The 72,089-nt window shown below is 41.1% G+C and overlaps 1 protein-coding gene across 1 annotated transcript; it reads right to left on the bottom strand.

The window, feature by feature from the left end:
- Positions 1-18,834: 18,834 nt before the first annotated feature.
- On the bottom strand, positions 18,835-32,175 carry trib2 (tribbles pseudokinase 2). Its single transcript, XM_078399275.1, has 3 exons — positions 30,769-32,175; positions 30,037-30,329; positions 18,835-21,924 (listed from the first exon to the last, which is right to left on the bottom strand). The coding sequence occupies exons 1-3, from the start codon at positions 31,039-31,041 to the stop codon at positions 21,450-21,452; spliced, it is 1,041 nt and encodes a 346-aa protein (XP_078255401.1). The 5' UTR covers positions 31,042-32,175; the 3' UTR covers positions 18,835-21,449.
- Between the last annotated feature and the right edge of the window lie 39,914 nt (positions 32,176-72,089).

Raw genomic sequence — 72,089 nt, 5'->3', positions numbered from 1 at the left:
TGCGGTAGCATCACTAATACATAAAGCATTCATAACTTTGTCCGAGGAACGAGAGCAAGTGGGATAGCTTGAATAGATGTCCAGTAATTACAAGACTTTCTTGAGTACAAACCATTGGGTATTGGGCACACAGAGTCATCACATCAAACCTAGGGTCTTCATAATCAGAGAGGCTTAGATTCAGTTATTGAACTTATGTATCTTACCGCAAAAACATCATACCACATGTTGACCGTCCTCTACCAGGAAGCTGGCATAATGCATTCTCTGCAGTATTTCAAGATGCCTAAATTATTGGAAAACAATAGACAATAGACAATAGACAATAGGTGCAGGAGGAGGCCATTCGGCCCTTCGAGCCAGCACCGCCATTCAATGTGATCATGGCTGATCATTCTCAATCAGTACCCCGTTCCTGCTTTCTCCCCATACCCCCTGACTCCGCTATCCTTAAGAGCTCTATCTAGCTCTCTCTTGAATGTATTCAGAGAATTGGCCTCCACTGCCCTCTGAGGCAGAGAATTCCACAGATTCACAACTCTCTGACTAAAAAGGTTTTTCCTCATCTCTGTTCTAAATGGCCTACCCCTTATTCTTAAACTGTGGCCCCTGGTTCTGGACTCCCCCAACATTGGGAACATGTTTCCTGCCTCTAACATGTCCAACCCCTTAATAATCTTATACGTTTCGATAAGATCCCCTCTCATCCTTCTAAATTCCAGTGTATACAAACCTAGTCGCTCCAGTCTTTCAACATAGGACAGTCCCGCCATTCCGGGAATTAACCTAGTAAATCTACGCTGCACGCCCTCAATAGCAAGAATATCCTTCCTCAAATTTGGAGACCAAAACTGCACACAGTACTCCAGGTGCAGTCTCACTAGGGCCCTGTACAACTGCAGAAGGACCTCTTTGCTCCTATACTCAACTCCTCTTGTTATGAATGCCAACATTCCATTGGCTTTCTTCACTGCCTGCTGTACCTGCATGCTTCCTTTCAGTGACTGATGCACTAAGACACCCAGATCACGTTGTACGTCCCCTTTTCCTAACTTGACACCATTCAAATAATAATCTGCCTTCCTATTCTTACCACCAAAGTGGATAACCTCACACTTATCCACATTAAACTGCATCTGCCATGCATCTGCCCACTCACACAACCTGTCCAAGTCACCCTGCAACCTCATAGCATCTTCCTCACAGTTCACACTGCCACCTAGCTTTGTAACTAAAAAGGCAATACGAGGAGAAAAGATGAGGTACGAGGGTAAACTAGCCAATAATATAAAGGAGGATAGCAAAAGTTTTTTTAGGTACGTGAAGAGGAAAAAAATAGTCAAGGCAAATGTGGGTCCCTTGAAGACAGAAGCAGGGGAATTTATTATGGGGAACAAAGAAATGGCAGACGAGTTAAACCGTTACTTTGGATCTGTCTTCACTGAGGAAGATACACACAATCTCCCAAATGTTCTAGGGGCTGGAGAACCTAGGGTGATGGAGGAACTGAAGGAAATCCACATTAGGCAGGAAATGGTTTTGGGTAGACTGATGGGACTGAAGGCTGATAAATCCCCAGGGCCTGATGGTCTGCATCCCAGAGTACTTAAGGAGGTGGCTCTAGAAATAGTGGAAGCATTGGAGATCATTTTTCAATGTTCTATAGATTCAGGATCAGTTCCTGTGGATTGGAGAATAGCAAATGTTATCCCACTTTTTAAGAAAGGAGGGAGAGAGAAAACGGGTAATTATAGACCAGTTAGTCTGACATCAGTGGTGGGGAAAATGCTGGAGTCAATTATAAAAGACGAAATTGCTGAGCATTTGGATAGCAGTAACGGGATCGTTCCGAGTCAGCATGGATTTACGAAGGGGAAATCATGCTTGACAAATCTACTGGAATTTTTTGAGGATGTAACTAGGAAAATTGACAAGGGAGAGTCAGTGGATGTGGTGTACCTCGACTTTCACAAAGCCTTCGACAAGGTCCCACATAGGAGATTAGTGGGCAAAATTAGGGCACATGGTATTGGGGGTAGGGTACTGACATGGATAGAAAATTGGTTAACAGACAGAAAGCAAAGAGTGGGGATAAATGGGTCCCTTTCGGAATGGCAGGCAGTGACCAGTGGGGTACCGCAAGGTTCGGTGCTGGGACCCCAGCTATTTACGATATACATTAATGACTTAGACGAAGGGATTAAAAGTACCATTAGCAAATTTGCAGATGATACTAAGTTGGGGGGTAGTGTGAATTGTGAGGAAGATGCAATAAGGCTGCAGGGTGACCTGGACAGGTTGTGTGAGTGGGCGGATACATGGCAGATGCAGTTTAATGTAGATAAGTGCGAGGTTATTCACTTTGGAAGTAAGAATAGAAAGGCAGATTATTATCTGAATGGTGTCAAGTTAGGAGGAGGGGGAGTTCAACGAGATCTGGGTGTCCTAGTGCATCAGTCAATGAAAGGAAGCATGCAGGTTCAGCAGGCAGTGAAGAAAGCCAATGGAATGTTGGCCTTCGTAACAAGAGGAGTTGAGTATAGGAGCAAAGAGGTCCTTCTACAGTTGTACCGGGCCCTGGTGAGACCGCACCTGGAGTACTGTGTGCAGTTTTGGTCTCCAAATTTGAGGAAGGATATTCTTGCTATGGAGGGCGTGCAGCGTAGGTTCACTAGATTAATTCCCGGAATGGCGGGACTGTCGTATGTTGAAAGGCTGGAGCGATTGGGCTTGTATACACTGGAATTTAGAAGGATGAGGGGGGATCTTATTGAAACATATAAGATAATTAGGGGATTGGACACATTAGAGGCAGATAACATGTTCCCAATGTTGGGGGAGTCCAGAACAAGGGGCCACAGTTTGAGAATAAGGGGTAGGCCATTTAGAACGGAGATGAGGAAGAACTTTTTCAGTCAGAGGGTGGTGAAGGTGTGGAATTCTCTGCCTCAGAAGGCAGTGGAGGCCAGTTCGTTGGATGCTTTCAAGAGAGAGCTGGATAGAGCTCTTAAGGATAGCGGAGTGAGGGGGTATGGGGAGAAGGCAGGAACGGGGTACTGATTGATAGTGATCAGCCATGATCGCATTGAATGGCGGTGCTGGCTCGAAGGGCTGAATGGCCTACTCCTGCACCTATTGTCTATTGTCTATTGTCTATTGTATCATCGGCAAATTTGCTAATGGTACAAAATACAGACTGAGGTCAATAATGACCATTCCTCTAGAAATACCCCAATATCAGAGGAATATATCACTCAGCAGCCCTCACCAACCATCACTACATCTGCCTTCAAGAATTACATTTAGGTCATCAAAAGGACAACAGCAGCGGCGCGCTTTGTTCTTGCAATCCACAGATCACCATAGGTCCAGTGGTTGGGTGCCATATATAAAAAATGTATACTAACGTGACAAATGGATTGTGGATTGGAGGGTAGCTAATGTTGTCCCACTTTTTAAGAAAGGAGGGAGAGAGAAAACGGGAAATTATAGACCAGTTAGTCTTACATCAGTGGTGGGGAAGATGCTGGAGTCAATTATAAAAGACGAAATTGCGGAGCATTTGGATAGTAGTCACAGGATCGTTCTGAGTCAGCATGGATTTACGAAGGGGAAATCATGCTTGACTAATCTTCTGGAATTTTTTGAGGATGTAATTAGGAAAATTGACAGGGGAGAGCCGGCAGATGTGGTGTACCTTGACTTTCAGAAAGCCTTCGACAAGGTTCCACATAGGAGATTAGTGGGCAAAATTAGAGCACATGGTATTGGAGGTCGGGTACTGACATGGATAGAAAATTGGTTGACAGACAGAAAGCAAAGAGTGGGGATAAATGGGTCCCTTTCAGAATGGCAGGCAGTAACTAGTGGGGTACGGCAAGGTTCGGTGCTGGGACCCCAGCTATTTACGATATACATTAATGACTTGGATGAAGGAATTAAAAGTACCATTAGCAAATTTGCAGATGATACAAAGCTGGGTGGTAGTGTGAACTGTGAGGAAGATGCTATGAGGTTGCAGGGTGACTTGGACAGGTTGTGTGAGTGGGCGGATGCATGGCAGATGCAGTTTAGAACTGAGTTCCATTTAGAACTGAGATGAGGAAAACCTTTTTCAGTCAGAGAGTTGTGAATCTGTGGAATTCTCTGCCTCAGAAGGCAGTGGAGGCCAATTCTCTGAATGCATTCAAGAGAGAGCTAGATAGACCCCTTAAGGATAGCGGAGTCAGGGGGTATGGGGAGAAGGCAGGAACGGGGTACTGATTGAGAATGATCAGCCATGATCACATTGAATGGTGGTGCTGGCTCGAAGGGCCGAATTGCCTCCTCCTGCACCTATTGTCTATTGTCTATTAATGTGGATAAGTGTGAGGTTATCCACTTTGGTGGTAAGAATAGGAAGGCAAAGTATTATCTGAATGGTGTCAAGTTAGGAAAAGAGGACATACAACGAGATCTGGGTGTCCTAGTGCATCAGTCACTGAAAGGAAGCATGCAGGTACAACAGGGAGTGAAGAAAGCCAATGGAATGTTGGCCTTCATAACAAGGGGAGTTGAGTATAGGAGCAAAGAGGTCCTTCTGCAGTTGTACAGGGCCCAAGTGAGACCGCACCTGGAGTACTGTGTGCAGTTTTGGTCTCCATATTTGAGGAAGGATATTCTTGTTATTGAATGCGTGCAGCGTAGGTTTACTAGGGTTAATTCCCGGAATGGCGGGACTGTCATATGTTGAAAGACTGGAGCAACTAGGCTTGTATACACTGGAATTTAGAAGGATGAGAGGGAATCTTATCAAAACGTATAAGATTATTAAGGGGTTGGACACGTTAGAGGCAGGAAACATGTTCCCAATGTTGGGGGAGTCCAGAACAAGGGGCCACAGTTTAAGAATAAGGGGTAGGCCATTTAGAACTGAGATGAGGAAAACATTTTCAGTCAGAGAGTTGTAAATCTGTGGAATTCTCTGCCTCAGAAGGCAGTGGAGGCCAATTCTCTGAATGCATTCAAGAGAGAGCTAGATAGAGCTCTTAAGGATAGTGGAGTCAGGGGGTATGGGGAGAAGACAGGAATGGGGTACTGATTGAGAATAATCAGCCATGATCACATTGAAGGCTCGTAGGGCTGAATGGCCTCCTCCTGCACCTATTGTCTAATGTCTATTAAATATACTTACTCCTAATATATGCTCCTTTCATCAACAAATGCTTGAAACCAGATATCTAGGTAGCTGCAATGGAAAGCTAATAGCGTGCAGATAGTGCACAAGCTTTTACTGGTAGATAGCCTCTACCCCCAGTAACATTACTCTCCTTCAGTGCACCTCCTACAACTGAACCTTTATCTCTAAAGGATCAAAGGGAGCATGATTGTCTGTGAACAATTCATCCACTTTTCTGCCATTAATTTTTATAGTTTCCAGACCTGCAACCTTGACAGACTCGGTAAACCCCAACCTTTGCTTCTCCCAGTTGGCAATTTTAATGAGGGAGGGAGTTGGAAAAGCCAACATGGTGTGTTGGTCTGCACCCTGAGCTCACTGCACCTTCCTGCGGAAACCCGACTGCTATCTCTTCATAAAAATCATACCACATTGTAATTTTAATCAAGTGCTTTTCAGTTGTGCAAGAATGGAAACCACACACTAAACTCTAATAAAATTATCAATATCCAATGGCATTCCAATTACAAATGATTGTTGTAAGTGAACTTTTTTACTGCTACACCGGTTTACTTTGGCTGAATGGTAAGAAACAAAACGAAAGGTACAATAAACAATAAGGCCAAGCTCTGGCAATTGCATTAGAGTTCAGATAAAGTGATCATTATCACTATTGTACTACATCAAGCAAGCAATTCACGATAAGCTTTTGGCAGGCAGTATGTTTTGAAACTAAAAGTAACCTTCTAGTTTTGCAATTTCCTTAATTGGCTTGGAGGTGAGCAAGCCAGACTGCTGCAGAGTCGAGATGAGCCAGAATTCTAGGTCGATTTCCCAAACCTAGACTGGAGCAAAATCACATGGGAGAAAACTGTTTTAATGGAAATGGAGAACAGTGAAATGAAAATTTATTAATAGTTTCTCTTTCAGTTGTGAACATTTCTAATCATCTAACAAAGCTATTATGATTTTATGCCATTAAAGAGGTTTTGAACAATTCTCATTTCAATTAGTAATTTGATAGTTTTGCCAAGTTTCTCCACTTTGTATTTATTTTTGTTATTACTAAAAACACACATAGGTCACAATTATTTTGGCAGCTTGTTTCCAGCTCCGAGCATTTCTCTTCAAAAAATATATTTTTCTTTTGTAATGGGAAACGAGACTCTTTTGGTATACGTCATCCACATGAAATATACCTGGCCTGCCTCAGGGTAAAGTATTCTGCATTTCAACACAGTTCTGTTCTAACAGCTGAGAAGTATCACCCAGCATGGCATTTGTTTCAATTTCCCCTTCTACCCATCCTGTTGTCTCTGAGTGAGATTGATGCTCTCTGCCAGTCTAGTGATGTAGACACATGATATCTGACAACTGAGTACAGTCTATCAAAATACATTTTTCCTCACAGGGCCATTCCCAGTCGAAGTCTGAACAGACACAGGGGTTCTGGTGATGACTGGTCAGTTCCTGACTCACTGGTCTGCCAGGTTTACCACTCAAATTGGGTTCTGCATCACACTTGATCCAAGGCAGCAGTTAACTCCAATCTCATTCTTGCACACTAGAATTGGTGCCAGGATGTTCCTCAAACTGTGGAGCATCCTGGACGATATAGCTCATCCCTTCCATGACACACTGGTCAACCTGAGGAGTACCTTCAGTAATAGACTGCTTCCACCAAGATGCAGGACAGAACGCCACATGAGATCCTTCTTCCCTGTGGCTATCAAACTATACAACCCTCCCCCTTCTGTCGTGGGGTAGACTGAGACTGACTCTTCCCCCCCCCCCTCCTTCCCCCAATCTTTGCACATCCCCAATCCTTTCCACTCGTCACTTTAATTTCATGATTCATGTATTTTGTGTTTTTATGACTGTTGGCAGATCAATTTCCCTCTTGGGATGAATAAAGTGCTATCGAATCATCGACATGACTCCAATCTCATTCTTGCACACTAGGATTGGTGCTAGACAATGGAAGATAGACCTCCACTGGATTCCAGACACCACTGTATAATACTCGTTGTATATTTGGATTTACTCAACTTTTTCCTTCTTGCTTGCATGTAATATTTTTGCAGTCTTCTGGACTTCCAGCCTAAAGATTGCAAGGCTGCCTCCAAAGTCACTCAATGGAAATGCAGATTGGAAAGATCTAGTGCACAGATCAACTTTGATATGTAAGCTGCCCCAAAACAAACAACTCTGGAGACCCACCTCTTCAGGATTGATCAGAGTGCTCCACATGATCACTGAGGCTACATAGAGATTATGTAAATATTCACCAATGATTTGAAACACTAGCAGCAGTATTTTACCATATTTCTAGACAAAACCATTAAGATTATCTCCAGACAGATCTAATAACATATTTAACAGCACCAATTATATTTGTACAATGTTCATTGAGAATAAATACATTTCCAGGTATTTTACTGATTGATTATGTATAAATCATTGTTGGGAATGAAAATACCTAACTAGATTCAACCGTGTCAAATCACGATACATTTGGGTGAATGTAGGTTTCAACAACTGGGTAACTTCCCATTAGCTCATGCGACATTATTTTAGTTTAGTTTAGAGATACAGTATGAAAATGGCCCCTTTGGTCCACCGAGTTCACACTGATCATCAAGCACCCGTTCACACTAGTTCCATGTTTTCTCACTTTCTATCCATCCAATTTATAGGAGACAATTATTTTCATTGTGACCAACGAGCCCATTGTGAGAGGAAAGCTGCCCCCACTCCTCATAAAAAAAAACAAGCAAAGAAGGAAAAGATATAGAGCAAGTAAGGGGACGGTCAAACACGAAGAAATGGCATCCAATGAGCGGTGAAAGAAAAAGTGTCTAGGAATTTAATGTTCTAGAAAGGAAAGTTAGGTTATACGTTTTTTATTAAATTTCAGGATAAATCTGACTTTGCACTCCTTGCCTTATGAAGATGAATCTTTGAACTACTATGCACTGGATAAGAATTTGAAATTGGAGAAAGTAAATTGTGTTGCACAACCATTTCTTAATTATGCTCCCAGCACAATGTGTGAGTCTTGCATTGATGAAGCTCATGCCTGTCAGAGTTGAAGTTACACATTGCCTCAAATCATGTGTGCATTGGAACTGAGTGACCAATCTGCACTAAACTGACATTAACATTATGCGAAGGAAAGAAAACTGCAGATGCTGGTTTAAATCGAAGGTAGACACAAAATGCTTGAGTAACTCAGCGGGTCAGGCAGCATCTCTGGAGAGAAGGAATGGGTGATGTTTCGGGTCGAGACCCTTCTTCAGACTGATTTTAAATTCGGGTCGAGACCCTTCTTCAGACAGACTAAAATTATGCGAGATTTACTATATATTATGAATTATATGATGCACTACGCTGAGAGTAATTCCAGCCAAATGAGATGGCAGTTACTCTCGGTAAAGAAGCACATTTGCTATGCAGAGTGAATTACCACTGATTCATCCATTAACGTTATTCCATTAATTGCAAATGGGGTATTGGCTTTTTCAGAGTTGCCTACCTCCATGGGCAGATAATCAGATAAACTGAAGAATGGCTTCAACGTGGCTAAGATGGAAACTTCCTATTTATCAACCCTAAAACTATAGTAACTCACAACCTCTAACATTCTTAAGAGCCGCAAGAAAGAGACAATAAATCCTGCACTTGCCGGATTAAGAATCATTATTTTTTAAATAAAGTCAATTGAGACTGTGTAGGATCATAGTAGGAATAAATGATCAAAGAAAATCACTTTTAAGGTTTTAAGCATAAGTGAAATCATTAAGTTAGGAAATGGTTATATTCTTTACTTGGTGTAAAGATAAACATCGGAAAAAAAAAAATTGGAAACCGGAACAACTCGACTAAAATAGTGGGATTACTCAACAGCACTGTTTATTGCAAGTCACAGAGTTATAGAATAGAAATATATTTGGGGCGATGGAATAAAAATGGCGCTAAAAATCAGCCAAGCTTCCTGAATGCCAGCCCAATAACATTGTTTTCAACACTTTATTTTGTTAAACAAACTAAATGCAAATTTTCCTGCTTTCAACTCCAATGATCATTTTATAGTCATTTTTATATTTAATTTAAAATGCAAATATTTTATAAGGTCATAAAATTCAAAAAGACCTGCTCTACGTTACAACTAATGAACTCCCACAGAGAGTGGTTAGTTTCGATGATAACAAAAGAAGTGGAAGAACATGATAAAGCTCAAAACCTAGCAATTAAAGTAGCCAGGAAATCCCACCAAGTATCCTAAAGTGAAAAGACCACACCAGGTTTCCTAGTGACTATAATAGAGTTCATCTGAAGAAAACCATGACTGCTGGAGTTAGCACAAGTGTGAACCCAAAACTTTATTTGACTAAATGGGTAAAAGAAATGCAAAATCAAACATTTGGTTTTACGACTAGAGTGTAGTTTTAAATTTTTTGTTAAAAAATCCTATCTCAATGACTAATAGAAAGCCTGTTTTCACAAGTTGGCAGTGATACCCATCAGTTTCAACATGTTAGTGGTGCAGAATTACATTCCAAGGAAGCCAAGGGACTTGTTTTGATTCATGTACTGGGAAGATCCATTGCTACAAGTTGCTGAATTGAATTCAAAATGGTTGACAATTTCTGCAATGTCCAGTAGACCAGGGTACTGATGGATCAATGTGTGACTGAAGGTAGCCTTTACTGACAACAGGGCAATGCTAATTAGCAAATGGATCTCTTTCACTAACACATAGCCAAATGTGTCTACAGCAGTGTGTGTTAAACATGTGATATAGAATTACATCATGCATCCTGAACCAGTTTCCAAAATTCAATTATACTGAGTTCAATGTTACCAAATTTTAGAAAAGGAGTTTGACACATATATAATTGTTTGTTTAGGGCAAGCAGCCAAGGACAAAATTATCTTAAAGGCCAAAATACGAGGAAGTACATCTGCTTAGAATTAGTCTATTCAGGAACTCTCAGAGGCAGGCACGTCTTCACTTACAATGTTCTGGAGATCTCTAGCTCTTCTCACTCCCGCTCCTACACCTGGATTTATTTTTGCCAAGTTATCAACCGAGATGGATAGATTTGGTAGGGCAAATGTATAAGATTAGAAATTTGCAACAGAACCATTTGATCCATCACAAGATGTCTGTGGTCTAAAAGGTGATGGCTCTTCAAGTATTCTCAGGTACATCTTAAGTATATTGAAGGTGTCTGTGTTCACCACCCTTAAACAGTGACTTACAGACACTCTCCTCATGGCCTGATTACAAATAATTCTGATAAAGTAATTTCTGTATACATTGTCCATTTTATACACCTCAATGCACCTTATTCTGTTTATAATAGAACAAACCCAGACCAGATAGTTTAATTTAGTTTAGTTTAGAGATACAACAGGGAAACAGGCCTTTTGGCCCACCGAGTCCGTGCCATCCTGCAATTATCTACATTTTGTTCATAAGTATAATTCTCCAGACCTGCCATCAACCTTGTAACGTCTCCTTTGCAACTGCTCTAGTGTTGTCATATTCTTCCCAGTGAGATGAACAGAATTGTACAAAGTGCTCTGGTTGCAGCCTATCTCTCTACTCCTGGAATAAATGACTCAGCTATTAAAGACTAGAATACTGAATTTAGTGCTTCTGCTGCCTTCAGAGTGTTTGGGGCATTCATGCCAAGATTTCTCAGTTTCTCAACATATTTATTATGTACTCTTTCACCTCATCAAAAGTATTACTTAAATTTTCTCCAGATTAATCCCCACGTTCCACTTTTGTGCCTACTTAATCAGTTCATTCATAGCTTTCTTATTCACTTAGAACTTCCTTCTTCACTATTAACCACTCATCCAAATTTTGGAATCAAACAAACTATTGCTGCTATCCTTGTAAAGATCATTAGAGAACTTTTCTGCATGTAGCTCTCCAGTTGTTTATTATCATCCTTTATTTTCTACCAGAGCTAATCTTTAATTTAATTTACTAAATTTCCTTGGATCCCATGAGGTTTTTACTTCCTCGTCAATCTGCCATGTGGAACTCCAACAAATGCCTTGTATTACATTAAATATTCTACCCTTGTTGACACCTCTTCAAAAATGTCAACTTAATTATACATGACCTTCCCTTAACAAATCTCAATCATTATATACGATAGTCATGGTCGTAGACCATCACTATATATTTATATGAAGAACCTGGGATACATTTTATCCAGGCCTTACAATTTATTCAGTTCAACTTCGGGTTTTTTAAATGTTGATATATTTGAATCTATTTAGATCATGTGAGTAGGTCAAAACTTGAAAAATTAAATTTAATGAGGAATGGCGTGATGTCATTCAGGTAGGTTCCAATTCAAATGAGTTTATTTTCATGTACACCAGGATGCAATGAAATTCCTTGTTGACATCAAGCACAGAGTAGACAGTATATATACACAGTAATGATAAATACTAAAATAAACATAACAAGTGCAAAACAGCAGAACCATGCATGATTGTAGTGCTATTTGAAGAATGGTGCAAGATTGTGATGCAAAAAAAAACCAGTAATGGAACAAGCAACTGCGGCCATGGTCCAGAAGTATTCAGATGTGTTTATTCATTTCTATAGTTGAAGACTGATCTGTAGACAATAAATAGCATCCTGACAGAAGTGTTCTTATTGTCAAGATGATCAACTGCTGAAGGTGATGCAAGGGAGTTGGCTTCTTCCAGAGGCCTATTTTTCCTGTATACAAATTGCAAGGGGTCTAAATTGTCCAGACGACTGGCACAAATGTGGGCCATCACCAGCCTTTCAAACGCCTCAGGATCGCCAGGGAGAATGAGAACATGATAGGTATGAGTTATAGTGCGGTGGTCACATCTGAGGTGCAGGCAGTAAATACATGGGTGACCAGCAGGAAGGGCAGTAGGTTTAGATTTATCATTGTCATGTATACCAAGGTACAGTGAAAAGCTGTTTTGCATGCTATCCAATCAGATAATACTCCACATAAATATAATTAAGCAAAACCATGCTTGCCTTAATTGGGAAGAGTATTGAGTACAAAGGTTGGCACATCATTTAGATTAAACATGGATAGAAAAGATTTAGAGGGATATGGGCCAAACATTGGCATAAGCTTAGATAGGGGCTTCTTGGTTGGTATGGTTGAATTGGGCCAAAGGGTTTGCTTCTTTTGCATGTTGTTGGGTGAGACCGCACTTGGGAGTATTGTGTGCAGTTCTGGTTGCCCAACGATAAGAAGGATGTCCTTAATTTGGAAAAGGTGCCAAGGAGATTCACCAGGATGGTTTCTGGGCTTGTGGGGTTGAGGTACAGGGAGAGGGTGGAACCTTTTTATTTGAAGCATAGGGGGCTGAGGGGTGACCTTATTGATGCGTATAAAAACGCATGGAAAAAATGAATCCTCAGTGTCTTTCCCGTGGTAGAAGATTCTTAAACTAGAGGGCATAGGCTTAAAGTGAGAGGGGAGAGATTTAAGAGGGATCTCAGGACTAATTTTTTCATTCAAAAGGTAGTCCATATCTGGAATGAGCTGCAGAAAAGGTTACAGTTATGAATTTCAAAAGACACTTTGGACAGATATAAGGATAGGAAGATTTTAGAGGGCTGTTGGTCAAATATAGACAAATGGGACTAGTATGCCAAATGGTCAGTGTGGACAAGGTGGGCCAAAGGGCCTGTTTCCATGTTGTACCACTCTACGATCTGACTTCATTATGATGTTAGTGCTACTACTGTGCAGTAATCATTGAAGAAGTTCAATTTACTTTTGGTGGGGGGGACTGAAATGATGGAGATTTCCTCGAAGCAGATGGGGACAGTGGACTGTTGAAATGCGTGGATGAAGAAGTCTGTGTAGACTCTGGCCAGGAGACTGGTGCACAAATTCAGATCCCTTTCAAACTCCATCCAGACTGGCCACTTACTGAGAGGTTACCCTTGAGAAAGCAGATCTGAGTTCAGCCATCGAGGTGTACGGGACAAAGCCAGCAGATGTGCACGCGACTCGGTGGAACTTTGTTGGCCTGTTCAAAACAGGTGCAAAACGTCATGCACTTCGACAAGAGGAATGAAAAGGCAACTAATTATCTAAATGTAAAGAGACTGCAAATATATGAAGTACAGAGAGATCTTGGCATGAATGCCAAAAAGTTGGTAAGCAGGCGTAGCAAGCGAGGCAAATAGCACACTGGCCTTTCTTAAAACTGGTTGCAGTTAAGAAATAGAGGTTTTGTGACAATTGTACGGGATATTGTCAAGGCCACTCCTGGAATAATGTGCACAGTTTTGGTCTCCCTACCTAAGAAAAGATGTAGCCGCTTGGAAACAGAACAAAGGGGATTAGCCAGACTAACATTTGGGATTAGAGGATTGTTCAATCAAGTGATGCTGAACAAATTGGGGTCTGTATTCTTCAGTTTGGAGAATGAGGGTGATTTTACAGAAACATAAGATCCTAAGGAACCATGCAGGATTGATCTCAAAATTTCCGTGTTATGAAAGCCTGATGTACGGACACAATGACGTACGAGCGAGCTCCCATAACATTATTAAATAAATTCAAAAATCCATAATGCATACACACGTTCATTCCTATGAATGGCAGAACTAGGTTCTTCTCTCTCTCTACTGTCATTATTCTTTCAAATCCGTTTTATGTGCTTTTGATGCCATTATTATTAATAACAAAACTGTAGAGGATGAATACCATTGAGGGATTTTTGTGTATTTTCAGATTTATGGCCAAAATAGATTAAGGGAAGTCTGTAAAAACAGAACCCTTTCTTTACCTGGAAATGGCCTTACTGGGTAGAGATTAGAGACCAACGATTTCAACCCGAGTTATGTCAAATTTTATTTTCATGGAAGGTAGAGTTGTGGAGGCTTGTTCACTGGAGATTCTTAAAAGTCGAGTTAGATCATCTTCTCAAGATTTGGGGAAATGGGGCTGTAATACCATCAAACTGCCCCAATTAGGAATAACCGTTGTGCAAGTACGACTCCTTCGATGTACAAAGCCTTTAATTTTATTGGACTCCTTGATTGTACATCTGCCCTTAACATCATGCAGTATTTGATTATCAATCTTATTTCCAGATTTCAGCTCTTTAATCCACATTTGCACCAAGACTGTCATGTTATCTGATCTTGAGTTGTCCTGATGAAATCCAAACTGGACATCAGCTTATTGGTGAGCTCTGTTTGATGGCACTGCTAACACCTTCCATTTGTTATGCTGATAATTAAGAGTAGACTGACTGGACAGTAATTTTGATTTGTCCTGGTTTTGTGAAAATGGCATCACCAATTGTTCACATTTTCAGTGCTGTCACGGTTCTGCATCAGTTTGCCTTGAGGTGGAGGTAGTCCTGGGGTTCAGTTAGTCCTACACTATCAATACCAACCAATGTTTTTCAGTTTTAAGTGACCTTTAGTAAACAATTAGGAGATGGGAAAACCACGAGCTTTAAGTTTTCTTTACAGCAAAAACAAAAATTAATGAAATCAAACACGGATTGTTTTTATTTTCTAATAACATAAAACAGAAGATATTATTACAATCCAATTTTTATTTTACTCTGAATAGATTTTAACATCAAAAATGTTTTATTCCTACATGGAGGTTCTAGGACCACACAACAAACAAAAAAAGCGATTGGCAAAAAAACAAAGAAAAAACAACTTTCTTCATGCAATAAGTGATCAAGAGAACTCAATGGTTTATGATTATTAGCCACAGATTCAGTGGTGTACAAAGTACCTGAAAGGAAACAATATTGGCAGTGGCTGACACAGTGGGAGTGTGATGCATGGGAATGTTACTACCTGATTTACATATGCATAGATTCAAGAGGTTGAATGGCCTCCTTCCATAATGTAGTGCCCTCCATAATGTTTGGGACAAAGACCCATCATTTATTTATTTGCCTCTACTCCACAATTTGAGATTTGTAATAGAAAAAAACACATGTGGTTAAAGCGCACTTAGTCAGATTTTATTAAAGGCAATTTTTATACATTTTGGTTTCACCATGTAGAAATTACAGCAGTGTTTATACATAGTCCCCCCCATTTCAGGGCACCATAATGTTTGGGACACATGGCTTCACGGGTGTTTGTAATTGGTCAGGTGTGTTTAATTGCCTTCTTAATGCAGGTATAAGAGAGGTCTCAGCACTGATCTTTCCATTGCCTTTGGAAACTTTTATTGCTGTTTATCAACCATGAGGACCAAAGTTGTGTCAATGAAAGTCAAAGAAGCCATTACGAGACTGAGAAACAAGAATAAAACTGTTAAGAGACATCAGCAAAACCTTAGGCTTACCAAAATCAATTGTTTGGAACATCATTAAGAAGTGAGCTTACTAATCGCAAAGGGACTGGCAGGCCAGGGAAGACCTCCACGGCTGATGACAGAAGAATTCTCTCCATAATAAAGAAAAATCCCCAAACACCTGTCCGACAGATCAGAAACACTTCAGGAGTCAGGTGTGGATTTGTCAATTACCACTGTCCGCAGAAGACTTCATGAACATAAATACAGGAGCTACACTGCAAGATGCAAACCACTGGTTAGCCGCAAAAATAGGATGGTCAGGTTATGGTTTGACAAGAAGTACTTAAAAGAGCAACCACTGTTCTGGAAAAATGTGGATAGATGAGACAAAGATTAACTTATATCAGAGTGATGGTAAGGGCAAAGTATGGAGGAAAGAAGGAACTGCCCAAGATCCAAAGCATATTACCTCACCTGTGAAACACAGTGGTGGGGGTGTTATGGCCTGGGCATGTATGGCTGCTGAAGGTACTGGCTTATTTATCTTCATTGATGATACAACTGCTGATGGTAGTAGCATAATGCATTCTGAAGTGTTGAGACACATCCTATCTGCTCAAGTTCAAACACATGCCTCAAAATTCATTGGCCGGTGATTCAGTCTACAGCAAGACAATGATCCCAAACATACTGCTAAAGCAACAAATAAGTTTTTCAAAGCTAAAAAATGGTAAATTCTTGGGTGGCCAAGTCAATCACCCGATCTGAACCCAATTGAGCATGCCTTTTATATGCTGAAGAGAAAACTGAAGGGAACTAGCCCCAAAAACAAGCATAGACTAAAGATGGCTGCAACATAGGCCTGACAGAACATCACCAACTGGTGATGTCCATGAATCGCAGACTTCAAGCAGTCATTGCTTGTAAAGGATATGCAACAAAATACTAAATGCGACTACTTTCATTTACATGACATTGCTGTGTCCCAAACATTATGGTGCTCTGAAATGGGGTGACTATGTATAAACACTGCTGTCATTTCTACATGGTGAAACCAAAATGTATAAAAATGGCCTTTATTAAAATCTGACAATGTGCACTTTAACCACATGTGATTTTTTCTATTACAAATCTCAAATTGTGGAGTACAGAGGCAAATAAATAAATGATGGGTCTTTGTCCCAAACATTATGGAGGGCACTGTAATCTCTTACTGTGATGACAGAATTAATCAGTTTAGATTTAGGGCATCTAAAAATACTTTGACCCGATGACATATCAAAGGGTACTAATGAGGATTATGAATGAAATATGTGGGACATATTCATCATGTAGGAAGCACTGGACATTGTTAAATTTATACAAACAAGTAGGAGCACAGCTTATTTTTAAAAGGGATGACAAATTTGACCTAGGCAATTGACGTATCCATTAGCCTGACGTTAATAGCAGATAAAATATTGGAAGAATGAAGTGCAGCAATAACTTAACCAATATGGCTGGAAACGGTTCACAAAATTTCTTTTAAAAATCTGTATGGCAATACAAATAATTTCACTGGTATTATTGAGGATATGGGTTTGTTATGTTGGTGATACCAATGTTCAGCAAGATGCAAAAATAGATATCCCAGAGTACAGCAAGTACCAAGAGCACTCTTCATGGAGATAAACATGTTTCTTCCCAGCTGTTATCAGGTAACTGAACCACTCTCCCAACAACTGGAGTGGTCTTGACCATCCATCTACCACACTAGAGACCTCTTGATTATCCTTAATTGGATTTTACCTTGCACCAAGGTCATGCTCTTTATCCTGCATCTGTACACTGTGGATGGCTTGATTGTAATCATATGTAGTCTTTTCATTGACTGGGTAGCACGCAACAAAAAGATATTCACTGTGCCTCGGTACACGTGACAATAAGAAACTAAAGAAAAAATGGTCTTTGAGACTTTCAGTTCGCCATCAGAGACCCATCAACTGGGGAAATGTAAATACTTGACAAAAAACCTCAAAAGGACAAAAACTCATTGTATGTCATTAGTCCAAAGTCGAAAATGACAATACATTTTAAAATTCAGCTTTTTAAAAATTACAATTGCCTACAAAATTAGGATTTAGTAAATGTGATTTAAACAAGATGTTCAAAGCAGCCATTATGAAAGATTGTCATTAGGTTCCAATCAGTGCTGGACACACAAAATGTCGTGTAGACAAGCCCCAACATACGAGAGATGGGCAACCGTTTTCTGAAATGCATGAACAGGTCACCCAAATCTCGTTAATGCCCATGCAGCAGACTCCAGAAATTCAACAAGGTGTGGTGGCAAACGCAGAAAAAGATTTCAAAACAATATCAGTCTCTGATCTAGAGCAAGCAGTTAGAGATTTCATCCAGGACAAAAGAACCCATCTGTTCTCCTGGCAGCCCAACAATAAAAAAAAATCCAGGACTGATGCATTGACATCAGCCAGAATTTCCATTGCTCCCTCATCCACTGCACTAAATAATCTGCCCCACCAAGAAGATTCAGATGTCGACTGGAATGGAGGTTCAAGGGAATTTCCCAGGCCAGGAATAATGAAGTTGACTTTACAGGTCAAGTGGTACCTTAATCTGGTCTAACATGGTTTGCCCTAATATGGAATTCAAGCCTCTGCAGTAGACACTCGAGATATGTGAACACTGATATGGACATAACTCTTTTATCTAAGTAGTTCGTCTCTAGAAATTTCAGTGGGGTCAGGCTTGGAGCTCACTACAAATTACAATAGGATGAGTCAGTTACAGTAACACATTTCTTGCCAGTATACATTGGTTTCATCAAAGATTACATTGGAGCGATATAAAATGCAGGAGAGAGATCAGAGTAAGGGTGGACTAGAGAATTGAACTGGAAACTCAGAACCAACAGAACAGAAAAGCATGCTGCAAATTGATTACATATCTGGCTGCACAAGTTTGGGCAACATCCCATCTTCGAGAAGTTCTGTTACAACTCTTGGGACTTTATATAGAGTGTAATAATATGATCTTTGCCTTTTTTTTGTTTACAAATATGGCTGTAACTCCTCGTCATTTGTTCCGAGTGCTAGTTTATAAAGCAACTGTTACGTTGACAACATTCGTCTGCATCCAATCATAAACATTGCCTCTCCTGTTCACCATTCTCCCCCTCTGCAAATTAAAACATGTTTGCTTTCTTACTTTTCCAGTTCTCACATTAAAGGTTCTTGACCAGAAATAACGATTCAGTTTCTCTCAGCAGGTCGAATGCTACTTGACCTGCTGAGCGCTTCCATCATTCTTTGTGTTTCAGTTTTCAAGCAAGCATCTGAAGATTTGCGCTTCAAGAATCATTTCCACTGTTTGGTCACAAAAAAGGTTAAAAATTGCACATATACACTTCCAGAAGAAACAGGAGCACTCAGTTAGTTGTGCAATTCACGATTTATTTACTGAAGGAAAAGATTAGGACAAAACATCAAACCAAATACAATACAATCAAAACACCAGAGGCAGTAAAACCCACCATGCAGTCTCCTCTGTTCCCCTTCCACTTTAATTTAAAACAAAGTAGTCCTTCTCAGCATAGCACCATCCACAGAGCAAATACAAATTCACTCCCATTTTCTTGTGATTTTTAAAAATTAACTCTTGGCAAATCAGCTGCAGTTCCCCCCCTCCCCCCACCCACCCTTTCCAGGAGAACTTTATTTAACCATTCTCTTCTGTGTTTTTAATTGGCATATACAAGCTCTCCTGTAATGCAGGCAAAAGCATCCATAAGCCAAATAGGTCAAGTAGCTGTACGTACATGCAACATACTATAAAAGCACAAATTCAAGTTAACAGATACGTACTACAGAATCCACGCATACCTACGCAAGAACATGACCATTTCACAGAACTGGTACAGGCAGTAATCAAACTGGAGACAACACGGGGGTTGGAGGGTGGGCTTATACATTAAGTAGGTACGGATTAATCTGCACCCATTGGTTTATCTTTATAGGCCCATGAATGTGCTTGTATTGAATATAATGCTTTGTAAGTGGTCACATTTTATTTTCACAATATTTTGACCATGGGTAGTAAGACTAAAAGTTACCAAATTGTCAAAGTACCATATTCCAACATGTTTACAAAATTTAATCTAGGCACACAATGCCTTCATGATAAATATTAAAAACTCATGAATATCTGGTGCTTTTACAGTATTATGCTGGACTTAATGCGAGAAGATTACTTTACAGATGGACTCTTTAACAATGGAAGATACTCGTGGTCAGTCTGTCCCATACACCAAATATATTTTATCAAAAATTATGGAAGCCCAACCTCATTGAACTAACGGAAAATTTTGACAAGCAAATTTAATAAATTAATATTTAAGATGTAACTCAGTTAATTCAATTTTGTTTTTGAAAACAAAGAGCTGGAATTGCCAGGAAAGACCAGATATCCAATTCAAGAGGGAGTTTCATTAAACCACACAGAATCACGCCTTGGTACAGAGCACTCGGCTGGTAATCACACCCTCCCATTCACTTGTGCAAGCAGCGAAACATCTGCTTTGGAATATAATTCAATTATGTGTGCTAAGACACGCACATTGCTATTCTTCGTCCTGGTTTCATGTCAGATATCCAATGTTTGCTGTAGGACAAGACCAGCAAATCATTTCTGTGGACTAAATAAATGTTCACTCTTTTTGCAGTTACCCTACCCACCAACTGAAAGAAAGGTGCGAAGTATTCAAGGGTTTGCTCTTTTGTCAATCCCAAAATAAGATGCAACAATGCTAACAATCGCATGTCATTTTGTGACAGTTTTACTGAGCACAGAGTGTGCACTCACTATAAGGAAAACAGTAACACCATGAAGTTTGATTGATCTTACAGGGCAAGAATAGAGAAAAACACTAGTATAGCTTAACTTCACATCTATACCTCGGCACAGGTCTTGACGTTATTACCCAGAATGATTGAACAAAGAGAAAATTCACTGAGAAGATAAAATGAAAACCTAAATATTAATACTGTTGTGTGTGTAAGGGGGGGGGGGGGGGGGGGGTGAGCAAAAAAGGGAGTGAACAAACATTAAAAATAAATACACTAACCTGAAAATAAAAGGTAGGAGACTACTTTGTACTAGTACAACAGTTCCAGTCGGTGTACGTCAAACCCTGAATATTTGCCAATAAGGACTTCACTACTAGTGAAGTTACATGGATGACATTTCATTTGAATAGCTCCTGCCAAGCTGCAATGTATTGTACACAACAGGTAAGTTATTCCCTCCAAGGGACAGAGCATGAAGGTGCTCATTTTCTGACAAGAATATTTAGTTTATTTAGGAAATAAAATACACAAGATAATGAAAATAGCTACATTAAACACAAGCAGAACTCGTCCTTTTAGCACCCGCATTGCGTGTTGGTTCATGTGCACCTAATTTTTCTCGTTACAAATCACATTGAGTAAAATGGTAAAACATCAGAAACAATTAAGGAGACTCTTATAGGAGAATTTTACATTCCCTGAATAATGAGAAGGAAAATAATCTAACAGTGCGATGCCAATGTATTACATTGCGTCGAGGCTAATTAAGTTTCTATTTATTGTGATTTGCAGCCTTTATAAAATGGAGTGAGGAACTGCACCACTACCTACACTGCAGTATTCAGCGCTCTCCTTGGCTCCATGAGATGAGAAGCTGCAACATTTTACACTGCCATTTCCTCCAAAATAAAATTCAATCTAACAGCAGAACCCCCTAATTAGTTGTGCTACATGTAAATCTTTAAAGTCCCACTTTGATAGTCATTTCAAGTCACAGTACTTAAGTCTGCACCACGTTTGCTACCAAGCTATGTTGATTCATGGTACCATTATGTAATTCAGGAAGGATTCCTTCAGGTGATGAGTACCAGGCGTTGTATCTTCTCGATGACACCCAACCTATCGATGCACTCAATTGAAAAATGGGTCCAACTCAACATCCATATTCACGTCAGGTACCAGCTGATCAACCACTTCTTTCTCATTAGCACCATATCCGGAACTAGAAGTCGCAAAATCAGAGGCAAACCACGGGTGGTCCAAGATTTCCCGGGAGGTTAGCCGTTCCAAAGGCTCACGACGCAAGATGCTGCGAATAAGGCATTTTGCCCGTGGGGTAAGCGTTTCTGGAATGTTAAACTGGCCACGACGAATTTTGCTAAAGAGGGAACCTGGCTCGACATCATGGAAGGGATACCGTCCAACAAGCATGGTGTACAGCATCACGCCTAGACTCCAAACGTCAGCTGCCTTACCAGAGTAGCTGCCGTTGGTGTTGAGAATCTCAGGGCTCACATATGCTGGACATCCGTGCTTGTCTGAAAGAGCGTCATCTTCACCATTCAAGATATAAGCATCCTCCAGGCTTTCCAATTTTACTTGTGTCCTACAACAGAAGAAAAATTGGGAGTCAAGGTTAATTAATTCTGCTTTAGGTTAACATCAGACTGTCCAATGCATACACTATATATTTCACACTAGAGGCAGAGCTTTCTTTAGGCACAGATAATGAATGAATTCAAAGATGTCAGGGTGTCAGACTTTTCTCTTTTATCACACAAGCAGCATGCCGATATGACAACCCTTTTCAAATTTATTTGATAAATTTCACGTTAAAACTAGGTAAACCTTTCAAACAAATAGGAATTTTTGGGAAAATAAGTCTGCAAGAACCAGTGCTTTATGCCATGCCCAGGACATGTTTGCCAGAATTATCACCCAAAGCATTAGAGCTAGAAGAGCAAATATTCAGTGAGTGAGTCAGCATCTGTGGAGAGAAAAACTTGCCATCAAACGGAAATTTTAACTGTTTCTTTCAACAGATGCAGCCCCTCCTGCTGTATTTCCATCATCTGCAGCAATTTACTTTTTTATATTAGAATCATAATCCTTTCCTTTCAGTGTAGTTTAGAGATACAGCATGGAAAAGAGTTATTCGGCCCACCTAGTCCACACCAACCATTGATCACCCATTCACACTACTTCTGTTATCCCACTTTGGCATCTCCTCCTACAAGATACGGACAATTTACAGAGGTCAATTAACCTACAAACCCACACATCTTTGGGATGTGGCAAGAAACCAGAGCACCCCGAGGAACCCCATGTGAACACAGGGAGAATGCGTAAACTCCACAGACAGTACCCGCGGTCAGAATAATCGAACCTGGGTCTCTGATGCTGTGAGGCAGCAGCTCTACCAGCTTGATCACTGGGTCACTCCAAAGCTTCAATGCGAGAAGGGCAAAGTTTAAAGAAGATGCTCGGGGCAAGATTTTTTGTTATACACAGAATTACCGGGTGCCTGCAGCACACTGCCTGGGGTTGTGGTGGCCGCATTTATCATAATGGAATTTAAGAGCCAATTGGATAGCACATGGATATGCAGGTAATGGAAGGATATGGATGGCAGTGGAGATTAATTGAAATTGGCATCAAGTTTCATAATGACATTTTGGGCCAAAGGACCCGTTTCTGTGTTATTCTATTCTATGTTCTAAAGCATTTCATTGCGCAAAGTCTGCACAACTAGAGTTTAAAACCTTAAATGGGATGAATGGCAAATTCAATATCAACCTCATGGTTCCAACCACATCTATTTCCTAAGCTCAGGGCAGATAGATTACCACCTTCCTCTTTCCCATAAAATTGGCGGTTTTACAAAGTAAGTTAAAATATAGATCATAACCACATTAACTGCAAATATTCTGTTTTGTACTATTCTGTTAAAAAGCAGCATGTTAATCACCAAACCATTTGGCAAGGCCCTTTTAAAGACAGCTGTCTTAGTAACACTTGTAATTATGTAATTCCAGAGGAAAATACATAGTTTTGTATTATTTTTAAAATGGCTAAAGGCATGCAATAATATAGACAATAATTCAACAACTCCAGGGGAGTGGTCTGTGTGGAGAATCATAAAAATGTGCATCTCGCTATAAAATTATAAGTAATGTAAACAGAACACATGGCAATTTTTCCATAAAGGTAAAAGATCCTTAAAGCCATAATTAAACACATATATTGCCAAGTCTGGAAACAGGAGCTTCACTTTTATAGCAATCCAGTGTTTCCCACAACCCAGCATTTAGTTGCGCAAAACTAGAGAGTAGGTTTTAAATCATTTATTTCTAAAAAACATACAATACATTTTCTATGGCTACCCTTAACCAAATTTGTTGAAGGGCATTAAAAGGAAAATGTTTTTTTAGTATTCTAAAAGATCTTTCCAGTAAAATTCTCCTCTTTTTTTTCCATTGAAGTTCCCTGTGATATCATGCATGCATTAGATTATGTAGAAAATTCAAAGCTACAGCTGTCACAAGATTCATTCTTTACATCAACTGGTAGGATTATTCCACCCGACATACAAATTCTGTCAACATTAACAAAATCTTTTGCATTGGGTTCATAATTTAAATTTTAAATATGCAAAAGATGGAAATTATTAGAATAATTGGCAACGATTCAAAAATAAACAAAGCTTTCATACAACAGGCAACAATCTTTCTAACAAAGCAATAACTTGTTGAATCAGAGTATAAAACAGATGCAGTTTTGGAGCCGACTACACTGAACAGTACAGACTCCCACATCAATGACAGCTCCCTGCAAATATAAAGAGCACATGCAAACAAAGCATTCTTCAAATCAAGTAACTCAAAACATCACTTATGCAACTAAGTATAAAATTCCAATTGCATAATTTGGGCACGAGTGTGCCAATTTATTTTGCTAACAGAATAGTTTGTTTTCTCCTAGTTGCAATACTTAATATGGAAATTATTTCGAGTTCACCATGTGCAACTCTCCAATTAAATGACTGGCAGTGGAATAGTGGGAGTCAAGGTTAATGAATTCTGCCTCAGATTAACAGTTTTCACCTATTAGATTTTCCCCAATTTACAAAATTTATATGTTTAGCAATTTGGAGTCTTGGAGATTTTGCCAAATGTGTGGAATACCTCTGCATCTCCACATGGAGCTGCATTCAATTTAGAGATTAAAAGTTATACCAACCGACTTGGGTACCTCTTGGTTTCAATGGACAATAGACAATAGGTGCAGGAGTAGGCCATTCGGCCCTTTGAGCCAGCGCCGCCATTCAATGTGATCATGGCTGATCATTCTCAATCAGTACCCCGTTCCTGCCTTCTCCCCATACCCCCTGACTCCGCTATCCTTAAGAGCTCTATCTAGCTCTCTCTTGAATGCATTCAGAGAATTGGCCTCCACTGCCATCTGAGGCAGAGAATTCCAGATTCACAACTCTCTGATTGATTTTTTTTTTCCTCATCTCCGTTCTAAATGGCCTACTCCTTATTGTTAAACTGTGGCCCCTGCTTCTGGACTCCCCCAACATTGGGAACATGTTTCCTGCCTCTAACGTGTCAAGGCAGGATCACCTTTGGCAACACAAGTGGCGCAGCCAATAAAGCTGTTGCCTCACAGCACCAGTGACCCGGGTTCAAGCCTGATCTGTGACGCTGTCTGGGTGGAGTTTGCACATTCTCTCTATGACCTCGTGGGTTTCCTCCAAGTGCAGATGTACATATTTATAGATTAATTGGCCTCTGCAAATTGCTCCTAGTGTATTGGGAGTGGATGTGAAAGAGGGATAATGTAGAATTAGTGTGATTTGGTCGGCATGGACTTGGTGGGCCAAAGGACCCATCTCTAAATGAAACCTTTCTAATAAAAAGAGAAAACTGGCTGCCAGGGGCCACTATCAGGAAATGTGCATTTACCTGGTCAGGTCTGGTGTTAACTACTGTTGTCAGGAGAATGTCCCACAAACAGTTTGGATTCATACAAAAAGAATAGTTACATGGGCAAGGTTCCAAGCCAGGCAGAAACCTTAATCAAACATGAGTCACTACATTCAAAAGGCAAAGTTGAGACAATGGGGACAATTATGTTCTGGCAATGAAAAAAGTGAAAGATTAATTCAAAGCAAACTAATTTTCAAAATGCAACCAGTGTTAGCTTAATGTGCAATGCGGTTACTTTAATGGGTTTGCCAAAAAGTTAGTTTTAACAGTGCCATTGAAGGTGACTATGGAAATTTCCCTCTGCATTGGGGTTGCAAGTTAATTGAGATTAATATCTTAAAATGGAGATGAGTAAGCAAAATGCAGATACATATTTTTAGACATGAAGTTGGCAGATGTGTCTGAACCCACCAAACCCCTTAAGCAGAGTATTACAATTAGATAAAGTCTGCAAAAACAATTAAACCCATCCAGCATTCATTCTTAATGCACTTCCAAGATAGAAGCTCTAGTACTATTCTATAATTGATGGATAAGCAATTATACCAGACCCTACCAGTATTTTTACTGCTGTTCATGTACACAGTGGACAGCTACTCAGTATATTATGAGGAGCCACTTTGCCCAAAGTGTATCTTGGAAAACTAGTTACTCCATACCAACTACACATGGCATTTGTGTCCCTTACTTCCAGGAGTTACAACAGGACAATACAGATGACCAAAGTGGCCCCAGTTGCAAGAAAATATTAAAGACCCTGATATTTATACATTTCATATCAAGAGCAAAGAATACTTCAGCAATAATTCCTAGTCAATGTTTATATGAATTAAAAGAATAGCATCATCATAGTAGTTAATTCCATACATTATTCAAAACAATAACTTAACATCAAGCAGCATCTGTAGATGGAGATGGAAATATGATATTTTGTGTCGAAGTGCCATCTTCAGACTGATGGAGGAGAAATAGTTGGCAGAAAGAAGTGAGGGGGAAAGGAGGAGGCAAGAGCTGGCATAGGTATAGGTGGAACCAGGGAGGAAAGGGTTGACTGGTAGATGCAAGGTGGAGCGGGGGGGGGGGGGGGGGAGAGAAGGGTGAAGATGGTAACCTGGGCTGCACGAACAGGTGGATACGACCAGGGGCTACAAATGGTGGAATCTGATAAGGAAGGTGGGGAATGAAACAGGAGTGGGAAGAAGGGAACTGGGGAAGGGGGATGGGGGAAGAGAGAGGAATGGGGAAAAAAGATGTGCACAGGCTTGGGTGAAGCTGGGTAGATGAAGAGGTGGGAGGGGGCTATCTGAAATTGGAGAATTTAAATGTTCATGCCATTGAGTTGTTGGCCACCCAAATAAAACACGCAAGTGCCATTCTTCCAGTTTGCATGTGGGCTCACGCTGGCAATAGAGGTGGCAGAGTACAGACAGGTTGATATGGGAATGGGAAGGAGAATTGAAGTGGTTAACAACCAGCTGGCCCTGCAAGATGGAGCACTTGTTTGGTGAAGTAGTCACCCAGTCCACACCTGGTCACCCTGATGCTGCAGAAGACCAGGCTGAAGGAGGACAAGTCAGTCTCACCTGGAAAAGCTGCTGGGATCCTTGAATGGATGCAAAGGAGGGGTGTGGTTACAGGAGAAAATGCCTGGGAGGAGAGAGAGATGAGCAAAGCAAGGAGTCACAGAGAACTAACTTTTAAAATTAGGTATCAAGGCTTTCAACAAGTTATTGGATTATAGCTTGTATGTTTACATAGCTGATCCTCAGGTTTGGTGAATAATATAATCTTTATTTGAATGTAAACATTTCTGAAACATCTTTGCGCAAGATAGATTTCTAAGGGGACCCTTCCATAAAAATTGCAAGCAACTTACAGAAGGTTTACTCGCATCACCCCAGTTTAAAAGCACAACAGAAGCCAGGATTCTCGGCTTTACTTTACTGGTGCAGCGTGGAAACGGGCCCTTCACCCCAATGAGTCTGCGTTAACCAGCGATCGCCCATTTACACTAGATCTATGTTATCCCAGTTTCATATCCTGCACACGAGGAGTAATTTACAGAAGCCATTATCCTACAAAGCCAGGGATGTTTGAAGAAACCAGAGCACCTGGAGGAACCCCACAGTCACAGGGAGAATGTGCAAACTCCACACAGACAGCACCAAAGTCGGCATCCGACCCTGGGTCTTTGGTGCTGTGAGGTAGCAGCTCTATCAGCTGCACCACAGTACTAAGATATTGAAGGAGTCATTAAAACTCTGAAGAAAATGAGAACATTCATGCGCACTTGAATAGTCCAAATACTCTGAAATTGGAGGAAGAAATATTATTAAAATATGTTAGTTAACTGTGATAGTCAGATACCCAAATATACCAGTGGAGATTCAGTTTTGCTCAATTCTTCTGGTACTTAAAATTGAAAGTATCTTGCAATTTTTGGAGACCAACAGCATGGTCCATTACAACAAAAAAATGTTCACATGCCACTTCTCACATGAGGCCAAAACTATTTATGCAAAGACTCATGTGACATAAAACTGCTTGAAATAAAGACTAATTTGTTATGCAAGCAAGTGATTTTTTAGTGACATCTCAGCAACACGTGCATTTGTTGGCACACTACATCAACCAGGTCACAGCTCAGCGATTATTAAATGCAGACACACCTTTTACAACCATCAAGGATAAAAAAAAAACCTTTGCGACCATTTCCCCATCCCTTTTACTGTGCAGATATTAGGCATTCACTTAGTCCTACTTACTGTGAGCGACATTCTCAAGCGCCCTGCAGTACAAATGGAGTTAACAGCACTTTAAATCTCTGGGTACTTTATTGCAAATTAAGATGTGTACCGATGCATTTTTTAAAATCTAGATATTTTAAATGCCCATCAAAAGAAGACAGTCAACAGATACACAAATGTATTACTACCATAAATAGAGGCATGGGCATGTTTCAAAACAGCTGGTAAACTGAGGTAAGAGTGTTTTTTTTCAAACACAAGGATTTTTTTTTGTACCCTGACTGTTTAATTACTGACGAAGATTCCTCTTGTTGCTACCAAGGCCGTTTTAAAAAATAGAGGGGACATATGGAAAAGGTAATGTGGATTTAAAATACAAGAGAGGGAGGGGAAAAAAACCCAAACAGCTGCTTGGCAAGCAAAAAGGAAACTACGACTGCCAATACCTTCCCATTGCTGTGTGAATGAGACCACAGAGCAATGTGCAGGAAATGCGTTTACGTCGCCATAGAGACTTGCAACCAGGACAGCCTCCTTCACCACTCTACCTCCCCCGAGCTCGCTGCAAGCGTCCCGGGTCACGCACGAGTACGGGGCACGCCTGCTGCAGCCACTGCCAGGTGGGTACACCCGCTGACTGACCGTCCTGGCCTCCTAAGGACCGTGCATCAGCGGCTGCTTCCTGCAAACGCGTGGTGTCAAACAAAAGCGCACGATGCAACAACGCACGGGCCACAACGCTGGCACTGTCGAGTTTTTAAAATAACATTTAAAATTTACAATGTTACGGTCGCTTTCGAAAATACAGTTTGCATTTCGCATTCTGCATTTAAATAACTCGGACTTAAGTTGATTACAATGCGGGGAATAAAAGCTCTTGTTTTTCCGATCACTGGGGCGGGCAATGCCAACTGCGGACACGGGAGCCAGGGGGCACATGGTGCAGATTGATTCAGTAGACCAAACCAAACTCCTAATATTTGCCTTGCACCCTCATTACCCCTCCCCCATCCATTTCAATATATCAAGTAAAACGACCTGCAACTGCTATTCAAATTCGACTGCCTTGAACTACAGGATTATTGGGGAGGGGGCACGTATTAAGACATTCAAAATGTATGGATTATCTCCTGAGATGCTGCTGAGTTACTCCAGCATTTTGTGAATGGATATTAATCTTGTACACTTGGGTATATTATTTCTTCATCTGCGTGTTACATGCAAAATCCAGTGCACAATGCAATAGCACGTGGGTCACAGCAAATCTACCAAAAAAACATATGCAGACTTTTTTTTAAATTTTCCACTATGCATTAAAAACCCATCTTCCGCCATTCGGCTACAACAGTTCACGACCAGGTATCACTGCGTGGGAAGAACATACAGTATTTTGCAACGCCAAGGCAGCCCATCTACAATGTCTGCGGTTGTGATACCCCCGGTTTGCTCTTCTAAACACATCTTACTCGGCGAGCTCGCAATTTAAACTACAGCATCAATTGAGGCCCTGAAAATAAATGCGTCCAATTAAAAACAATAAAGATTTCCTTTTTTTTTTTTGAAGGGGGGGGGGATTATAAACGATTGTAACAAATGTGCAAAGCATTTAGGAATTGAGAATTAGCACATGGCCTCTTGAAACCATAAGCGTGCTGGCAATTTCTGGGGCAATAATCTCATGGTAGGGATAACCGCGTTAAAACAGCGATGAAGTAGTATTATTCAGTAGGATGAGAGACGTAAATCAATCTAAACATTGTCAACAACGTAATGCTGAGTTACTTTAAATATTTACCAACTGAGATGTAAACGTCATTGACAAGGGATCTCATTGGAGGAGGAGTGTAACAGTTTAAACAAAGTATTGCACGTCCTTTCTTACACCGCTGCACCTCTACGGCGGAGCATTTATAATGTAAACAGCATAATCTTTGCATTTTGTCTAGTGGATTAAAACGATCATGAATGATCAAATCTCACCGTTCTTCGTCTTTAAATACAAATTTCCTTAATTTGAGATCTCGCAACACCACGCCATTATCGTGGCAGTGCGCGACAGCAGACGTTATCTGGTAGAATAATCTTGCTGCTTCATTTTCTTTGAGCCTCTTGCAAGTGCGAACAAATGAGTGCATATCCCCATGGCTCTTTTCAAAGAAAACATATGATCTTTGTTCCCCTAGTAGAATTTCAGTTATCTGATTGATGCTTTCATGAGCAGACAAACAAAAATAGGCCGCTAATGTTTCTTGATATCGACCAATATCGAATACCTGTGGAAACAAAACAGAGTAAGTTCGGTACCTTTCCCCATCACCACTCCAATTAAGAAGCAATGCAGAATTAGGCTGAAATAATTCAATTATTGATTATTCTACAATTACCCCAAAAAAACAAATATGGCTACAAAGCTGTATCGAACGCAGTGGCCTTTATATTAAGTTTCCTTTTTTCGTAGCATTGCAGATATATAATTTTTTCCTATATGAAACAATTAACAAACGAATTGAAACTTCGTTCCTTATGTTTTAATTTCAGAATCATACTTAAGTTTTAAAGGATCCAACCGCTCACGTTTTGGCTAGTTTCACGTTAAGAGGCTGCACTTCCATGCATTTGCATCTAGTTTATTGTGTTATACTGTACGCGCACACATCACTGATGTTGAATCAAATGGCGTTTCATTCAGGTATTGGTAATGGGTTTTTTTACCTTACAAATGAGCTCCTCGCCGCTATGCAAATGCACAGCCCCAAGAACGTGGTCACCCTCTAATGGCTCCAACAATAGATACTGTCCGATTTGAGAAATGCAATGAGACGAGTTAGGGGTTTCAGGTGGGCTGGGAGAGCCTAGGTTCGGGCTGAAACTCTGGCTGCAGTCACTAGTCCTTACACAAGATAATTCTTCATATTCGTGATGAGTCTTATGCCTCGATCTTCCATATCTTCCAATGCTGATTGGACTCGATCTCTGTATGCTCATGGGGCTGCAAATAGAAGTCCTCTCAAAAATAGGTGCACTGGCAAACGTCCAGACAGGAATTTAAGAATGATTTTACTCGAACCTAGCTGTGAGAGCGTTTCCCTCTCGCTTTTCGTGCTTTGGTCTAGGCTTGTAGATCCAGTTGTGTGTGGGTTTCCTTTCAAAATTAAAGGAAAAACCCAGCAGGAGTAAAAGGAGGTTTCTTTATTTCAAGATAAGCACCATTTGGAGTAACAATGCAGACTGTGTTTTTATTGCTACACTTTCTGTCTGTTGCATAGAACGTCGGGATGTGTCGGATTTAAAAAGCAGTCACCTGGAATCAAAGCCCCGGAGTTGGAGTTGGAGTTGTCGAAGCGGTGCGTGGAGCGCCAGCTCTCAGTGCTTTTGTTCTTGTGGCTACGAGAGGGCATTCGCCGCAGCCAACACAAGAAAGAGTCGCCGAGGCGCTCGCAGCTCAAGGCAGCCACTCTCAGACTCTAGGTGGCGTCCGACCTCCTCTCTCGGCGTCTTTCTCCTTGTAGCTGGAAACAAATAGCCTCAAACTATCATAAAACAAGAGTACGGCATTCACTGTCTTGTCATCTGCCTTTGCAACGTCCACCAAGTAAAACTTTAAGGGGATTTATTCTGCACACTCGTTCTCTCTCTCTCTCTCGTGAGCAAGTCTCTTGACTGGCGATGTCCTTCCGATATTGGCGTGCAGCAATATGTGTGTATATAGTTATACAAAATAATAAAAGATAACAGTCAAGGACAAAAGAGATCAATCGTATCGTGTTCCCACTATGCACTCAAATTTCTTCCAAGCTTTATGAATCGAGCACAGCGAAGGCTTATAAAAGACAAGCTCCCGATGCTTTTGCAACTGCACAATTGTTCAGATGACGATCCACTTGGATGCACAATTATTATTATTATTATATTTATTTTTTTTGCAAAACAAAATCCAACAAAAACAAAAAAAAGATCTGCAGCTTGTTTGCACTAAATGGAGGGATTTCCCTTTCAGGCCAATCCCTTTCAGTAACAGCCGGCATAAGACATTTTCGGTCGCTGTGTGTTACTTACGTGGCTGCAGCCTGAATTATGTGGGCAGCGCTCACACTTACTTACATTAAATGCAAGCGCTGACTGCGGTCCACTGCGCCTCACACTAACCTGATATGCCTGGGCCCGCCCCCCCGCTGTCAGTCACCCCAAACCCCGGCCGCTCATTGGTCGTCGTCGCTGCCCATCGTTGCGTGCGTCACATCCGGCAATCACGTTAGGCTGATCGCTGCCTCACTCCGCCAAGTAGGTGATATCCCTCCGTGAGGAGTGCGCTCCCCCCCCCCCCCGACATGCCCCAGCCGTCCCTCCTCCTCCGCCGCCAGGCTCATCTGCGTGTCCTCACGCCTGCCCTGCCCGGGGAATCCCCCCAGCGCGGGCCGGTGCGGAAAGCGTTGGGCCGCCGCGCTTTTCACCTTTGCAACGGGGGGGGGGAGTGAAGATTGGCGCCTTGCACTCTTTTCTCATTACTTTGGTATTCAATGAAGTGGCAGCGGGTGCGGAGGGGGCAGCGAGGTGGTGAGTGGGCTGGCAACCTGATCCCCGCCAGCTGCGCCTCTTTATTCATAGAAGAGGTGAATGCTGAGTGAGGGTTGTGCAATACAGGCAGGAATGCAGCAATGCTCCAAACAGCAAGCAGCAATGCTCCAAACAGCAAGCAGCAATGCTCCAAGCAACAAAGCAGCAATGCTCCAAGCAGCAATATTCAAAGCAGCAATGCTCCAAACAGCAAGCAGCAATGCTCCAAGCAACAAAGCAGCAATGCTCCAAGCAGCAATATTCAAAGCAGCAATGCTCCAAACAGCAAGCAGCAATGCTCCAAGCAGCCATGGGCAACAGCATTTTTTATATTGCCTTGTTCACCCTCTCCCAAACTAAATGAAGATGTAATGATAACTTCTCGTTATGTTTTAAGACCAGCAGGTATACACACACACAATCAATTCTTTTCTCACCAGAATTTGTAGAAACAAAATCATTCATGTATCACGATGAGCAAAGATGCAACACCAAAAATTATGAGAATTTAATCGTTTTCAAGATAAAAGGTCAAGAGGTCTTTAATGAATACAGCACCATCACAGGCTTTAGGAACTCACCGTATGACTTCCCCGGGTCTTGATCCCAACAATTACATTGACTTTGTGGTTATTGTTGGTGCACGTTGCTGCTTTCTTTTCGCGTATTATTTTCATCTGCTTTGTTTATCTTCACCTCGTGATATTCACCAAAGACTCGCCCGTGGAAGAGAGTTTCACCCCCCCCCCCCCCCCCCCCCCCCCCATTCATTAGCTCCCAACGTTGTATCTTGATATTGGGGACTTGATTCTCTTGCACTGTAAGAGGTAAATTATTGAATTTACATTTTCATACTCGCCATGTACTCCTTTGAATTCTTCCAAACTAAATGGAAATTTAACCTGTCCTTTAACACAATTATGGTATTGCGTCAGTGGGCTGTTGCACCATACCATGTTTATTTTTGCAGGAGAGTAAAGTTGATTTGGATAGGTTGATATTGAAGTATTTATATTTCTTGGTTTTTATCTAAAAGGTTTGCCCATCTTGCACTTGGGATTTCATCAGCTGCTTTTCTCGACTAGGCTGAGGTTTGTCGAAGTGCCCAGATAAACAGATTGCATTTCCACATTTTATGTTGCGTTTTTCTACAACAAGAAATGCCGATGTGGACAGTGGCTCCGTTGCACTAAATTACTCTGAACAGCGGGGGAGCCCTAAACACAGTGTTCTCTTGCCCTGTTGTTATTTTCCGTGTTCCCATTCATAAATCTACATTTCTGTAGGCCTCACTGACCCAAATTTGCCGACGGTCCCCATCTGACAGGGCTTAATGTAATTTACTGATTGGTACAATAAATGGTTGCTCTGGGAATCAGCACAATCATTGTGCACTTTATATACGGGGGTTCTAAGTTTTTCCAATGTTAATTTGTAAATATTAGACTAACTAGTAGACTATCAACTGTTTTCTTTTGTGTGTGTGTGTGTGTGTGTGTGTGTGTGTGTGTGAAAGTGGGGTAACGTTAGATTTCTGCTAGTTCTCAAAAAGGCATCAGGGATTTCTGATTTTTTTTTACCAAAAGAGAGATGAGAATTTGGCAATCGCAATTACAGTCTGGCTGAAGTCAACAGTAAAGATGCATTTAAGGGGAGACTGAACAAGTGCATGAGGGTGAAGGGAATAGACGGCTGTGTTGATGGACGGATGGGAAAAGGTAGAGGAGATTCTAATGAAGTGGTTGGACGGAAGGGGCTTTTCTGTTTTACTACTGTAAAACTGGAAGCATTTTGCCAGAAATCATGGAAAGAGGTCAAATTAATTATAGTCAATTTAACTACTTCTGCAAGTAGGTAATCTTTTAAAAGTCTTCAGCTGTCCATTAGCAACATCAGACACCATTTCATATCCCCAATGTTACTTTGGTAGTAATGATTTTTTTAAAGTGTAACAATATACCCTTTGTTGCTAGGACGGAACTGGAGATGCTGGTTTACCTCAAGATAGATACAAAATGCTGGAGTAACTTGGCGAGATGCTGCCCGACCTGCTGAGTTACTCCAGAATTTGTTTACACATTCCCTTTATTGTTGCCTCCCTTGATTTATACCAGGTTGGGAGAAATGTAGTCAATCTTTTATTGTCTTTTTAATAATAATAAATCACAGACATGGCAGCATAAGAATAGTTTGTAATATCGATAACCAAGGCCAATTGATTCAAAAGATTTGATGTCAGATTTCCATATCTTACAGCATGGAAATAGTCTCTTCAGCCCTCTGAGATTATGGCAATCATCAATAGATAATAGGTGCAGGGGTAGACCTTCGAGCCAGCACCACCATTCAATGTGATCATGGCTGATCATTCTCAATCAGTACCCCGTTCCTGCCTTCTCCCCATAGCCCCTGACTCCGCTATCCTTGAGAGCTCTATCTAGCTCTCTCTTGAAGGCAGAGAATTCCACAGATTTACAACTCTCTGAGTGAAAACGTTTTTCCTCATCTCTGTTCTAAATGGCCTACCCCTTATTATCATATCATATCATATCATATATATACAGCCGGAAACAGGCCTTTTCGGCCCTCCAAGTCCGTGCCGCCCAGTGATCCCCGTACATTAACACTATCCTACACCCACTAGGGACAATTTTTACATTTACCCAGCCAATTAACCTACATACCTGTACGTCTTTGGAGTGTGGGAGGAAACCGAAGATCTCGGAGTAAACCCACGCAGGTCACGGGGAGAACGTACAAACTCCTTACAGACTGCGCCCGTAGTCAGGATCGAACCTGAGTCTCCGGCGCTGCATTCGCTGTAAAGCAGCAACTCTACCGCTGCGCTACCGTGCCGCCCTTATTCTTAAACTGGCCCCTGTTCTGGACTCCCCCAACATTGGGAACATGTTTCCTGCCTCTAACGTGTCCAACCCCTTAATAATCTTATATGTTATATCAAAAATGAGTTTGCCTGTGCCCATACACAATGTGGCAACTTTGGTGCTGCCTGTTTATTTGACAGAATTCTGTATTCAACATGGACAAATCATACTCCCCTCCCCCTCCCCCTATTCGCAACAAGGACAGAATCCCCCTCGTTCTCACCTTCCACCCCATCAGCCAGCGGATCCAACAAATCATCCTCCAACATTTCTGATACCTACAACGGGACCCCAACACTGGCCATATCTTCCCATCCCCTCCCCTTTCTGCGTTCTGCAGAGACCGTTCCCTCTGTAACTCCCTGGTCCACTCGTCCCTTCCTACCCAAACCACCCCATCCCCGGGCACTTTCCCCTGCAACCTGTCCCTTTACCTCCCCCCTCAACTCCATCCAAGGACCCAAACAGTCTTTCCAGGTGAGACAGAGGTTCACCTGCACCTCCTCCAACCTCATCTATTGTATCCACTGCTCTAGATGGCAACTTCTTTACATCGGCGAGACCAAACGCAGGCTCGGCGATCGTTTCGCTCAACACCTTCGCTCAGTCTGCCTTAACCAACCTGATCTCCCGGTGGCTGAGCACTTCAACTCCCCCTCCCACTCCCAGTCTGACCTTTCTGTCATGGGCCTCCTCCAGTGCCATAGTGAGGCCCACCGGAAATTGGAGGAACAGCACCTCATATTTCGCTTGGGCAGCTTGCAGCCCAGCGGTATGAACATTGACTTCTCCAACTTTAGATAGTTCCTCTGTCTCTCTCTTCCCCTCCCCCTTCCCAGTTCTCCCTTTATCTTCCTGTCTCCACCTATATCCTTCCTTTCTCCGCCTATAGCCCCCCTGACATCAGTCCGAAGAAGGGTCTTGACCCGAAACGTCACCCATTCCTTCTCTCCTGAGATCCTGCCTGACCTGCTGAGTTACTCCAGCATTTTGTGGACAAATCGTACTATTCATTGACATTATAAAAGCAGAGAAGCCAAGATCAATGAATGCATCTTCAAAATGCCATGTTATACTAACTGTTCTATTATCCTCAACCATTGCTCGAGGCACCACACTGCCTTCACTCACTTATAGCAACCTATCAATCAGGATTCTCAGCTAACAGTTTTAGTTCCATTGCACCCTCATACAATTAACACTGCTGAAAATCTTGCCTGCTCATTCTGCCAGCTGTTTAACTTGACAGCAACCGCACCAAATAATTTATTGACATTCTCTGCCATGCTTCCCTTTCTCCTGCAGGTCAAATGAATGCAAATTGGGATCATAAAGAGCTGATGGAAGGGGGAGCAGTCCTGAATGCATGCCATTGAGAGATGATGTTTGGCATTGTTGGAATGGCAGTTTTTGACTCATCAGTTGAAGGGGACCATGTTCTCATGACTAATTTGTTCTTTTGCATTCCACTTTACATTTAAACCACAATCTTTTTGACTTTGAGTGTGCAGGATTGTGCCGTCTTTTAGCAGGTCAGATACCCATTACTGCAGATGGTATTGAAGGGCATTTGATGAAAAACAGTGTTGAAGCACCCTGCAACCGAAGAATGGTACAGGTATCACTTTGGCAGAGGACAAGGTTGCACACGAGCTCTGTTCCAAATTTAGTTCCCGTGCATTCCACTGCCACAGGTCATATCCACTATTTTCTTTCTCTATTTCAAATTTCCAGTCTCTACAGTACTTTACTTTTGATGTGCATTTGTAACATAGGAAATTTGGTCAAAGATTAAAGTAATATTTGGGAAATGGGAGTAAAACATTCCATGGCTACTTTTCCTCATGCACATTTTCAATCCATAAAGGGATTTGCTGTGATCCCAATTTCTTGCTTTCCCTCTATTATCTTTTATAACATCTCTTCACTAATTATTCAGTATCTTTTTGAAAGCCATAACTTATTTAGCATTGATTACTACTTGTGGCAGAAGAATCTACATTCTGATATCTCACGTGTGGAAAAAGTTTCTTCTAATCTCCTTTGTGTCCAGTCCTTATCTTAAATGTTGACTTAATGAATTTAAGGCACACATCAATGGAAATAATCAGTTTACCAGCATGATTTTATCATTTTAATGACTTTCAAAGCCACAGAGTGGACTCCCTTGCTACATATGTGGCAGGAATTGCTGTGCAGAATATTCCTGTCGGTTCACCTCATCAACAGTTGGGCAATAATTTTTAAAGAGCTGCCACAATATTAACACAATAAACATTGTTGTAAAATGTCACGCAGTTGACATTACAGACAAGGATAACAGTCAAAGAGGTAGTGGAGCATTCATATGGGATGGCGGGATTGACATATGATGAAAGAATGAATTAACTGGGCTTATATTCACTGGAATAGAGGTGTACAGCACAGTCATAGAGGTGTACAGCACAGAAACAGGCTTTTCGGCTCAATTTGTCTATGCCAACCAAGTTGTCTAATGGATATAGTCCAACTTGCCTGTGCATGGCCTATACCCACCCAAATCTTTCTTATCCACATACTTGTCCAAGTGTCCTTTAAATGCTGCTATTGTCTATGCATATACAGCCTTCTCTGGCAGCTTGATCCATATATGCACCACCTTCTATTTGAACAGATTGCTCTTCAGGTCCCTTTTAAATTTTTCATCTCACGTTGAACCTCTGTCCTCTGATTTTAGACTACTGTGGAGAAATGCTGTGGTTATTCACCTTATTTGTGCCCTTCGTGGTTTTATAAACCTTGATAAAGTCACCTCTCAGCCGCCACGGGGAGAAAAGATCCAGCTCTCCTTGTAACTCAAAACCTTCAGACCGGTAACATCTTTGCACATTTTTTTTTGCACCCTTCCAGTTTAATGAAATCTTTCCTGTAGCAGGCGATTAGAACTGTACACAGTACTCCAAATATAGCCTAACCAACATCTTGTGCAACTGTGATGTAATGTCCTAACTCCTGCTCAATACATTGACCAATGAAGGCAAGCACCTTATTCACCACCTGTCTATAATCTCTGTTGCCACATTCATGGCACTGTGTGCCTAAATTCTAACAACTCTCTGTTCTACAATACCCCCAGGGCTCTGCCATGTACAGTGAAAGTTCTGCTCTGTTTGTCCTACCAAAATGCAGCATCTTGCATTTTCCTGAATTAAGCTCCATTTGCCATTCCTTAGCCCATTGGCCCATTTGATCAATATCCCATTGTAATTGTAGATAACCTTCACCATCAATTTTAGTGTCATCCACAAACTTACTAATTCTAGATTCGCAACTCTCTGGGTGAGAAAGTTTTTCCTCATCTCAGTCCTAAATGACCTACCTCATATTCTTACACTGTAATCCATGGAAAAAAAATCCCGATGTTGGTGGAGTCCAGAACCAGGGATTACAGTGTAAGAATATGAGGTAGGTCATTTAGGACTGAAATGAGGAAAAACTTTCTCACCCAGAGAGTTGTGAATCTGGAATTCTCTGCCACAGAAGGCAGTGGAGGCCGATTCACAATCACAATTACAATAATACTTTATTAGCCTAGTATGTTTTGCAACATTCGAGGAACCTCATTTGCCAAACAGTCATGGATGTTTTCAAGAGAGAGTTAGATATAGCTCTTGGGGCTAACGGAATTAAGGGATATAGGGAGAAAACAGAAAGGGGGTATTGATTTTGGATGATCAGCCATGATCATATTGAATGATGGTGCTGGCTTGAAGGGCTGAATGGCCTACTCCTGCATCTATTTTCTATGTTTCTATATCCAACTTAATAATACAAATAACGAACAATAGTGGACTCATCACCGATCGCTGTGGTACACATGATATTATAGGCCTCAAATCTGCCAACCCCAGATTTCTACTTTCAAGCCGATGTTTAATCCAATTGGCTAACTCGCCTTGGGTCCCATATAATACAACTTTCCAGACTAACGTACCACGTGGTAGCTTGTCAAGGGTTATGCTAAGTCCATGTGGAAAACATCTACCACTCCGCACTCCGCAATTGGCTTGGTGACCTCTTTAAAAAAAACATAACTAGTTGGTGAGACACAATGATTTCCCATGCACAAAGCCACGCTGACCATCCCCTAATAAAGTCCTTGTGTTTCCAAATGCATGTAGATCTAGCTTTCAGAATCCCTGCCAATAACTTACCCAAAACTGAAGGAACACTCACCGGCCAATAATTTCCAGGCTTTTCTTTGCAGCCTTTCTTAATTAGAGGCACAAAATTAACCACCCTTCTGTCTTCTGGCACCACACCCTTGGCTATTGATGATACAACTATCTTTATCAATGGCCCTGCAATTTCTTCCCTAGCTTCCCACAATGTCGTAAGATACATTGATCAGTTCCCATCAGTCTTCCCTCACTTCCTGTCACCTTCTTGTCTGTTCTGTCCACTGAACTTGCACTCTTCAAATTCTGTATTTGCCTCTACCTTCTTATCTGCCGTACAACTGGTCTGCCCCCTTCCCCCCCCCCCCCCCCCCCCCCCCCCGGTAGGCTTGTTTAATCTAATTAAAGCTGCCCAAGGAATATGTTTTTTAGAATGAAGTGCTGCCTTGCTCAATATACACTGACTTTGTAACTCAAAAGAGATGTAGAGATTCTTATTTCAATGTCTTGCAGCCATCAGGACTGAAGTTGCTGAGAGAGAGAAAACTATTGTTTCATGCATTTGAGATAAATTCAAACCCAAGTCACAGAATTGAAAGGAGCAATGTACTTTGTTGTAAATATTTGCATTTGTTGAGCACCTCAATGGTATTTGAATGGTCTCAATGGTCAATGAAGTATTTGTTAATTAAAACATATTTTACAAATCTGTCCTTTCTCTATTCCAACAATTAATATCAATGTAATTTCTCATATTATGACCTTTTTGTACAGAACAATACAAAATCCTGTTGAAAGCTGATATTTATCTGATGTGATCCCATTCACAGAAACCAGATCCTATAATAATAACTAAACAAAAATAAAATATAAACAATACAGTTAAACAGGCAAGTTAAATTAGTTCTTCACTACATTTTTTTTTAAAATGACCTTGTTATCAAAATTAACTGTATTCTATCCATGTGGCTCACACTGTTCTATGGTTTGGAAGTAAACTGTTCCAGTGTAGTGTTTCATACAAATGCGAGTTCCCTTTCGTTAGCATGGCTGGTGATGTAATTATGATGAAAAATAACTCTGGCAGATGGAAACTATTATATTAAATCATGCTACATGAAAGATTTGCTAACCTTTCCAGATACAATGAAGAAAAATAATCATAGTTTGTGGTCAACTATCATGACAATTTCAATAGATTTCAACCTTGCTTGCATAGGAAACCAGATATGACAACAAAGGGGATGAATCACTTCTTGGATAATCTACTTTATATGGTAAAATTTGTATTGATTGTGCTTTAATGTTTTGCATGGATCGATATAGCAGTGTGTTTGCTTTATGGGGCACCAGGATGGTCAAGTTTTTTTTTGTTTTTCTACCCTCTCTGTCTTGCTTGTCCCCGTCCAAGTCATTAAGATTGACCTTTTGTTTTATGTCACATACTTGCCTGTAAATGTCTTTCATATGTCTTGGAGTTATCATCCAAGTTGTTTATCAGCTGCTAAAATGGGTTACATAGTTTAGAGAGAGGATATTACACTTTTATACAGTGTATGTTTTCATTCATGTTTGGGACTCGCAAGAAGATTCTACATAGCTCACATCTTACGTCTTAACCATTTGTGTTAATTATTCCAAAGACTTGGTGTCCTCCTTTCCTTGTTAACCTCCACCATAATTTTTCTTTGTGCACTTTTTTGTTTATGTTTTTTGCAAAAGGTGGGTTCTGGTTTCAATAAGCACAATGCAAGATCTTTATTAATTGATGTTACATTTCCTTATTGTTTTAAGATGCTTCCAGAGTCCTGTTATAAATGCTGCACATTTTACTTCTTTCTCATGACTGCTCATCGTTAGGTCATGGGAATGTTATCATTATGTATGTGGTAATCTGAATGCTATCAGTGTGCCAAAAAGTGTTGTTAGCATCTTTCCAGCTTCTACATCACAATACAGGATGTGCCTAATGCTTTGTTCACTCAATAACTAATGCTGTTTTTCAATATAATAATAATAATAATAATTCATTTATTTTATATAGCGCCTTATCGCATGCTCAAAGCGCTTTACAAAAACAATTAACATAGAAACAAACAGACAAACTATCCTGACGGAAAAGCGGCGAATACTCAACGCCAGCGTCCTCTCACGTCAGGGTCCGGCAGTAGACATTAAAAAGCACAAGACACACAGATATAATTTTTTACACAAACAGCCATCACAGTGATTGCTCTAGGCATACCCTCACTGTGATGGAAGGCAAAGTCTTATCTCCTCCTCGTTCTTCTCCCGTGGTGCCACGAGGTGATCGAGGCTCCCAACTTTTTGAAGCCCCCACCGGGCGATGGAAAGTCCCAGGGCCGAGCCGAGCAGGCCGATGAAAGTCCTGAGCCCCCACCGGGCGATGGAAAGTCCCATGGCCGAGCCGATATAATGGTGCCATTGGGGTTACTAGATTCATATTATTTGGTACAATTTGGTTGTTACAAGTTTGAAATAAACTTTCTTGCTGCAGTATTTCAAGGGTTCAATTTTAACCCTTTATATGGTGACATTTGTATTGATTGTACTTTAATGTTTTGCATGGTCAAAATTGCAGCGTGTATGTTTTATGGGGCACCAGGATGGTGAAGCAGCCAGCTCATCTGCAAACATTTCCAGTGAACCTCATCTAATTGTTGTGTCTAAGTCTCACCATCATGCTAACTTGTCAATCTGCCAACAAAATTAATGAGAAAAAAGGTAATCACTATTAACATGTGGGCAATGATGCCTGGCAGATAGATGGTGGTTTCTCACAGGGTGTCCTTTCAAAGTGGGGGTGAATCCCTTTGCCAAGATTAACTTGTAAGATTCAAAAGAGCACACCTGCTCTTCTCTCACGGGGCGACTTGCCTTTCTTTAGTTGTTTTTAAACATATTTCATTATGCATATGTTTCACAAGGGAAACTTTGACTTTTCCTTCACACCATTCTGGGGCCATAGCAACGTATTCTGAACCCAGCTCATAGACAGTGGACCTAGAGTATTTATTTGGGTTGGATATCCTTGCTGCTTGTACTGTAACATGCTCCATTTTACCACCCATTTCTCATTTACTTCTATCCAGGTTCATTTACTCTTTCTTGCATGTCGATCAACGACCTTTTTTAATTCATTGCCCTTATCTACTCAAAGAAGTAATTTACAACATTCAACTAATCCACCAATGAATCTTTAGGATGCGAGAGAAAACTGGAATCCACGCACAATCAAGGGAAATCTGTGTAAGCTCCATACAAAGAGCACTTGAAGTCAAGATCAAACTTGCATCATCTCTGGAGCTGTAAGGCAGCAGCACTAACGGCTTAGGCAAGGAGCTACCCAACATCTTATTCAAGAACATGTCTCTAGAATTAATAATCCAAGAATTGTAACATTTGTAACCACTAAAACAAAATGCTGCAGATGCAAGATATCTGAAGGAAAACACAATTTATTGGAAATATTCAGCAGGTCGGGCAATATCTTTGGAAAGAGAAGGTTAATTTTTCAGGTTGCTAACCTTTCACAAGAACTATCTTCCTTTGATCTTGCATCATGGATTTGCTTGCATATATAATCACCAACATCAAATCCAGAACTAAAATGTGTTCAATAACTCAATCCACTTGCAAGTAAGGTTAAAGAATGAGTCAAGAATCATCATTTTACAACCCCGTGATGTGCTTGTGTACCAACTCAAGTGCTCCTATCAAGCCTTTCTTCGGTGGCCACAGCATGGAAGAAGGAAGGCTGCTGAGTTTCCATTCAGAAGCCACTCTGATCACTGGAGGATCTGGCTGTGGACTACAGGATCTTGTTTGCTGATACAGTTTGACCAAGTTTTCAATGTGGCATCAACAAGCATTTTCGCTAAATGAATGGCTGGAGAGCAGCCATGTTGTCTTCTTGAGAGAGGATAGCAGGTGTTTGCCATTGGGAGCCAAGGACATTTTCTTGATGATCCAATGGCACTTTGCCTGATTCATTCTAATGAGTTCTGAGTACCAATTTCATGTGGGTTCTGGGAGTCTGTGAATAGACAAGTGGAGCACACTCACCCTTACATGCTTGTTTCAGTTCTCATTGAGTTTCCAAGCTTTCACCATGAGATTGAGGCTTGTAATGGAGACAAATGGAACGTAATATGTTGCGTGAGTCAGAAATACTGAGTCTGACAATCTGATTGAAAACATCAGAGAGAAAGTATACCAGCTAATTAGAGGCAGAGAATATTGTTCTTGTTTTGGCTAATGGAAGTAATTCTGCCCTGTCTACGAAGTATATGATTTGAATATCTTTGTTTGCCTTGAACTAAGAACAAAAATAATACCAAAAGTACATTAAAATTTACTCTCCACTAAGGAAAAAAAAGTCAAATTATTTGGCTGAGGGAAGTGGTAAGATGACTTTTACCATGATGTCATTTTCTACAGTTCAATTGTTACTCTTTGTATGGATAGTCTCACCTGACCAATTAAAAGGAAATTACACTATTTTATCTGTTGGGCTAGTGACTTGCAACAAAAATCAAACACCTTTCCATGTTCCCTGCTTCACTAAGAACAAAAAAAAACAAAAGTAGTTCATTTAAATTTACTCTCCAGAAATGCTGCCTGACCTGCTGAGTTACTCCAGCTATTTGCCTTGATTACGCTGGTGGCCTTGCCGAGGCAGTGAGGTGTAGATGGAGTCAATAGGAGGGAGGTTGGTTTGAGTGATAGTCTGGGCTGCATCCATAACTCTCTCTGCCATTCCCACCTCTCTGCCAAACTCCGTCTGTAATTTCATAGCCCACCAACACATCAATATCACACTGTAGTCCAAGACCACCTTCTAAACTGCCAACAATTGATGCCTTCTGGAGGTGCCGCTGAGAAGCCTGAGCCTGGGTCTCAAGGGCTGGAGCCTCGGCAGTTGGAGGTGGAGCTTTGCGGGCTGGAGACTGGGTCTCGTCGGCTGGCGGTGGAGCCTCGTCGCCCAGACCTTGCGGGCTGGAACCTCGCGAGTCAGTGGAGCCTCGCGGGTCGGAGCCCGGGCCGGCGGTGGACCCTCGCGGGTCGTAGCCTCACAGGTCGGAGCCCGGGCCTCCTGGGCCGGAGGTGGAGCCTCGCGGGTCAACGAAGCCCACGGCCGTCGATGCCTGGGTCTGTGTTGCCCGCAGCTGCAGCCTGGGTCGGCACCGCAGAGGCGTCTGGAGAGGATCTGGCAGCGTTTGTGGAGAGATCAGTGTGGTGGTCGATGATGGCGCCGACCAACGGACGAGGACGAACAAGCGGATGAGAGGACGCCGCTGCCGAGGGAAGGAACAAAGGAGGACCCAGCGTGGGAGGACCGCCGTGAGGAAGAGGTAAGAACAATGGGGACCCAGAGTGGGGGAGGAGGGAGTGGGTATGCAAAGAATTTCACTGTGACTTGTCACATGTGATAATATAGTATTCAATTCAATTTTCACCACTGCCCGCTGTGGTGATTTTGGGGTCCATAATGCCAGAGAATCTTGGGCTTCTATGCACGATTGGTTCGTTCTAATTTGAATATGCACATTTTGGAAAGCATATTTGGTGGTAGACTATAAATATTATAATCTCTATTCAAGCAATATTTAAGTGTGAAAGTTGGACTTAGTAAAGTGGAGCCACATTTTGCTTTTATTTCTTGCATTTGCACACACCAAGATGAATGAATCCAATGAATTTTTGTACCTTCTCTGAGGTCTTTTAAGTGCCAAACCGGGCATTTGATTTACAAGGTGTGAAATCATTGCTTTAAATGGAACTAAATTAAGGATTTATACTTTTTGCACTGGCGTGTTCTTATTCAGACTTTTGACAAAGCCATCTCTGTTAATTTTGGGCAAAATGCTATATTGTGTATCTTCACTGCTAGGCACATGAAGAAGTCATTGTATACTAGCTTTTTATTGACTATCTAAAGCCAACCAGAAAATTGTGTGGGGCTATGATGGAAATTATTCTGAAGCATAGCAAAAGCATCCTACCATTCATAAAGTGTGTTTTTAATGCACCCAGCCAAAATTTCACTAAGAAAAACTTTTTTGGTCTTGTCTTCCTATAATGAAATAGTCCATGCCCAAATCCCGAATGTAAGCAATAACAAATGTTAGCATTTGATTTCTGAGAGTTTCATTTTATATGGTATAATCTGGAAAATGCATCATTGAAGTGGATAGCAGTATTAGAACTAGAGCTCTCCCATGTTTCTGGAACTGCACTGGCAACATTGATCTGTCCCACAGGAAGACCACAGTTATCTAAACAGTGCTCAACTCTGCAGAATAGATTATTTTAAAGGATCAAAACTCTCTGGTTCACTGTTGCTGATTTTTTCTAATCTCGGTTTCTTTAATATCTACCACCCCCACCTCAAACTCGACTTCCAATGTTTGCTGTCATCCTGCTGGTAGTTAATTTGCAATCTGAAAATGACGGAGCTAGTTTGTGCTTCTGTAGTTGATCTTAATTAGTCTTGTTCTCTTACTCTTTACTGTGGCTCCCATAGATTCCATTTTGGGGTGAAATTGCGTTTATCTCCCATGGGAGCAGGCAAGTACTCATTCCCAGTAACGCGTGAAAGGCTGCTTCAAGAGAAGCCCATTTCTCAGTTGAATGGCAGACTAGCAGGGGAAGGAAATTTGAATCCATTCAGATTCTTCAAAAGTTTTCATATGGTATCTTTTATGGGTTCTGTTTATGTTAGATTTTTCCATGACAAATGTGGTTCAACCTTTCTTCCAGTGGCATCCAAATCCCCACCATCAGCTTCACAATTACAACCTTGGTAACTGTACAAATGCTATTTGCTGTTCTCGTATATTGGAATTTTTCATAAACCCTGTTTCCAATTTCCCTTATTTCTTAAATTCACAAAGTCCATTTCCCCTTTCTGGATTTCGTCACCTCCAGTCTTTGAATTATTCGCTATAATCCCAATGACTCCACAAGCCGCCTTGAATGCTCTTCCTTTAATCTCCTTCTTGTCGGACCCTGCCATTCTCACAGTTCTTCATTGTCGTGCTCTGATGTGTTTTATATTAGTACTTCCTTTCTCATCAATCAAGGATTCTTGTCCATCTACAGAAAATAAAACTGCCCATACCTGGTCTAGATTGAATGTAACCTTGGTTTGCAGAATTATGATCGCAAATACACTCTGGATTACAACCAATTCCTCCGTTCCATGTTGGAAAATTTTATTTTCCAACGCAAAGGAATCTGACAGCTGCTATTTTATCTCCTTCTTTCCCATCATCCAGGACATCAAACAGGAAGCAGGTAGCAGAAGTGCATTCAAGGTAGTTTGTGGAGTCACTGGGATTATCGCAAATATTGTCCAATGGTTGGAGGTAGGGAGGTCAAGGAAGGGGAAGTGGACATTGTGAGTTTAAGGAAGAAAGGAAATTGGACCTGAAACATTCTTTCCAGATGAACAGTTGCTTTACTTATACCATCAGTTTAGTGATGTTTTCAGTATTAAATTCCTCACTATGCATTTTGTTACCTGACGAAACACAGAAGACTACTTCGAAGAACTACAGTTTAGTCTGCAATCATGACCCTGAGTATCACATCTATTTTCCATAATACCTCAACGAACTCCCACTCTGACTTCTGTCCTTGGCCACCCATACTTGTTAAATAATAGATTGTAAGCTCAAAAAGGCAGCTCATATTTCAATTAGACCCAGACTACAATTTAAAGTAAGAGGGAAAAGATTTGATAGTAATCTGAGGGGCAACTTCTTCATACAAAGGGTGGTGGCTGTATGGAATGAGCTGCCAGAGCGGATGGTTATGGCAGGTACTACAACAACATTTAATAGGCATATGGATAGGTACATGGATAGGAAAGGTTTAGAAGGATATGGGCCAAATGCAGGGACTAGTGAAGGTGGGGCATCTTGGTCGGCATGGGCAAGATATGTTGAAGGGGCTGTTTACATACTATATGACTTGAAGAATTTGGGAATAAAATCTCAAATATAGTGCCGGTGAATCCAGTGGGAAAATCATGCCTGCCTTCCTACTTATCCCCTTTCCATTTGACAAAATCTGGAAGGTTATGAATTTAGGGACATGAGTTCAATGTCACTCAAAATAAAATGTTACATTGTATTATTACAGAGTATATTGCTACAGTGCATAATGTCAGAAATTAATGATTGCAATAGCAAAGCTCAAGACTGCTGTGTGTTTAATGGTACTGATGTGATAGAAAATTATTTTTACTTGATGTAATAATGCAATGAATGAATGTTTTCTCACAGCAAGAGAATATGCTTGCCTGAGTTATTTCTGTGTGGGCAAATAGAATGGAGAGCAAATGGTGAAGGGAGTATACAAAAATTATTAGTTACATGGGGTTCGAATGATTGAAATATGAAAATACAAATAACAAGTGTTTTTGAAATACAATCAGTGATAGTTAAAATCATGTTATTTAACTATCATAAATAATGGCAGTTCAAACCAAAGCAAAGTCTGGTGTCCTCTCGTAATAGAGCCTTTGGAAATGAACCTTATTGTATGTTGTAATGAGAAGCATGTTCTATTGAAAATAATGTATATGAAACATTAACAAATTCAGAGGCATGGATCAGTAACCTTTTTGATGGAGCCGAGAACCTAGAATGAGTTGAAGCGGTAATTTTCACAATGGCAGTTCTGCCGTGCATTGAATGCAACAGGTGTTCAATGGGAGCATGGAGAGTGGATCATTGAGGTTTATTAATGCAAAGAGAGCTACAATGCATCACCTTCAGGGATGAAGCCTCACATTAGTGAATCTGCAAGCACTCCTACTTTGGTCTTCCTGCTTTGTCACTGATTAGCAAGCATCTTGTAATGTGTCACTGGAGAAGAATCAGGACCGAGAAATAGAGTTACAGAGTCTTGACCATGACTGCAGAGATCCCTATTACTATTCTTAATATTAACTTACTTGGAACGAATAGCACATTGAAACGCAGATTTTCTTGTATCAGTTGTTTCTGCTTCATACTGGATCATTTATTAACCAATAGGGCAGTTGTCGTTTCGATTAAATTAAATGATGAGGTGTGTGGATGCCAAAGAAGGCAGATTTGGAAGGGAAATAGAACAATGTAAGGTAAGTTATGGATTATTCAAGTTGAACACAGCAGCCAATTTGTTTACAAGAATAAATTGCAGAAATGAAAGAAATGTAACACCTTTAATAGTCTCAGAAGTTCCTATCCACTTTAAAGGCAATGAAGTATTTTTTTTGATATGAAGTTGCTATTGTGAAATACCACACATGGCAAAGTGATAAGGATGACAGGATAATCAGTGTTTAGTGCTGCCTGCTCTGGTGAGGACTCAGAGGGAGTGCCGTGAGTGCAGTGATCTCAGTGTTTGCGGGGACATGGCTCCATGAAGACATCCCGGAGTCTAGTGAGAGTGTGGACGGCTTTCTGACTGTTCGGGCGGACAGGGACTTCAGAGAGAGTGACAGCATTCGGTACAACTCTGGTCACATCACGGTGAAGGAGCGTGTGTTTGTGGCACGGACATTGAACTGATGGCTGTGGGTCTCCACTTATGCTGTATGCCCTGGGGATTCTCATGTTTGCTTACTAAGTTTGCTTTGTGTGAACAAGTAATTTCATTGCACCCTGGTGTATATGACAGTAAACTGATCTATTTCTACAGCTGACCTTTTGTCCTACCACTAAACCACCAAGGCAAACCAAAGCAGGTTTGTTCTTGGACATAACACATACAGCTGGAGGAACACAGTGGGTCAGGCAACATCGGGGGAGCGAATGGGCAAGCAGCGTTTTAGGTTGGGCCCCTTCTTCAGACTTGCCTGAACATACCCTTCTTCCAGCACATGGTGTTTTGCTCAAAATTCCAGTATTTGCAGTTCCATGTGTTATTGTTCTTGACATGGCTGACTATTACCAAACTTTAATAGTGTTACAGTACTGTATTTGTGCATATGATTAGAGTGAGCACACCAATAAAAACTGTAGAAAAAATAACTGCAGTTGGAACATTTCCCTGGAACGTTGTTGCATTCACGTACTAACGTAAGGTGCACGTAAAGGAAAGTTGCCATCTTTAAATTTTTTTCAATAAAGCCAAATAAAGGTATAAGTACTGGATAAAATTAGCCAGTATTTGTGAATGATAGCCAGTGAAATCTGTTGCTAAGAAACCTGCTTATGGTTTCGTAAGCAGTAAATTTTGTTACTGCTTACGAAACCTTAACAAACTTGCATGATATTTATTTATGTAATAATAGAAGAGCAGTAATCTTTTTTATGATTGATGGGTTACCACTTTCTAAAAGCTACATATAGTAAGAATTACATTTCAGCTATCTGGAAATGCAAACACAGGTAAAAGCAAAGGCAGCCAAGTAGTATGCGTTTCCTAGCTGTTATATTGTACAGATAAGGTTGACTCGAGCCATTCATGAGATTGGTTCTGGCAGGGTAACTGCCCCTGGAATGTGGAAAAGCCTGAATAAATATTCCAGAAATAGTGTTTTTATTAAGAAGACATCCTTGACATGCGAACAAAAGGATAGTGGAATTAATCCATATTGATAAATAGTTTTCATCTGGCTTAGGATATAATAAATGTGAAACATTTTAATGAGAAATTTTGCCTCAATGGGAGCAGTTCGGTCAGAATTAGGGGCAGGAAATAAAAACTGTTTTACTGAAAGTGTTCATCTGATACAATGGAATGATTATATTAAATTGGCCTTGTGTGCACACTACCAAACATAGGTGGACAATGATGAGCAAGCCTCGGGTTCAATTTCAAACGGCAATTAGTTATTAATCACAAGTGATTTGGGGATGTTCAGCATGTACAGCAAATGACACTTCCAATTCTAATGGTGTTACTTTGTGTATTATATTGCTTTGAAGATAAAATGAGTTTGTTGACTTGGAAAATGCTGCATATTTTAAAAGTTAATTTCATTCTCATCTAAATTGGAGTCCTGCCTATTTGCAATGTTGTTAACTAATATTGTATAGATATACAATAATTGTGCATGTGTGGTTTGATTTTCTTGGTATTAGCCAGCGGACCCTGTTATTTTGCATTATCATTCCCTTTCACGTGCTAATTGTGGAAAGGACGCAACCCTTATAGGCTCCCTGCTCACCAATCCACAGGTCTCCTGGAATTGTCACGCACGCATGCACGAACACACAGCCCTCCTTGTAAATTCAGACAGCGACCTGAATGTTCTTATGGAGGAGATATCAGGGATGCCAAGAGGGCAGTATTCAATGATCATGCTAATTTTGTCAAGGTGAACATTAAATAACAGCACCACACACGCAACCTTGCACCACGGCCACACACAAACTAAGCAACACGGCACACACAGATTGTTATTTTAAGGCAGATGTGCATACACATGCAAGTACACATAACATACACTTCATGACAGTTACGGGTTGCCCTGTAACAAATCCCTACCGCCAGTCCCTGCATTAGCTGCCAGCTTCCAAGAAGGATTCTGTATTGCTGCCACCAGCATCAGCGCTGACTCACTGACTTGAGACACCAAATTCAGGGTTGGTGTTTTACACGAAAAACCTGGCAGTAGCAGGCAGCAGTTAGGCCAAAGTGTTCAGGAAGGACAGCCAAGTTGCACATCAGTTCTGCTCCAGAGGGCTTGGATGTGGTAGATGACGGGGAAATATTTGTGAGAAGGCTGTCACAAATGCACGTGGACTTGGCTATTTGTCCAACCTGTCAGGCCCCATGCAGATGTTGATGACTGAGGGATAATCTGTATTACACGTCTCAAAGGACCTTGTGGAGAGCCAAGAGCACAATCCTTCTGTTTAGGAAGTAAACACCATCTGACTTTTATATGCCCATACTTCAGTGGCTGCTGGAGCAGGCTTTTAGTCAGATTGAGATGCAGGTGGAGACCTGCCAGTGCCTAAATCTCTCAATGGAACGTCATTCCTCACCAACCAGAGCTCTGTGCTATCACCTTGGAGCAGAGAACTGCCTCCTGAGAGCAGATTACTGCTTCCGAGGAAAGACCCAAGATTGGAGTTCCCATCTGGATAATAATTTCAAAATAATGACAAATATTCCAAAGATCAATTTCAGTGATTGCCAAAAAAATACCAAAGTATACCATCACTGGAGTGACAATGTTTACATTAAATGGCTAAACTTAATCACAATCTTTGGCACTACCATATCTACTGATGGTGCCACTGAAAATCCAAAATATTGCTCTATAGTAGGAAGGGAGACAGCATAGATCCCCAATGACATTCAGTGATTTTCAGCCTTTGTTATCCCCATAATTTGCACTAGTAAAGGTTGAAGCAACAGCATTGGATGCTGGTTTTGAACCGCTGGACCGTTGGGGTCTAGGCCTAGGCACACAATCTCAGAACTTTCTGTTCACTTCAAAAAGGGAAATTTTGGGACTTAATCTGATTGCCTATAACACAATTTGACAGTTACTTGGTCAACTGGGATTGAGTTGAGTTACTGCTGTATGTTTTTTCCACTGTGATCACACTGAGAGCCAGTTTGCAGATTACAGTCCAACCACAGGTGTGGAATCTTTAATCATGGCACTCTGCCTGATAATCCTCAATAGAACCAGTTGATTAAACCTAACAATTCCTTTTGAGAATGGTAGGACGTTCTCATGAGACGAAGCATTACTGATTAAAACCATCTTTTTATTGCCTTTTGCAAACTCAGACTCATTGGGACTGATTGGCTGCTTAATGCGGGTAGTCCTTTTGAAGAAGAAAAGACTTTCACTGTTCCGTGCCCTGCAGAGGAATGATTAGTCCTTTGCTGGAATGTTTGTCTAAAAACGGTTAACTCCCCTTAACCTGCCTGCAGCTTTTACCGTAGGCAGAGGTTGTGTTAGAAGGTGAGCTCTCCCACAGTTGAATTGTCCAGTACATATCAGACAGTTGGCACTCGCCACAGTACCTCACCGTTGAATATTAAAGATATGTGGGGTTAAGATGTGCTGTTGTTCCCAGCTTTTACCTCTCTGCTTGCCTTGTGGGGGTTTTGCCAAGCATAGACCCACACACAATTAGCATGGCTTGAGAGGGCTTGGCAGCACTGTTCTCTGCCCACTATCACCCTATATCAACTCAGCTTCTTCTCACAGATAGAGGCCTCCTAATGGTAACATCATTCAGCATTCAGCAGACAATGACAGAATCTCCAACCCTCTCTTCAAGATGGCCCTCGAGTGGTTCAGACACAAAGCCTCATCTTGATTACCCCAATGACGCTCTTCACTCGGGTCTTGGTACCCACTTGGCTTGCTTTATAAAAACATTCAGCTGCATTAATATATAAAAATTGTGTTGGTGATTTGAAAATTAACCTTCTGGAAGGGCAGAATGTTATGGGGCTGCGGGATTCTTCCCAGGATCAATAATAAACAAGACTATGAACAAGAAATAGAAGCCAAGGAAGGAAGGGGCTGACCGTTCCTGATGCCTGATCACACTCCTCAAGCGTCTGCACTGTGGCACAGCTGCTGAAATATAGTGAGCAGCACAGGCAATCAGATACTAAACATGGAATGTAAGTTCATTACAAACATGCCATTTACCATGAGTACTCCTGCTCATGGTTGCACATGAGTTGGATGTTTAAGGACTGATCGACAAAGTGATCCAGGTCCTATATGGGAGCCCAGGTGATTTTTGTAAACTGCTATTTCTGTCACACTTCTCATGAAAGGCAGCGTTTTCTCGTTTTCTTCATCAGACCACCTTAGCTTCCCAAGCAAGTGCTGCAGTGTGCTGCAAATTGAGATATATGGCATAGATCATTTGCCACAAGCTGACGTGATCCAGAGACAGGGAAGTTCATCTCACTTCACCTCTCTCCCTGTCAGACAGATACAAAAGCTGGAATGCACCTGCTGCCATATTCAAGAACAGCCTCTTCCCCACTGTTATCAGAGTTTTGAACGAATTTTGCTTCTGCCAAGGATGTATTCCAATCTTACAACGTACCTCATTGTAAAGCATGCTCTTTTTCTTAGCTGCACTTTCTCTGTAGCTGTAATGCTATATTTCACACTGTGTATTTTAGTAAAACTACCTGTTTTATTAAGGCATGGTATCACTTGCCTGGATAGCACACAATACCAAGTTTATCACTGCATCGCAGTAAGATGCAGAGATTTTTCACTGATATACTATGACAATAATAAACCAATTACAGATGGCAGTGACCTTAACCCTTACCAGCTGAGCACCCAGGAACTCTACCTGTGGCATCACCTCCGACATAGCTTCCAGATGCATTGCTATTAAAAATTTGGAGGTTGTATTCTTCCAATCCTCATATTATTCCTGGTTAATTTACTTTGTATCCAGTGCCTACCCTCGAGGCACTTGTGCAGCATGCCCAATGAGACCACAACAGAAGCATCCATGGCAAAGAGGTAATAACTAGAGAAATGACGGGTGACCCAACCTACAGAAAGTGCTTTGAACTCTTGTCCTGTGTCCTCAACAGCCTTCAACGCACAGTGCAGCAGACTGCAGAAGTAAATGTAAAGTAGCCAAATTAACCTTGCAGAGCAAGTGTAAATGTAGCACCATGGAAATCTGATTCACTATGACTGTCTCCTGTTTCTAAAGAAGAAAAAGTGACTCAATTTCAGCTGCTAACAGCCCACATTAGCGTTGTATGATAAATGGCATGGTTTTGTGTGCCTCCCACAGGACAAATATTGTACATGCATTTGCATGTACTGCATATCGAAGTACACGGATAGGTTTGCAGTTTGCATGCTTCCCACAGATTAAACATGTTTTGCAATTCATATATACGACCATCAGAATGTAATCACGCTACATTCAAAAATGTAGGCCAATGCAAATGAGAATCAAGACAAATTTGTTGTCGAAAGTTATACCTAATGTATATTTACACTCCATATGGTTAGCTCCTTCCATTTCCATCCTTCCTACCATTCAAAACTCTCCACAATTTTTCCAAATAATAAAACCAAGGAGAAGGTTCATGATTAGCTGTTTCTGAAGCACACATTGACCTTCCCCCCTTCTCTTACCACTCTTTCAGTCATGCATTTAATCCTCTATTTTCTTAAAACTTGTGCCAATTTGCACCTGTCTCAGCTGACAGTCCTGTGATTATTATGTTCTGCATTTTCCTTTGATCCCATGCTCTGCGGTTTCTCAGTTCCACTTATTCCATCGGTTCCTCTCTGGACCCTATGCCTCTCATTCAAGATTATTTTCTAGCTCCTACCTTGCTTTTGTGCTGCATTGATCCTTAAAAAAAAATCCCTCAACATGCTGATCTTTAAATAGTAAGTTTCCCTTTTTCCTTTCCTCACCATGAACCCTCTCCCTTGTCACTCATCTGTGTTTCTTCAGCAGGCTTTCTCCTTTTTCCCCTTGTTACAACTCACATGACCAACTCGAGTTTCACTTGCCTTTAAGCAGCTGACAGGAGGAGCAGTTCAGAAGATTTAAAAAGCAGCCCTTAGTGTCCGGGAGTGACTGCTCCTGGTTGCTTATAAAAGGAAGCCAGGCACTCGGGGAATGGGATAATGGGAGCTCCTGTGTTGGGAGAGGTGGTCTGTTGAGGTGAAGTGCTTTGTTTGAGGGTAAATGCTAAGCCTTTGGCTCATGAGGCTTTGAGGCACATGAGCAGGGAAGGGTGAAATAAGACAGTGATTGGGATAGGAGACTCCTGAGTTTGGGGGACAGACAAGAAATTCTGTGGCAGCAAATGGGATTCGAGGATGATGTTTGCCTCCCTAGTGCCAGCAGCTGCAGAACAGTCTCAAGGGGGAGGGGGAGCTGCCAGAAGTCTTTGTGCACATTCGCACAAATGACAGCGGTAGGCAAAGGGATGAGGTCCTGCGGAGTGTTAGTAAGGATTTAGGCAAAAGGTTAAAAAGCCAAACATCAAGGGTAATAATCTCCTGATTACTCCTGGTGCTGTGCTGGTAAGGGTAGGGAATAGGAAGATAGAACAGATGAATATGTGGTTGAGTTGTTGATGCAGTTGGCATGGATTCAGATTTTTGTACTATTGTGACTCTGCTGGAACATAGGTGGAAGAGGGACGGGTTGCATCTGAACTGGAAGGATACCAATATCCTGCCATGCAGGTTTGCTGGTGCTACTTGGGAGGGTTTAGACTAGATTGGCAGGGGAATGGGATCCAATGCAATAGTGAGACAGATGGGAGGCTGGAACGGTAAAATAGTCCATTACAGCAAGTTCAGTAAGTAGGATAGGCAGGAGCATGGCAGGGAGCAAGGAAAGACTTGGATTAAATTACATTTATCTTAATGTTAGAGGCTTGAGAAGTAAGGCAAGTATGCGACACTGAAACATTATAGCCATTACAGAAACCAGGCCAAGGGAGGGAACGGGTTGGCAGCTTAATGTTCCAGGGTACAGGTGCGACAGGTGAGATAGTGGGATTCAAAGAAGAGGGGGAGTTGTTTAATTGATTAGGGAGAACACCTGAGCTAAGGTCCAAAATGACATTACTGAAGGATCGTCTGGTGAGGCCATATGTGTGGAACTGAGAAATTAACATGGGGATGATCATCTTGTTGAAATTGTACGATATGCCCTCAAACAGTCAACAGGTAACTACAGGAACAAATGTGCCGGGACATTGCAGACAGCTGTGACACCAATAGGGGATTTTAATTTTCCCACTGTAGGCAGAGACTGCCAAGGTACCATGGGCTTAGATGGGATGGAAGTTGTCAAATGTGTTCAAGGAAGTTTCCTCAGGCAATATGTAGAGGGCATAACATGCAAAAGGGAAAAGCTTGACTTCCTATTTGGGAAATCGGTCAGGGCAAGTGATTGAAGTAGATGGGTGAACTTTTGGAACCAGCTACCATAGTTCTATTAGGTTTAAAATAGTTACGGAGAAGAACAGGGCTAGTCTGTAAGTTAAAATTCTGAATTGGGCCAAGGCTAACTTTGATGGTATTGAGGAACTTGACAGGAAGGTTGACACAAAATGCAGAAGTAAGTCAGCGGGACAGGCAACTGGAGAGAAGGAATGGATGACTTTTTGGGTCTAGACCCTTTTTCAGACAGGAAGGTAGATTAGAGTAGGTTGTGTGCAGGCTAAGGGAAGTCCAGAAAGTGGGATGCTTTTAAAAGTATGATAGTGGGAGTTCATGTTCCTGTAAACGTAAATGGCATGTAGGAATAAGGAACCCTGGATGTCAAGAGAAATTGAGGCTCTGGTCGGGAAAAAGGAGGCACGGCTCAGGTATAGGCGGTTGGGAACAAATGTATCCCTGGAGGCGTATAGAGGATTGAGGAACATACTTAGGAAAGAAATCAGTATGGCAGAAAAGGGGCATGAGATAGCTCTGGCAAATAAGATTAAGGAGATTCCAAAGATATTTTACATGTATTTTAAGGAAAATAGGGTAACCAGAAAGAGAATACAGCCCCTCAGAAACCAAAGAGACCAAGAATGTGTGGAGACATAGGAGATGGCGAATGTTTTTCCTCTGTTTTTACCGTGGAGAAAACATGAAGGTTGGGGAATTTGGGAAAGTTGATGGATATGTCTTAAGGACAATTGTATTATAATCGAAGAGGTGCTGGGCGTCCTAAAACCTATGAAGATACTCAAATCTCCTGTACCCGATCAAATATATCCAAGGAAACTGGGAAACTGGAGAAGAAAGAATTGGAGGGAAATGGGTTTAAGGTGAGGGGGGAAATATTTAATAGGAACATGAGGGGCAACTTTTTCACATGGAGGGTGATAGAGTGGAAAGAACTGCTAGTGGAGGCAAGTACAATAATAACATTTGAAAGTCCTTTAGACAGGTACATTGATGAGAGAGGTTTAGAAGGATATGGGCCAAACCAGCCAAATGAGACTAGCTGACATGAGGCATCTTGGTTAATATGGACATGGTGGCCCAAAGGACCTGTTTCGGTGCTGATATGGAGTCATATGACTCCATGTCATGAAATAAAATGTCCCCATTTTTCTCAACCATCGGCATCTGTCATCATGCAATGTATGCATTCTCTTTGACTGTAACTCCGAGTAACCAATATTTGTGATTTTTTTTGTTCTGATGAACTTTTTGCACTCTTGCTTTTAGCTGTTATGAATGTCTTGTAGTGCTTTGGAGGAACTGAGTTCTGTTTCTCTTAGGCTCTTTCATGTGTTTGCATGACTGTGTTATTATATACTGAGATATTTGGTCCTTTATTATTTTTGGATTACAGTACCTTGATTTATTTTTGTATAAGATACAACTTCCTTTTGTTTATTCTATCTAGTTGCTGGAGAATTGGTAGTGAATAATAATATATACATACTCATTATCAAACAGGCAATAATTCCTTTCCACAAGCAGACTTTATAGCAACACTGTAAATCATGTTTTTTACAGTTACTGTCCCTTGTTCTCTTGTCTCTTAAATAAACATTGCTTTATGTAGATTTTACAAAAATGCTTATGGGGAATTAAGTAGCATGTTAAGGTTGAAATTTTCAACGATTTTTTAATTTCGTTATCAACAGAACCTGCAAGTGTCTCTTCAACTTGATCATTATTTTGCACGAAACACAGAATGTTCATTTTGGTTTCAAGTATGTGTATTTTATTTTTATCTCCAAAGGCTTTTGCTCTTCGAACCGCATGCAGGGGTGCCCTTTTGAAATGAGCTGCCTAGTGATAGATTTACTTGCAGTTTGCGTGGGTGGTCTTTTATTGGAATTTCTTGACCTTTCAACACAACACCTACATGGCAGAAGCTTTTCTTGGTCTCAAAGCTCAAAGGTCAATTTTCTGAGTGTGCCATCTTGATAAGAAATGCAAGAAAGACGTAACATTACTCATCATCAGTTTCCATTTGATCTCGATGAGGCCGACAAAGCACTTTTTAGTGGGCCAGCAATATTATTATGCGAGCAGAGGAATTACTTCAGAGCCCACCAATAAATGATAGAGAGATTCCCAAATAGCCAGTTGCTGTCAGTTTTCAGTTATTGTTCTACCTTTTCCTATTTAGGCAGTGCTTTGGAAATGAGAATCACTTGCTTTCATTGAAGTGTGGAAGATGCCTGTGTCTGATTTCTTTTAATATGAAATTGTTGTTGCCACATTGTTTTAACAGAGTGAGGTCTTGGTTCAATTGCAAGAAAGTCCAAGGCAATTGGAGAATGGATTCTGCTACATTGACTTTATGTACACACAGATGTGATCTAACCACCTATTCACTGTGAACGCAGTCGCACAGACACACACACGTTTCCTGAGCTCCTCTCACCCTCAGTCTGCCCTTTTCACCAGTCCTTTCCCTTTTCACCAGTCACCAACTTCCTCCCCCTGTCTCCACAGTCCCATCATCCATGTCTGTCCTTCTGTTAATCAGTTAAATTGTGTTTATATTTTCTAAAGTGCAAGGACAAATGTCCAGATATTTATTTGCAGTGTGATGGAGATACAACCCTTGCAATCCACTTATGGTCTGGCTAATTCATGGTCACCCTAATTAAAATTATTCTGGCAAGCAGTCAGTTGTATTACTGGTCTCTGTGCTAAGCTCATTTGCCCAGACCAGTTAACCTATCATTTTCACTCTTCACTATTAACTTTAAATTTGAATACTCAAAAGCTGGTCACTGCTTTCCAGTATTTCCCCACCCAACCATGCTGTGGCAGTACTTTTGCCAGAGGGACTGAAGTGGTTCATGAATAATCAAGGATGGACAATAAATGCTGGGCTGGCCAGTTACACCTGGATCATATAAATGAATAAAAATTTGGCAACCAAAAAAGAGTTCACCGTGATATTTTCCATATCCATCCTCCCTGAAATAATTTAAAAATGAACACTTGATAACATTGAATATCTGGTCTGTACAATTTTAATTGAGCCTCATCTGAGTATTTGCAAATTCCAGAGAGATAATTTTTTTTTGCATTTCCATGGTTCCTTTTATAAGTTCATAAGTTAAAGGAGCAGAATTAGGCCATTCACCTCATCAACTCTACTCCACCATTCAATCGTGGCTGATCTATCTTTCCCTCTGAACCCCATTACCCTGTCTTACCATAATCCCTGACACCTGTTACTAATCAAGAATCTATCAATCGCTTATACATCCTTTATAGGAAATTCCAAAATATACTGTAAACAAAGTCCAGGAAGCACTGCTTCCAATATACACACTGCAAACTCCCACAAATACCAATGTTTTCTTTTTTAGTTTAGTTTATTGTCATGTGTACTGAGGTATAGTGAAAAGTTTTTTGTTCAAAATTATTGCATAACCTCTTTTATTGTTAGTAGTATGGAATGAGGAATAAATATTATCCAGGGCACCAGGCGTAATTATCTTCAAGATCATACCATAGAAACTTTTATAACCTCTCGCGAAAGTAAGTAGATAGGAAAAGGGTCTGAAGAAAGCCCAACCCTATCGTCACCTACCTATGTCCTCGAGAAGAGATGCTGCCTGACCCACTGTGTTACCACAGCACTTTGTGTTTTGTTGTGTAAACCAACATTTGCAGCTCTTTGTGTATCTGGAAAGAAGATTTGACAGCTCATGAAAGACACAACTCCTTCACTATTGCACTGTTATGTCTGCCAAAATGTACGTGCTTGTGTTTCTACAGTGAGACTCGTTAATGAAATTTTTGACTCTCAGGTAAAGGATGAGGTACTGAATCACAGCTATGAAAATAACTAATGTTCATTAAAACAAACCTTTGGGTAGCAGAAATGAAAGTAAGGTTTTTCAGGTTTTCAAAATCATTTTAATTACACAAATTAGGGATTCCATAAAAGAGGATCAAAAATCTGGAATCATATTTCTCTGGCAATTTTGATCTATTTTTCTTGTTCATTGTAACACTGGACCCTCCAAATTGCTGAGCATCCCAGAGCCTTGCAGCCTTCACTGACAACTGAAAGTGTGCCATTTTTAACACATGAAATGCATTGAAATTATTAATATGACTGGGTCCATCTCATTTTCCTGCATTTCCTCCATCATTGTTCAATAATAATGGAAATAAATCTAGTCTGTGAAAACAGCAATATTAATAAGGGAAATATCAACTGGACTGGAGCCTGTTGTTTCCATTTTATATTTTGCTGATGGAAAGGATAATGATCAGAAGTAATAAAAAATGAAGGGTATACTTTCTAATGATTTACTTAGGTCTTGGAGGATTGAAGCGTTACAAACAGGAGACAGTCTATTTATGTGCCCACAGTATAAACCCGTCTCAGTGACACATAATTGCTATCATTAACTCCAAGCACAACTGCATTAGACGCTTCTGTTAATGGTCAAGTTAACATTTCTAATTGAATACCAGCTGTGTTATTAGCTTTTATTCTCCAGTTTACAAAAAACAAAGATGCTTATATGTTGACTTCCTCAGTAACTAATGATACTTTTAGTTGAAGCCGTTGTTGTGACCAAGTTTCCACTAAGTTCAAAAGAGATAAATTCAAAATCTTGTCACTTAATGAGCATCATGAGTGTCTAGCCAAATAACAGAATGAAAATTATCCTAAATTGTATTCTCGATCCAGTACATTTAATTTGCTCTTTCATTTTTTGTCTTGTACTTAGTTATTGTTTTTAATTGAAACATATCCACCCTGTACTCAGCTTAGAAAAGATTTTTTAGAACTCTGCAAATAATCAATCTCTTCTTTTTATCTCGCCTGAGCTTAAATTGAACCTTAAATTGAAAAGGAGGGGGAGATAGATCAGCCATGATTGAATGGTGGAGTAGACTTGATGGGCTAAATGGCCTAATTCTGCTCCTAGAACTTATGATCTTATGATCTTACATGAAATTCAGCAGAAAAAGCTTATTTTTAATATGATAGACCACAAAATATTACATGGCTATCTTTCATACACAGAAGTCTTAAATAGTCCTAAATAATACTTGGAAGCAAAAAAAAAAAGCTGCCTTTTGTAAAATTCTCGCGCCACAGCTGACATAGAAAACAGGATATATTTCTCATGAGCTTTTACTTCCAGATAATTCTTTATCAGCACATGCTCTGTGTAATTTAATGTCAATAGGAAACCCAGAACATTCAGCAAGCCGATAATTCAAAAGCAGAATATGTTTGTACATGACTTTAACCTTAGCTTGCATTCTCTTGTTTCTACAATTCACTAATCGTATATTTCTTGGAAGTGTCATCAGTTAAATGCTATTGGATATGCAATTAGTTCTTAAAATTACCCAAAAAGTTGAAAATGATGGGGTTGACATTACAGTAGCTTGTTTGTTTTTGTGCCTTTAATTCGTCATTTTGTTGATTTACAAACCTCTTGCATAAACCATTTATACATAGGAGATATAGCACCGCGCCCTAAGCAAATGAACTGAGTTTGAGACCAAGATTAGCTATCACCCAGATTCACAATTAGGAGTGAACTACATTTGTTCAATGCTGACCACATCGCTTGGTGCTCTGTCGGGTAGAAAGAAGGTAATAATGAGACCATAAACTATTTCCCTTCTCCCACCTCTACAATGCAGATACATTCATGGACTGATTGTGATAACGATTGTGAATTGTATAAACATCCACATCCCTGCACCAAATTACTAATTCGAATTCCTCCAACTATCCATCAGCGACTTCCACTCGATATCTTGGTTGTTGCCGTTTTCTGTATTAATACCAGTCTAATTATTTCAATGCCAATTTATAGATTGACTGGATCCTACAGTCAAAGGCAAAAACTTTGAAGATAACTGTCTACAGTGACCTAGTGAACTCAGTAGCAAGAACCTCTCAATTTCTTTATTGTTTACTGTGAGGTTTCAGTTCAGAAGGAATAAATGCAACCAGCAACTGTGGCATATTCAAGCCAAGGGTGCAGTTGGTCACATTACCATATTTTGAAAGACGGTACAGCTGGAAGAAAGGAGGTTGGAAGAAAACTCTCACCATGCTCCATAGCTTGACTCCACGTGGTCCCAGACTACCCCAGCAGTACACCGGAGAATCACCTTTCCGTGCTATTTCAGTCAGACCTGGCTGGGGATTGGAGACACATTTATTTCAATGAAGATTTTAAACGTGTAGATTAGGAGGTAGATGGGACAGTAAATAATTTTCTCTTTAATTATTTTACATTGGTTTTTATTTCAGGATATTTTGTGTTTATAAGTTTCTATTTTTTTAAATGTTTTTAAGTTTTTCTTGTATCCCTGCTATGCCACAAGTTCTGGGAAAGAAGTCAAGGAATTCGATAGTGTGGTGTTTCACGGACTGGTTGATAAGGTCCAATTGCAGTTATGTGTACTACGTTACATGGCGTTCTCTGAACTGTTACTTGTTTGTGGAGGCAGGCTCTGAAAGACTGTAATGAACAGTTTTGCTTGCCTTCAGTTTAAAGCAATTTTTCTCAATTTAAGTCAGAGAAACTAAACACTTGCATTGGCAACAAAGATGGAAATTCCGGACTCTAGATAAGGAGACCAATTGAGTCTAAAGCTTGGCACACCCAGAGGACAAGCCTTGACGAAACCAGTGACATGACAGTATATACAGAGATGAGCTCATGTAAAGTGACCGGGCAAGTACAAGTTGGAAAGCTAAGTCGCTACAACAAGACGCAGGACTTGGCACTCTACATTGGAGATGTTCTTCCACACCAACAGTATCACGGAAGTGAAGACAGAGAATCCAGAGGAACAAGATGTGGTAATCTATTGGCACAGGAAAGTTACAGATTTGCCTGTTTCAGATACCTATGAAGCATTAGTTAAACCTAAGTCAATAATAAAGTCAAGCCAAACTTTGAGATAGACACAAAGTGCTGGAGTAACTCAGGGGGTCAGGCATCAACTCTGGAGAAAAAGGTTGGGTGATGTTTCGGGTCGGACCCCTGCTTCAGGTGTCCATCTTCAGTATATACTAGCATCTGCAGTTTCTTTCTCCACAAGCTAAACTTGAAGCTCAATTTAGTTAGGGAACAAAATTGGCGGCATGGTGGAGCTTGGGCGGCACCATGGCACAGCGGTAGAGTTGCTGCCCTAAAGTGCTTGCAGCAGCGGAAACCCGGGTTCGATCCCCACCACGGATGTTGTCTGTACGGTATTTGTATGTTCTCTCTGTGACTGTATGGGTTTTCTCCGCAATCTTCGGTTTCCTCCCACATTTCAAACACGTACAGGTATATAGGTTAATTGGCTTGGTGTATCTGTAATTGTTCACATTACAGTGATAATGTTAATGTACAGTACATTAACATTATCACTGTAGGATCGTGTTAATGTGTGTTGGGATCGCTGGTCGGCACGGACTCGGTGGGCCAAGGAGCCTGTTTCTGTGCTGTATTTCTAAACTAAACCACTTTAATTTTGTGCCTTTGGAAATGTTCCAATGTTTTAAGCTTAATGTGAGCAACCAGTAGCCTGGGGGCATAATTGATGATCCAGGATTGTTTTTGGATCTTGCTCTGCACAATCAATCGAAGCATGGCCATGTGATGAACACATTCTGGCACAACTCTTTCTTGCACCTCACCTTAATCTCAGGGAAAGTATGCTGGTCATGAGTGCTTTGGAGATGGCATTGAAAAATGTGAAGGAGTTTTGGTCAGTTGGCACTTTGAAAACAGGGATGTTGAATGAAGATACAAAGGTAGTGGATGGCATTATCACCTTCAATAGGCCTCAGTCATATGCGGGTGTAAGGCAGATGGGGGAAAACCACAGGTCACATGAATGTGGATGGTGGGAAACCCTGCATTCTGTGTCAGGCAATCACACGGTTCACCTGTATTTTAGAACAGTCCATTGTTCAAACTGTAATAAAGAGAGACATATGATTGTGCCTAACCTTATAGACTTGCGTATCACAACTGTTGGAAGTTTCTACCTACAAAGATCTCCTCAGATGGACACAAAAAGCTGGAGTAACTCAGCGGGATAGGCAGCATCTCTGGAGAGTAGGAATGGATGACATTTTGGGTCGAGACCCTTCCCATACAAAGATCTCAACAGGTAAGAAGTGAACTCGCATAACAACTTTGGAATGAATGAAAACCAGGAAGAAAGTATGTTGAATGGCATTTATGCCAAAATAGTGGCATTGGAAAAGACAATTGTGAGTTTAAAACACCATCAGGGTAAATGGCTGTAGTGTTGAAATGCACATTTGTAGCACAGTAGATCTTTTGGTGATGGGGAGAAACAAATACTAGTTTAGTATGCTGGGTAGGAACAATGACCATGTTATAGACATTTTCAGAAGTTCCTGGAACTTAGATGGCAGTGCATTGCTTTTGAAGAAAATTAAGCAAATGGGGTCAACTTGAGCCAGGAAGAACTCATTGCAGCGATGGTTAGTGGGGGAAGAGGACAGATACTCAATTGAAAGAATGATACAAGAAAGGATCACAAGCAACACCTTGGGACTGCACCATTTAAAACTATCACGGAGCAGAGGGACAATGAGGACAGTAGGGAACTGTTGCTAAATTTATGCTGCAATGGACACTGCACCTTCAAAGAAAGGATCTTCTGAAGAAGGGTCTCGACCCGAAACGTCACACATTCCTTCTCTCCAGAGATGCTGCCTGACCTGCTGAGTTACTCCAGCATTTCGTGATACCTTCAAAGAAAGGATAATCATGACGATGTGGAAGATCATGGAAGTTAATGATGATAATAATGAGCCTAAAGAATTATCTTGCCAAATTAAAAACTTAGAGTTATGTACTTTCTTAGAGACCTGAACTCTGAGGAACAAGAGAAGAATGACTTATTCACTAAAAGGGAACTTCTAGTTGTTGATTTCCATATTTGGCCTATAAATATATTTGGTTGACATAGATATTGAAACTGAGGAACAACCGGAAAAGGGCATTGTAGAGCAATGCAAACAAATGCTGGGACAAGCAATCAAAAGTGACACAACATGCAGCAAGGTAGCAATCCAGGAGTAATATTTTAAAATTGCAGTATATTGTTTGTCCATGACATTCCTTGCAAGATGGCCTCAAAAACATTTCAAATATATTATCAGTATCAGAATTTCATTGTACTTCAGCAACTCAAACAGAGGGTATTGAATTGGAAACAAACCGGATGCAGAAACAGAACAGTAAGGCTGAGGGTCAATTCAGTGGGTGAATGCATAAGCAAAAAAATCATTCAATGCAAAATGAAGGCCAAAATAACAGAGCTCAATATTTACATGTTAAAACAATTGGTGCAAATACATGCAACTGCTGGCTTATGTAATTGTGTAAATAAGAAACTACAAGAATGTTCATTTTACTACACCTACCATATATTTGTCTATTCACTCAACTTGTCTAAAAATTGCTTTGAAACCTCTGTGCCCTGTTTACAACCCACCAAATGTCATGCCATCTGGGATGAAATTCACCATTGCCTTCAGCGTATAAATATAGCCTTAGCTGCTAGAAGAAAAAGTGTGTGTTAATAGAACAAAACCACAAACACAACACAAAGCTTATGGTCTAGCAGGCAGCAGTGATGCCTATTCGTGTAGGAAGGAACTGCAGATGCTGGTTTAAACCGAAGATGGACACAAAAATCTGGAGTAACTCAGTGGGTCAGACAGCATCTCTGGGGAAAAGGAATAGGTGACGTTTCGGGTCCTTCAGGTCTGAAGAAAAGTCTCGACCCGAAACATCACCTATTCCTTTTCTCCAGAGATGCTGTCTGACCCACTGAGTTACTCCAGCTTTTTGTGTCTATCTTTCGTGATCCCTATTCTTCAGGACGCTAGAGAGGTGCCACCAATACTGCAACGTCCTCCAAATCCACTGTGGGATAAGCCAATGAATGTCACTGTCCCCTCCCAAATCTACATCCTGTCAGCTCCATAATAAACCACTGTGTCTGCCTGCTACTTCTGAAGTTTGTGTGAATTAGCTCTGCATCGTACAGCCATACAGAGAGAAAGCAGAAAATATTTACAAGGCGACTTGAGATGGGGGTCTTTTGAAATGTGGAGAAATGAAAGAACTAGTAATTGTTCTCAGAAGCAGGAAAGTTAAACAGAGATTTAAGAGAAGTATTAAACATTTTGCGGAGTAATGAACAAAAGTTATTTCCACTGGCAGGAGGATTTTAAAGTTGGAAATGGTGCTTCAGGTAATTGTCAAAAGAACAGAGGGAGACCAGAAAAATATTTTTCACACACTTAACAAGCTGTCTGAATGAATAGTGGTGCAGAGTCTTTCAGCAGGCAACTGAATAAAACGTTGAAAAAAAATTGCAGGGCTGTGGAGAAAAAGGAGATGAGTGGGACAAATTGAAGTCCTTTCAAACTGTTGGCACAGGAATAATGGATCCATAGCTACATTGGAATGTAGCACATAGAATCGGGAGTGGGCAATTCAGCCCCTTGTGGCTGCTAACCTTTAGATTTTAAGATACAGCACAGAAATAGACCCTTTGGCCCACCAAGTCCATGCCAACCAGCGATCACCCTGCTCATTAACACTATCCTAAAAGTTTGGGGCAATTTTATACCTTACCAAAGCCAATTAACCTGCAAGTCTGTACATCTGTGGAATGTGGGGGGAAACCAGAGCACCTGGAGAAAACCCGCATGGTCACAGGGAAAACGTACAAACTCCGTACGTTCAGACAGCACCCGAACCCAGGTCTCTGGTACTGTAAGGCAGCAACTCTACTGCTGTGCCACTGTGCCCCATGATCTTACGTATTCGGTAAGATCATGGCTGAAGCCTTCTATAATTCTTGATTCTCCCATCATGAGCTTTCTCAACCCTGTGTCACCACAGCATGTGTGTTGTACTACTGCTAACGGTCTGACTAATAGATCAAGTCAAGTCAAGTCAAATTTATTTGTCACATACACATACTCGATGTGCAGTGAAATGAAAGTGGCAATGCCTGCGGGTTGTGCACAAAAAGAATTACAGTTACAGCATATAAATAAAGTTAATAAGTTACTAAACATAGCACAAAAAGTGTCGACAAAAATTTAGTCTCTGGGGTTATCAAAGTTGACAGTCCTGATGGCCTGTGGGAAGAAGCTCCGTCTCATCCTCTCCGTTTTCACAGCGTGACAGCGGAGGCGTTTGCCTGATCGTAGCATCTGGAACAGTCCGTTACTGGGGTGGCAGGGGTCCCTCATGATCTTGCTTGCTCTGGATCTGCACCTCCTGATGTATAGGTCCTGCAGGGGGACGAGTGTAGTTCCCATGGTGTGTTCTGCCGAACGCACTACTCTCTGCAGGGCCATCCTGTCCTGGGCAGAGCTGTTCCCAAACCAGACTGTAATGTTGCCGGACAGGATGCTCTCTACAGCCCCAGAGTAGAAGCAATGAAAGATCCTCAGCGACACTCCGAATTTCCTCAGTTGTCTAAGGTGGTAAAGGCGCTGCTTAGCCTTACCCACCAGTGCGGCAATGTGCGTTGCCCACGTCAGATCCTCTGCGATGCGGACTCCCAAGTATTTGAAACTGCTCACCCTATCCACAATAGACCCATTTATCTCCAGTGGCGTGTACGTCCTTGGATGTTTAGCCCTTCTGAAGTCCACAATCAGCTCCTTTGTTTTAGTGACATTCAAGAGGAGGCTATTGTCCTGACACCAGAGTGCCAGATCAGCCACCTCCTCCCGGTAGGCCTTCTCATCGTTGTTGGAGATCCGGCCCACCACCACAGTGTCATCAGCAAACTTGATGATGGAGTTTGAGCTGAACCTGGCCCTACAGTCATGTGTATACAGGGAGTACAGTAGGGGGCTAAGGACGCAGCCCTGGGGGGATCCTATGTTCAGGGTGAGGGAGCTAGATGTGTGTTCCCCCATCCTGACCACTTGGGGCCTGGCAGTGAGAAAGTCCAGGACCCAGGCACACAGAGGGGTGCTAAGCCCCAGTTCCAGCAGCTTCTCAACCAGTCTGCTGGGGACTATTGTGTTGAATGCTGAACTAAAGTCAATGAACAGCATCCTCACATAGCCCCCCTGGCTGTCCAGATGAGAGAGAGCGGTGTGTAGAACCTGGGAGACCGCATCATCCGTGGACCTGTTCGGACGGTATGCGAACTGTAGTGGGTCCATGTTGCGAGGAAGGAGGGCGCAGATGTGCTTCTTGACTAGCCTCTCAAAGCATTTCATGACAACCGAGGTGAGGGCCACCGGTCGGTAGTCATTTAAACACGCTGGAGAGGCATTCTTTGGCACCGGTACAATGATGGATCTTTTGAAGCATGCAGGGACCACGGACTTTGCCAAGGAGAGGTTGAATATTGTGGTGAGCACTGGAGCAAGCTGAGTAGCACAAGACTTTAGTACTCGCCCAGATATACCATCTGGGCCTCCAGCTTTCCTCGTGTTCACACGCATCAGAGCCCACCTCACCTCATGCTCGGACACCTTCGGTGCTGTTTTTAGACGGCGAGCTGGTGGTGTTACCCGTCTCAAACCATGGGTAAAAAGAGTTCAGGTCATCAGCTAAGGAGGAGCCGGCACTTCCGGTTGAGGGGGTGCTGGACCTGTAGCTAGTTATAGTCCGTAGCCCCTGCCAAAGGCGCCTGGTGTCCTGCTGCTCCATCTGTGACTCCATCTTGTCCCGGTACCTCTTTTTTGCATCCTTCACTGCCCTTCGCAGTCGGTAGGACTCTCCCTTGTAGTCGTCCATGTTGCCGGATGCCAGGCCGGAGTTGTAAGCAGCGGTGCGAGCATTCAAGGCCACGCGAATAGACCTGTCCACCCAGGGTTTTTGGTTAGGGAAGATACTGACCCTTACCGTGGGGATGATGGTATCGGCTATTGTGGCAATGAAGTCCGTAACCTCTTCCGCAAACTCATTTACGTCTCTGGAACTTTCTTGGAACATGTTCCAGTCGACTTCGCTCAGTGCATCCTGCAGCATGGCCTCTGAATGGTCAGCCCACCGCTTTACGTCCCTCGTCACTGTCGCTTCCCGTACTATCCGTTGTTTGTACTCCGGCAGCAGGAAAATGGCAGCGTGGTCAGATTTCCCAAAAGGAGGGAGAGAAACGGCCTTGTAGCCTTTCCTGAACGGAGTGTAGCAGTGGTCCAAAGTTCTTTCCCCCCTGGTGACACACGTGATGTGTTGGTAGAAGTTGGGCATGACCTTTTTGAGATTTCCCCTATTGAAGTCTCCAGCCACCAGCACTGCCGCATCAGGGTTCTTGTTTTGGTGTTGACACAACACATCGTGTAGGGTGGACAGTGCCACGCCGTGTCCGCATGCGGTGGGATATAGACGGCTGTGATGATCACCGAGCTGAACTCCCGGGGTAGGTAGAATGGTCGGCATAGGATAGTTAGATGTTCCAGGTCCGGCGAGCAGGAACGAGAAAGCGTCTTAATATTCCCAGGATTACACCAGTTATTATTGGTCAAGAAGCAGACTCCTCCGCCCTTGGATTTCCCGGATTCTTCCGTTCTGTCCGCCCGGAAAACAGTGAAGGACTCGGATGGGCAGATCACCTGGTCAGGCACCAGCGGGGTCAGCCATGTTTCGGTCAGACATAAGTATAATCAACTTCTGGCCAATGGTGCTTTCATTGACTCTTTGTGTGTGTGTAATCTTAGAGCCCCTTGAGCCCATCCTGCTGTTCAGTTGGATCGTATCTTATACCATATGTACCCTAGCTTAATTTACCTCTCTTCCCAAATCGTTTAAGATGTCTTCGCTCTCTTATTGTAATTCTTCAGAATTTCTCTTGACCAAGCAGAGGAACCAGTTTTACTTTTCAAATATCATTTGTGTAAAGAAAGTGCAATTCTACTTTACATTCATTTGTAAGCCTTTAGAAGTCAAAGCTTTTGTTGATTTCTCAGCCTTATTGAGTCAGCTATTTTTCTGAAGTAACTTTTTGCTGATTTTGTAGTTGCATTGTTATACTCCAAATATGAAAGATGCCCCATTATTGAAATTTTTGGGCAAACTCATCTTTTTCTTGTACATTTTTATTTTCAATCTGACTTGTAATCAAGAGACAATTTGCACATATCAAGCAAGTATTTCGCATATAAGCAAGTATGTCATTGTCTTCTCACTTTTTTACTAAAATATGAAAGGATCACATTTCAGTTGAACATCTCACATCTTAATATGCACAAATTTTTACTTGAGGTAAAGGCATAATATGAATGAAAAATGAAAGAGTTTGTTTGAAAACTGCAGTACTTCAATAACCTTCTAATAAACTCCATTAAATCTATTTTTGTAAATCAAGGTTTCTGAAACTAACACTGAATACTAAAAGCTTAATAGCATTAAGTAAGTTGAGTCTCTGCACATGTATTAGCAACTTATTCTCTCTATTTCAAATTAAATAAAATACAAAGGTCAATATAGGTACACCGACACAGAAGCAGGTAGCTTCCCATTGGCTCAACAGAAGTACTTAGATGCACTGATAGATGCAGATGATATATTAACCATAACAGGAACTGGGGAAGGCTTGGGAATTTTGTTTCCTTGGTTACAAGTCTCAGGGGGATAGGGAACAGAGAAAGGAAATGGAGTGGTAGTGTGCGGAATTGATTTTGTCACAGGGCTACAATGTAAAGATGTCCTAGAGGGTTCCATTAAGAAATAATCCATATGAATAAACAGGAAATGAATTGGTAAGACTTATGATGTGCATTATGGACTGTTAAACAGCCCTAGTGGCAAAGCAGGGAGGAGATATATAAAAGCCACTGAGCAATAATGTTGGTTAAACAAAATCATCCCAAGATAGACTGAACTGAAGTTAATGGTACTATTGAACTAGGAACCACTGTATGTATTTGGAATGTATTTAGGATTACTTTCCAGGTCAATATATTTCTAGTGTAACAAGAAAAGAAGCATTAATCGTTAATTTTTGGTAAAGAGACCAAAATGCAAATAACTAAGTAAGAATTGGGGAAGAATTTGGAAACAATTACAACATTGGCTCAGATATAATAAGAAAATGATAAATGAAGGGTAAAAAATGATGTACAATTGGAAGAGGCTTCAACAAGGTAATAAGAGTAGCTCAACTAACATTGGGAAATAAATTTGCCAAAGTGTTCAATTGATCTGCAGTGGGACATTTTAGAGTATGAAAGCAAAATAAATATATTCCTAAACGTCAAAAAGAAGCAAATAAAAGAGTAAAAATGAATGCATGGAGATTAAAATGAAATTTAGACATAAAAGAAAAACATAAAAAATTAAAATACAACTAATAAAGGGAATTCATGAGGCCTACTGAAAGGTGATAAAGATTATAAGAGAATCTGAAAAAGATGCAATGGGAAAAGCCAGGGATTTTATGAGCATGTTAAAAAGTGAACAAACAGGTAGAGAGAAGGAATATTGATTCAAGGAT

The sequence above is a fragment of the Rhinoraja longicauda genome, chromosome 5, assembly GCF_053455715.1.
Source record: "Rhinoraja longicauda isolate Sanriku21f chromosome 5, sRhiLon1.1, whole genome shotgun sequence".
Classification (NCBI taxonomy): Eukaryota; Metazoa; Chordata; class Chondrichthyes; order Rajiformes; family Arhynchobatidae; genus Rhinoraja; species Rhinoraja longicauda.
This window is presented reverse-complemented; position numbering and strand designations above follow the sequence as displayed.

Bases quoted from the DNA above. Each gene is read 5' to 3' on its own strand.
- trib2 (XM_078399275.1), bottom strand. From the start codon at position 31,041: ATGAGCATACAGAGATCGAGTCCAATCAGCATTGGAAGATATGGAAGA. The intron at 30,330-30,768 runs GTAAAAAAACCC...TTGTTTCCACAG, and splicing joins GCGAGGAGCTCATTTGTAAG to GTATTCGATATTGGTCGATA. The intron at 21,925-30,036 runs GTGAGATTTGAT...CTTCTGTTGTAG, and splicing joins GTATTTAAAGACGAAGAACG to GACACAAGTAAAATTGGAAA.